Source organism: Anoplophora glabripennis, unplaced genomic scaffold (genome assembly GCF_000390285.2).
Source record: "Anoplophora glabripennis isolate ALB-LARVAE unplaced genomic scaffold, Agla_2.0 scaffold4, whole genome shotgun sequence".
Taxonomy (NCBI): domain Eukaryota; kingdom Metazoa; phylum Arthropoda; class Insecta; order Coleoptera; family Cerambycidae; genus Anoplophora; species Anoplophora glabripennis.
The window spans coordinates 1,620,043-1,692,131 of NW_019416568.1; the positions used below are offsets into that span (position 1 = coordinate 1,620,043).

The 72,089-nt window shown below is 34.3% G+C and overlaps 2 protein-coding genes across 2 annotated transcripts in view; one reads left to right on the plus strand and one right to left on the minus strand.

Annotated features, from left to right (window-relative positions):
• Window positions 1–2,343, plus strand: part of LOC108917330 (homeobox protein six1-like) — an 8,085-nt gene extending 5,742 nt beyond the window's left edge. The window contains exons 4-5 of the mRNA XM_018723879.1: window positions 179–425; window positions 2,178–2,343. Coding sequence (XP_018579395.1) covers window positions 179–425; window positions 2,178–2,343 — 413 coding nt within the window. The remainder of the gene's footprint in view (window positions 1–178; window positions 426–2,177) is intronic.
• Window positions 2,344–12,860: 10,517 nt separating this feature from the next.
• Window positions 12,861–36,393, minus strand: LOC108917331 (cysteine-rich motor neuron 1 protein-like). Its single transcript, XM_023454958.1, has 4 exons — window positions 36,357–36,393; window positions 17,994–18,271; window positions 16,874–17,933; window positions 12,861–15,008 (listed from the first exon to the last, which is right to left on the minus strand). The coding sequence occupies exons 1-4, from the start codon at window positions 36,391–36,393 to the stop codon at window positions 14,818–14,820; spliced, it is 1,566 nt and encodes a 521-aa protein (XP_023310726.1). The 3' UTR covers window positions 12,861–14,817.
• Window positions 36,394–72,089: the final 35,696 nt, after the last annotated feature.

Here is a 72,089-nt window from a genome sequence, read left to right on the forward strand (position 1 = left end):
AGCTGTTTTTTAACTTAAAAAGCTTTTTTTACCTTTGCCAGAATGATATTCGACAAGAATATTCGACGAATTGCTACTTTTACACATTTTTTTGAAAACTACATACATAAAAAGCCGTTACTGGTAGAATATTTTTAAGAGTTTCGTGTCGCCCTGTACAAATTTAATAAATTCGCAGGTGCTGTGGATAAATACCGGCTGCGGAAAAAGTACCCTCTCCCGAAGACGATATGGGACGGGGAGGAAACGGTTTACTGCTTCAAAGAGCGTAGTAGGAACGCCCTGAAGGAGTGCTACTTGAGGAACAGATACCCAACCCCCGACGAAAAAAGGGCGCTAGCGAAAAGGACAGGTCTGACGCTGACGCAGGTCTCCAACTGGTTCAAGAACAGGCGACAGAGGGACAGGACGCCGCAGTCTAGGCCGTTAGTAATTTTTTATTTAATAATTTATTATGATTTAGTTTAGACCAAAAGTTGATATGAAGAAACATGCAGGTATTAAAGTAATTCCTTTTTACGGAAATTTGTAATGACTTCGAAATAAAGCAGTCAATTATTTTATCTACAGGGTGTCCCACACGGGTCATATTTAATATACTTGAAAAATTCAACTTCATGTTTTGGTATGTAGATTGCGCCCCTTACCGGCCAAGCTACGAACTTGAAAACTATTTCCAGCGATTTCTCTTGGTCGATTTATTAATCAAATTAATTTTCGCGAAGCTCTAGGGCCTATATTTTCTCTAATATCGTACCTCGTCGACTTTAGTGGGACACCCCGTATATATTTCTTTGAAATCGCGAAAAAAAATCCTTTACCTTCTGTCTTTACCATTTGTTTCTATATAGAAAGGTTAATGATTCTGTCATACATGCATTTTTATTTATTTTCTTTATTGGACCTGTGTATTCATGTATTTAGCATGAAAATGAAATAAAAAAAATTTGTTCGAGGACTAAAATACTATTAATGAAATAAAATCCGTCAATTGTGTCCAGTAATTAATGTTTAGAATTAATTTTGTATTACTAAGCCTGGCGACAATTTTCATTTTGGATTTAAGCACTTAATCTATACAGCTTACTTGATAGTTAAACAGAAATATCCCGAAAGACGTTAGTTTTCGCAATATGACAATTTTCAATAAAGAAATACAAATTAGTACGTTTTTTAACCAATCAAGTTAAAGTTTTTTTACACCACTAAACTTAAATTGGCATCTCAGCAACTATAAAAGTACTTAGAAATTACTTTCTGTACTCTATTTAAAAACATAATAATAATTCCTTTATATCGAAGATATTCAGTTGAAATTTTGAAACATCTCGCATTAAATCTCGATTATTAAAATGTGTCCATTGAAAATTTATAAAAATTTAACCAAATTAACGTTCATAAACTCTACACTCAGTACCTATTTCTTTTACGTTACTATTTCTACATAGTTGGCAAGTTGTACCTTGGAAAACAAAAACAACACCGATGACATAAAAATGACGGTCTGGACAGAGAAACAAACCGTGCGGGGAAGCAGAGCGTGCATAAATAGTGGAATTTGTAGGAGGCACGTTCTGCATTACAGTAAACTAATAAACACTCTGCGAGCGAAAAAGTAAAAAACAATAGAGCTTATTGCAAAAGTTTGTACCACTGTACACAAAAGAAATGTCAATTAAGTGTTGTATTTGCTTATTCAGAGTAAGACCGAGTGCATTCTGGTTCAAATTAGGTACAAATCTAAAGGCGGGTTCAAATAGAGTAGTGAAAAGTGAATATAAAGCGTTATGTACACTTAAGTGCTATATTAGGGGAGACAGGGGCAGGTCTTTACGCGGGACAGCTCTGTATGTTATTATTTTCAAATATTAAGCGATGTTCTCACAATTTAAGGTAATTTTGTTTTTAACTTTTTTTATTCTCACTGTTAAGCCTGTTCAACACTTTCAAACAAGGATTTGACCAGTATTAGCGATGTCTACGAATAAATCTACTCTTTATAATCAATTAAAAGAACATAAAGTAAATTACCAACATTTAGATAATTCTAAATCGTGTCACTATTTTTTTTATACACCGAGGATTGATTTTATGACATTGTCCGATCCCAGTCTACCCTATATTCTCGATATATCATTCCTGTTCCGACTCGGCTTAAGGATAATATTTATTTTTAGGGATCTTCTAATCAGCAATATGTCAATAAGCCAGGGCAATATGATGAACACGATGACCAGCCACCACCAGCCCAGTTTAGACATGACAGCTTTCCAGGCGGCTTCAAAACTGTTCGATCCCAATTGTACAGTCACTTCCTGTTATCCTGATTACCAGATGGCATAGTAGAAGAGAAGAAAAACTTTAAAATAGTATTTTCACCTCCTTCCAATACGTACTTCTTATTGTAAATTTGTGTAAATATATTTTTTCCTTTACAAGTTTATAGATATGAAACTGTTAGTCGCATTTTTTTTTATTGAGAGAAAATATTAAATAAAAGCAGTTTAACTCTGTGTCTCGAATTCTCATTTACTCGTTAATTCTTTTATCTTTTTTTCATAAAACCAAAACGTAATCACAGAATTATAAACGTACCTTCGCTTTTCTCTTTTCTCTGTTCGACTGAATGTAATGATTAACTGGTTTCATATTAAAAAAAAAATATTAATAATAGGTACAACAAAACTAAGGTATTAATATTAAGACAAAGATTTCATGTGTCTTCTTAAATCAATAGATTTAATAGTGCAGGAATTTTAAAACAAATTTAGAATTTTGTTTTTATCAGTTGGGAACAACTTCCAAGCATGCGCACAGGCCACAGGTACCGTATGTATTAAGTCACCATGTTTCGTAACGTAGCGAGAGTTATTTTGAAAGTTTGTTGTTGTTATGTGTATTGTCGATTATAAAGTAACGTAGTTACCGTGATTTGTGTTATATCTGTTATTATTTTTAAACCTCTCTTCAATCTACAAGACTCTGTTAACAACCATCTTTTGGTAAGTTTTTACTACCTAATATATCTCAACTCTTGACTCTTTTATTTACAACTTTCTAGAAGTTACGTCCAAACTATGGAAAACTTAATTCATAGAGACATAGTTCAGTATCAGTTTCTAGGGAGGCATTTTAATTATACAAATTAACTGTTTCTTATTATTCTCTTACTTCTTTTTGTTTGTTTGTTTGTTTGTTATACCCTGCAAAAATACGATACAAACGATGACATAGATAAAACACAAACAAAATGCTGATGGATATAACTAATAAATTGTTAATTTTTGTGAAGAAATACTGTACGACGTCCCTAGTGACGTTTCTAGTTTGGTTTGTTTCTGTTCTATTACCTAACCTCAATTTTTTTTAACAATGTAGTGATACGTACCTAAGTACCAGCAATAGTGTTTAGGCATACTGGGAAACTGCAAAATTTCAGAAAATCTAAGCATTTATAGTAACAATAAAAATTTAGCATCTTCAAACATTGGGAGTATAAAATTGTAACAGTAATTTATTTATTTGGGGATTATAATGCTTTTACTATTATTACAAATTGATAACAATTTTATTCTCATGAACGCTAGTTTGAAAAGTTGTGAATTTTACATTGCTCATACCAGAAATTAATATAGTAAGGCGGTACGTCTGCCTCCTTCACAAACTTCTTCAGGACATAGAGATCGAACTCTTCAGGGCAAATATTCTTCCATTTCTCCTCAGTTCGAACAATTTTAGTTATAGGTAACGTGTACTTTCCAGTTGTAGAAAGCAAACGCTCATATGGCTTTCGATCTGTTTTTGTATTCATTCTAAAAAGTAAGTTTTAAGTGATTTCTCTGGTCAAGTAAACATAAACCTAGAAACAATCTAGACTGGCTAACTTAGAAGGCCTAAAATTTTAAATGAAGTTAAGATCCCTGTCAGACTCAAATTTTCGTTTGAGGGTTTTTGGGGACACAAACCACAAACATCTAACTTGGTTAGCTTGTTTTCTTGTGTTAGGATTTAGAGTTAGATTTTGGTTTGGGTTTAGTGTTTCTAACCTCAATAATCATCAATAGTCATTGTGAAATGTACAGCCACATTTATTTAAATGTCATTATTAATAAATGTCAATTCTCTAGAAAGCGAAATTGCTCAAACTTGTTGACTAACGTGTGCGACATACAATAGTTAGACAAAGACAGAGATATTAACTCGATCCAAACTCGGACAAATCGGGTTAACTTAATTTCTCGCGAAAATGACAAACCACAGCCAACTATAGTTAACCGCGTTAGCGGTTTTCTCGCCAAAAAAGTAAAAATAGATTTAAGATTTTAGGCAAAACAGGGTGTCGTTGAAAGCTGGATTTACGCTAATTGAAAAATTTAGTCTTTGTAGGAGTAGAAATAAATGAACTTGTGATGTTAATCTACGGTGAATGTCAGCAAAACGCTGCAGAGACATCGCGCCATTTGGCAAACCGATGAGGTTTCATCCCATCTTGAACTTTTCACTTTTGATGCTAACTCTTTATCTGTAGTATTGTGTTACACTAACTTACCCATTTCCTCGGTCATACCGACTTGCTTCTCCACCAGAATCCACTCTTACGTCTCGTGACTTATCCCTTTGCCTGTGCAGGTCTTCTAGCTTTCTCAACTTTTTATCATCGAACATGTATTGGTATTCGAATTTTTGTTTGCTATATTTATTGTAATATTTTCTTAATTGGTTCATGTAGTTCTTCCATCTCGTCGACTGAAGAATCTTGTCCAGTTGAGATAGTTCTCTAAACAAAGATGTTCCCGTTTGGTAAACACTTTTCTAACTTTTATTTACATACAGGAAAAATTTGATGTGCGTAATATTTTTTAGGAATCGTGTTTAAATATCAGAAAAACGCGGAAGATACTATACAGGTTCGGAAAGTCCCCATGGTTCATCGGCCTTTACGTGAGAGCGATAAAGTAAGTCATAGAAATCCGTGCGATAGAGAAGGATGGCTATAATGAAGGCGTCTCATAGTCACCGCCCATTTCGCCCTTCCACAAATAAGATCCACTTCCACTTGTAATTCAGCGACCGGTGGTCATCTTTGTTTTCGTCGTTTGCCTTTTCTGTAACAGATGTCACTACTTATACAATTCCGACTTCGTATTCCGATATGTTAATATAATCCGTTAGGTGACTTGAACGATGGGGACTTTCCGAACCTGTATAAACACACCTGGACTGGTGATTTGAGAAAACGCCTTCTTTCTGGTGAGTTCTGAGTAAATGGTGCCTGTCAAACAGCACCTTCATAATCTTTGTCACAACCCCGAAGTCTAGCATTTCGTGACGTTTAGCCTCAAGTTCAATAAAGGCAGCTTTCATGTTTTCATTGGCTTCGGCTATTTTTTTTCTTTCGTTCATAATATCTCCAAAGCAGATTATTTTTCGTCCCTGTAGAAGAAATGATTAGAATTATTGCGTGGGATAAAGTAAAGAGAATTTAAGTCAGTTTGTGAACAATAGAAATAGTTTTTAAGGCTACGGGAATTGGGAATCTTTTTATCAAAATTGGAGAACTACATTTTGCTCCTGTGGAAAAGAGTCTCACTACTTACGGAATAACCTTTCCAGGTGGCTTGTATCTTAACTGCATTATTGGTGTAGAAATCGATGCACATTTGATCGTAATACTCGTGCATTATATCTGGCAAATGGTACCTTACCAACCAGCCTCTTACCGCTTTTTGAATAATTCTTGCAGCCGCGTGCAGTGTCTTAATAATCTTCCTTGCGGCGTATCCACGATATGTCCTCTGGATTGTAACCGCGGCAAAGTACGACTTCATCGAAACATACTCCTGGTCCCTGTAGTTTCAAGCTATATTTCGCGGTCATTTGTCGTATATTCTACTTACGAGTATTTAACGACAATGTCTTCTTGGGTGTGTACGGCATCGTGAAAGAGGTAATAAACGGAGGCCATTTCTGTTGGTTAATTTTTTAAAGGACGCGTATTTGTGTTTATTTGACATTTCTGACAATTGTGCGTCGGATGTAGCGTAGCAATCAGGGAATCAGGGAAGATGTAGATACTTACCAAATATATTTTATGAACAAGAAATATTTGATGAACATTATATTTTATTAATTATTATGAGTGAATATTTATAGTAATTGTACAGTTATTATATTTAGTAACATTTATAAAATCTGGATAATTATTCCCCTCGCGTTTACTAATTGTCACATTTTTCTCAAAATGATTTGACCGTTCCATTTCAGTCACGATGTACTGCTACAACCTGGAGTTGAAGTATCATTGTAAAGAATCCTGTTGGATATTTCTGCAACTGTGACTGATTTCCACCCAGCATGTCTCTTGATTGCTAATACATCAACTCCTGTATTAGCCAGTAAAGTTGCCGATGTTCTTCGGAATGAATGGCCTGTATATGTTTCAGGATGTTCTAGTTTCAAAAACTGTGCAATCTTATTAGGAATCATAGAAAGGATATTCCTGCCGACTGATTGGTTGTAACATCTACCTGCTTGGTAGCGCATAAAAAAAGTGAAATTTCAGTTTTAATTTCCAATCTAATCTTGATATATTTCTTGAGAATTTCTAGGTAAGAAACAGAACCCAGACGAGGAGTAATTGTAAACGTACGTGACATACCATTTTTAGAACTGGAATTATTGTTTGTAACTACAATAATTTCAACGAAATTTTTGAAATTGACTTTGTCCAATGTAAGTTTGCATAACTCATCAGAACGGCATATGTATATGAAAATTTAGGTTTTTTTTCCTATGGATTGTCATCTAGGTATATTGAGCGTTAAAGTTATTATAGTTATAGTGGTATAGTTTCATTCATACCTCTGTAACCTTACTTAGTATGTGCATTGCCTTGCTTTGAAATGTGATACTGTCCCTCAAACTTTGGCTGTTCCTCAGGGATCCCAACTTCTTTTATTCGTTATCTTTATCAACGACATTGCGGAAGACCTCCTTGCATACGTTATCTGTTGATGGTGACAACGTATGTTGTCAAATAAAAAGCTTTTAATTTTGACAGTGGTCAAAGCTTGGTTATTGGACTGCGACATATTTTTTGTACATAAATTTCATAGTTTATTAAATCAAAACAAAGGTTTAATTATACCAAAAGTACTGGCCTTAACTCTGTTATGGACAAATTAAGCATTAATCATTATTATTTAATATATATAATACTTTTATTACCCTGTTACAACAGTTTAAGTAACAATTTGCCTTTTCAAGGCAGGCTTTCTTAGATCTAACGATGTCGATCGTGGTTCCCTCTGGGCGCGACTAGATTAACTTCCCTTAAAACTGTGGGCAACTTAGAGCTTGTACTGTATGGTGGAAGCACCGCATGTTAAAAGATGTAGACGCTGTAGAGAGGAAGGGCGATAGTTCGAGTACTCGCTCTCTCTTAATTTTATTGGAATATCACGAGTTGCGTTAGCCAATCACCTGCCTGCGCGAAAGAGAAAGATAGTACCCAAACAATACCCAAACAACCCCGTGCCCTCAAGCGGGCTTCAACCGTGCAGCATACGCGCAGAAGAGGCCATGAGCAACAAATAGACAAAAACCACAAGAACCCTACGGAGCCTTCATAAATGATTACAAGCCACATGACCAGTAATTTTGTTTTCTTCATGTTGGCAATTCAGTTTCGGTAAAATTAAAAATTATCAAGACGATAAGATCAAGATTACATTAAAGCACAACATTCTGTTTGACCTGCCGTGATTGGCGTAATTATTTACGACATTCTAATCAACCAATCAGCGATTGCATTATCTGAAGCGTAACATACTAATGCTGTACAAGAATATTTTAATCAGATGTTTCTGGGAAGGTGGTTAGGTACTAATGGAGTTTTAAAGTGGCCGGCTAGTTCACCAGATTTGACCCCATTGGATTTTTTCGAAACATTGTATATCAGGGCCCTATAAAAGACATGGCAGATTTGTATAATAAAGTTTATGCAGCTACGGCGGCTTTAGATCGCGAAATTTTATTTAAGAGCTTGTAATGTCGAACTAACGAGAAGACTAATATTGTGTATTAATGCTGAAGGACGTAATATTTATTATAATTTTTGTTTTCACATACTTCAGTAACTACATCTACATCTCCGTTATTATTTTAAATACTTTCTGTCACTTTTTCTATAATATGATCATTTGTTTTTTATAATTTATTGTTTATTAATTATTACGTGGTTATAACGATATTTATAGGCCAGGAAAATCAGCTGGGAAACGACCATTTTGCGACTTTTTGTTTCGGCAAGCCGAATTGATCAATATACAGGGTGGCCAAATGAAATCGAAACAGAGCCATTTTCAGGAACTGCGTCAAGATTGTAAAAAAACGTTCAGCCCCGTCGAATTTAGATTAAAGGGGGACATTCTTTGCTGGTGTTTTTGACTCCGCCACTTTCACCCCCCAAGCAAGGGTAAGCATCACCCCAAAATATTTAAATGGCATTGGGGGTTGAATAATATTTCTTTTGAAAAATCTTAAAATTCTCTTAACAACAGACTAAATTTTATAATTCCGCCCAATACTTTACATTTTAAAATTTAAATTATGTTTAGTTGCTTACTTACTACTTAGTTGATTAAATGTTCAAACTGATGACCGCCCGCTTCCATACAATAATAAAGATTTTGTTCGAAACGTTCGCGCACATTCCGAAGCATTTCCGGAGTGATTCGACGGCATTCGTCGACGATTCTTTGATGCAAATCTTCCAGCGACGCTGCTGTGTTTTATAGATTTTACTTTTTAGGTATCCCCAAAAAAAGAAATCACGGGGCGATAAATCCGGTGATCGTGGAGGCCACTCAATGCTGCCTCTTCTCCCAATCCAATTCCGTAGTAAACGTTGGTACAAATACGGACGGACAATTAACGCATAGTGCGGAGGAGCACCGTCCTGTTGAAAAATCAAATGATCTTCATAACACTCTGGAACATTTTCAATAATATCAGTCAAGGCAGGGTCAATAGCGCCTTCCAGTAATGAGCGTTTTTCTACAATCTTGACGCAGTTCCTGAAAATAGCTCTGTTTCGTTTTCATTTGGCCACTCTGTATATCGTTTCAGTGACTTGAAATATTACATACCTTTGCTTATGCAGATGTCTGTACAAGTAGGTGTTGAGTTGGTTGCCTGCGCTCTTAAGAGCAGGACAATTCCTTTTCAATTTACGTTTGTTCGAGTGGATTATTTTAAAAAGAGGAGGAGAGGAAAAGAAATAAAATCGCTCTGTAGTATGTTCTTTATTTTTTAGCTTATTATATACATGATATCATTTTATGCAGTATTATATTCAATACAATAAATATTACATCTAGATGGGCATACGTAATAAATTCATGGGTTGAATAATAATCCAATCCAATTAGTGTGGATAGTATGTATAATATATTATTACATATAGAATCACTTCCGGATTACGTGAACCATAAAGACAAAGCGAGAAATAAAACCTAATATAAAATTTAAAGCGAGTTTATAAAAAATACTTTTCAATACTGTGAAATACAAAGCTTACCGGGCGAAAGTTATGTCTATAGTTATGTATTTTTTTTGTAAAATGTGTCCATAGATACAAATTTTAAAAATAAAAAAATATTCACAGCGAAAAAAACTGTTTTTCTTGCGTCGTTTCAAGTCGCTTTAAGTCACAAATGAAATTGCTTGATCTGGATTTATATTTTATATACAGGACTGGAAAATCCACATGGTCCATCTGCCTTTACACGAGAACGACAAAGTAAAGTAAAGAAATCCGTGCGATAGACAAGGATGGCTATAGTGAAGACGTTTCATAATCTGAATAGTCACGGCTTGTTTCGGGTTAGAAATGGGAGTGACTATTCAGATTATGAACCATCCTTGTCTATCGCACGGATTTCTATGACTTACTTTATCGCTCTCACGTAACGGCAGATGTACCATGGGGACTTTCCGAACCTGTATATTATACAGAATGATTCATTAAAAGGGGAAATCTCAGAAATACTACAGTAGGATCATATTCGATCATTGCCTGTTAAGAGATCCAGTGCAGTACGGTTTTAAGGGGTTTAGAAATTGAATAATTTCTTTATGCATCATGAAGGGGGATGAAGGGATGAGTTCAGGTCTGGCACCCTCAGCTAAAAAATTGTCAGCTTACGTTTTTCTGCATGCCGGACAATAATTTTCCACTGTTGTTTTATACGAAAATAGATGGAAAACTTCATAAATTTCGCTGATCTGTGACGGAACTAACAGATAATTTCTGTGAACAACAAAAGAAAAAATACTGCAAAAATTATAAAATTTTCTACACCCCGCTTTTAACAATAAATATAATTAAAAAGTCAGTTAAAACGAAATCGAACTTGTAGTGTTGGGAAAATATTTCAAATGAGAAAGATTTTAGAAATCTGATGTTAGAAATGGGACTTCGATCCCTGGAAATATTTTAGAAGTGTCAGAATATGTTTAGCCCAATCGTCACCTTTCGAGATTTCCCATTTCTGACCAATCACCCTGTACAATTAACCTTGAGGGTTTCATTTTGAGGACTGAAGTCTATCAGTAGCCGCATTGTACGTTTTCTTAGCAGCCTTTCGCCCGATCTACAAACTAAAACGTATTAAATAAGTTAACTTACAATATTTTAGTCTTAATATAGGAACAGTCAATCTACATGTATAATAGTTTATAAGATTATATGGTGAATAATTATGGAAAAAAATGGCTTATCACATTCAAAATGAAATTACAAGTGTAATATTTTTAATGCTACGATTACATATATGTAGGCGTATGTATTTACTATACAGCTGAAATATAAGCTTTGAAGTCCAATTCAATGGGCCTTTAAATTGTAACATGCCTGAATATTTCATTGAAGTTAGTCCAAAGTATATAATATGTGATGGAAAAAATAAGATGTGTTTTTTCAAGACAACTTAAAAGGGGTAAGAGCTAGCAAAAAATATTTCGGATGAAAATTGTAGATCGGAAAATATTACATAAAAATTGTGTATTGACTTTGTCTTTTACTATTAAAATTAACAGAGTTAGGGAGGCTAGAAGTTAAAGGATATGAGAAATTTTAAAAAATCACAAACAGAAAAATAAAATAAATTTTTTTCCCTTCGGAAACTTTGAAAGCAACTTTTCATGATTTTAAATAATGAATGAAATGGTATAGAAAAAAATTATTTTAGTGTTGTTAAATCATTAAATGACAAATAAAAATTTAAAATTGTCAACTTTTTTCTTAAAAATTAAAAAATTTTTGATTTCTCTGAAATGAAGGTATGATTTTTTAAATTTTCTCATATCATCCCTTAACTTCTAGCCTCCCTAATTATGAGAAATTTTAAAAAATCACAAGCATAAAAATAAAATAATTTTTTTTCCTTCGGAAATTTAGAAAGCAACTTTTGATTATTTTAAATAACGAGTCAAATGGTATAGAAAAAAATTGTTATAACGTTTTTATTAAAAATTTAAATTTTTTTGATTTCTCTTAAAAGGTATGATTTTTTTAAATTTTTCGTATCATCCCTTAATTTCTAGCCTTCCTAACTATAAAAAATTTTAAAAAATCACAGAAAAATATTAAAAACTAAACAAAATTTTGATTTATCTGAAAAGGTATGATTTTTTAAAATTTCTCATATCATCCCTTAACTATGAGAAATTTTAAAAAAATCACAAACAGAAAAATATTAAAAATAAAAAAAGTTTTGATTTCTCGAAAAAGGTGATTTATTAAAATTTCTCATATCGTCCCTTAACTTCTAACCTTCCTAACTATGAGAAATTTTAAAAAATCACAAACAAAAATATTAAAAATTAAAAAATTTTTGAATTCCCTGAAAAGGTATGATTTTTTAAAATTTCTCATATCATCCCTTAACTTCTAGCCTCCCTAATTATGAGAAATTTTAAAAAATCACAAGCAGAAAAATAAAATAAATTTTTTTCCTTCGGAAATTTCAAAAGCAACTTTTGATTATTTTAAATAACGAATCAAATGGTATAGAAAAAAATAGTTATAACGTTTTTATTAAAAATTTAAAAATTCTTGATTTCTCTGAAAAGGTATGATTTTTTTAAATTTTTCGTATCATCCCTTAATTTCTAGCCCTCCTAACTATAAAAAATTTAAAAAAATCGCAAATAGAAAAATATTAAAAATTAAAAAATTTTTGATTTCTCTGAAAAGGTATGATTTTTTAAAATTTCTCATATCATCCCTTAACTATGAGAAATTTTTAAAAAATCAGAAAAATATTAAAAATAAAAAAAAATTTTTGATTTCTCGAAAAAGGTGATTTATTAAAATTTCTCATATCATCCCTTAACTTCTAGCCTTCCTAACTATAAGAAATTTAAAAAAAATCACAAAAAAAAATATTAAAAATTAAAAAATTTTTGATTTCCCTGAAAAGGTAAGATTTTTTAAAATTTCTCTTATCATCCCTTACCTTCTAGCCTCCCTAACTATGAGAAAAATTAAAAAATCACAAATAGAAAAATATAAAAAAAAAATTCCCTTCAGAAATTTCGAAAACAAGTTTCCATTATTTTAAATAATGAATCAAATTTGTATAGAAAAAAATAGTTTTAGTGTTGTTAAATCAATAAATGACAATTAAAAAATTAAAATTGTTATGACTTTTTTATTAAAAATTAAAAATTTTTCGATTTCTCTGAAAAGGTACGATTCTTTTAAATTTCTCATATCTTCCTTTAACTTCTAGCCTCCCTAACTCCGTTAATTCTAATTCTAGAAGAAAAAGTCAATAGATCATTTTTATATGATATTTATGATCTACAACTTTTGTAAGAAACTTTTTTCTAGCTCTTACCGCTTTTAAGTTGTCTTGAAAAAACACTTTATTATAGTTTTGTCCACCTCTGACCGAGGGTTGAAAAAAAATTGATCACTTATTGTTATTGTATACCTTAAATTAGTATACCAAAAAAAAAGGCAAAAAAGTTGACCAAAACTGCGAATCAAAGGCCCATTTAATTGGACTACTAACCATTTCCACCAACTTTTGGTTAGGCAATGAATAGGTAAGGTTTGCTTAACGGGGGAACGAGCAAGATCCTGAAATGGTTTCCAAAAATTTAAATTTTTAAGTGGTGAATGAAAGGCACTTGCAACAGCTCAAGTTTTAGAAATGTTTTCTTGCGGATGTCCTGATTCCCAGAAATTTGGACACAAGTTAAGAATAAAGGTTTGGCAGAAATCAAAACGGTTCTGAGACATAAGTTCGTTCCCTAGCGTTAAGAAATCCCTAAATCGGTGGAAATGAGCCTTAAGGGTCTAAAAGCTCGATATAATAAAGGCTTCGAGCATATACTCCTAGAGGCAGCCTTCAGTGCTGAGAAAGCGCGACTGGTATGCGAGAGAGAAAGGAGAATAAAAAAACATTCTCTCTCTCTCGCTCCGCGAGCTGGATTGGTCGGTGCGTGCTCCCCTCCATACCAATGACTGTCCTGCTCCTAAGCCCCGACCAATCAGCTCGCGAAGCGAGAGAGATAGCATGTCCTGTTATTCTCCTTTCTCTCTCGCACACCAGTCGCTCTTTCTCAGCACTGAAGGCTGCCTCTAGGAGTATATGCTCGAAGGATAAAGGTAGTCCTTAATTATAGGTTTCAGTTATGATTACAAACTAAAAAAACAACAAATATAACGTAATACCTAGCTTTTTTTCAATTTTGAGATCTAAAACTAAAAATAAAGTTGTGTCATTCGATGGTCATGTTTTTTTTGTGTTATTTTGTAACTTTTGAGACCACACCATTTGTAAGACGCCCGCGTGAATGTCCTCAATTTAGAAGTATGTAAATCATTTTTTTTTTGAAGAGATGATAACCGACTCATCCATTGTAGAGCTTTATTTCCTTGAGACATCCACCAAACCCTGAATACCGAAGACAAGCTAAATAGGAGAATGTTAAGAAATATAATTCGATCTTTTCAAAAAGATTTGGTAATTGCACATATCGGACATTTTATTGCAGAGAATTCTTCTTCACTTGCCATTTCTGTTAAAATGAGAGGTACAAAAAATAAAGTTTTACGCCTAAGAATTTTTCTGTATTAGAAAAGTTTCCAGATGTTGTGTGTATTTGTAGTCAGACGGTTTTGGATATAAAACAAATGTGATGGAAAATCATAACAGAATTTTTTTACTCACCTCACATTGAACTAGGAGCAACTTAAGGTATTTCTGGGCATTTCAGTGTTTAGTTGTTCCTGAAACTTATAATATTAAAAAAAAAATGAATAAAGAAGTCCAATAAGTTTCCAAGTCTGTAGATCTCTGCATTCCTAGAAATGGCAAGTAACCGTTCAAACTAAATAAGTACAAATTATAAGTATTCCGAAAAGAGATGTTAGAGAATTTAAAAAAAAAAACTTGCGAAATTTACAAATATACAAACAATAGTAATTCACTAAAGAAGAACTATTAATAATAACAAACAGTATATAACTTTTAAAAAAATACATTCATATTTTTAACATCCCAAGTTATAAAAATAAATTAACATATTCTTAATTGATAATAACAGTCATATCATGATTAAAATCAAAACAATTAACCTAAGATGAAGCCTAAATGTAAATTATACATAAATAGTTAACATCGTTCAGCGTACCCAGTGGATTTTATCGACATGTTTAACTAATTTCAGTTTAAGGAAATCTAGTATAAAATCCACTGCTGGAACGACATTTTTGCATTGTTATATCACAATTCACAATATTTAAAGTAGTGGATCGGTGTTCTTTATGGTGTTGTTATTGTCTAGGCTGTTAACAGTTTTGTAGTCAGGATGGAACAAGTCCATGCTGCTTCTCCTCCTACGTTTGTAGATGCACGTGACGATAACGATGATAAAGACAACACATGCGAAGACCAACAGGACTAAGATCGGTATGGCAACATTCCAATAACCTGCAAGATGAGGCTTTTGTAAATTGCAACGTAAAAGATTGATGAAAGGAAGTAATGGTGAATGCGATATTTCTATAGAACCTTATGGGATTTGGTGTGATGAAATCTTTGATACACTTAATAGCCGTAGTTTTCTTTTGAAAATGGCGCATTTATTTAGCAATCGCGAATATTATGATTCTTTTTGTGGGGATATGTGAAACGTGTTGTCTACGGAATCAATCTATATCGACCAACTGTGACATCGTATTACCGTGGCAATGTTGCAACGCGTGCGAGCGAATTGGATACGTCGCGCTGAAGCTTGTGTGCAAGCAAATGTTGGGCACATTGAACATCTTCTATGAAAATCAGTGGTTCTCAAAAGGTGGCTACTTGCAATGTTGAGGTAAATCAGATTTTAAAATTACAGTTTACTCAAAGAAATCCGTGTATTTACCTCATTTTGACATAACGGACATGCGGCTAAAATATTTGACATAAGTTCATTAACACTGTGTTATTGAATCATTTCCAGTTTCAATTATAAAACCATTAAGTTAAAAAATTTCACTTATTTTGAAAAATAAAAGTTCAAAAACATGTATTGTATCAAACTACACACCTAAATCTTTACATCAATTAGGTCCTGATAATACATCATTGCCAATAATATAATTGGGAGCAACCATGAACGAATATGGCTAAGTTTCACCTGCAGACATTTACAATCATCCAAGGAAGATATAGGTACTTGAAAAAAATGTTTCAGTTTTCTACATAAAACAGTCTACAGCAGTTAATTGCATCGCTAATAAGACTAGTAAATAAAATGAACAGCAGGGGGACAAGGGTTGAACCCTGAGGTACTCCAGAAGTTTTTAAAAAATTAGATTACATTTATCAATTTTTGCAATAGTTTTTTTCAAAAATTATAATTTTAAAATACTATTTTTTCTTAATTTTATCTGTATTTAATAAAAAAAATAATTTCCAAATAATTTTTTTTTTTAATTCGTTTAAAAAAAATTACTCAGGTCAACATTTGATCTAAGAATAATCACCGGACCTGACCAGGGTACTTATAGGTTTTTTGGATCGCTGATTCCGAATCCGAGGTTGGCTAAGCTCCATCACGTCCGGTTCAAGGTCATTTGAAGGTCAAATGGCCAAAAATGGTCTAAAAAATCTAAAAAAATTCATACGTATGTTTTTGGGGTAGCCGAGTTCAAAACCGCTGCAAATTTAACAATTCAAAGACATCTAAAGGTCGTATCAAGGTTATTTGGAGGTCAAATCGAGAAAGTCGGTCTAAAAAATCTGAAATCTTATATCTCGAGAACCAATAAACGGAATTTAACTTTTTTTTTTATAGAAGCGTCTTTCCGAGTACTTTAAAATTATAATTTTTGAAAAAAACTAAATTGCAAATTAATAAATGAAATATAATTGTTTAAAAATAAAAAAAAGTGTTAACTTTAAAAATTTACTGTGGCCGTCCTAATCAACCGATTTCAACTTTTCAAAAACCTTTTGAAAGGTTGAGCGGTTTTTTCTATGTGAAAAAATTTTCAATTGTCTAGATGCTTTATTTGAGGCTGTGCAGCATTTTGAACTTTCGAAAATTTTTTCTCAACATTTTTTTAAAAAAATTATTTTGCAAAACTATTGAACCGATTTTAATGAAATATGGTGTGTTGTTTTATTATACTCTAAAGTTTTTTTCACCAAAATTATAATGCCCTCAGAGGAATTAAAATATTTTTTTAAATTGATCCAAAAAACTTAGATTAGAAGTGGGATATTTCGACAGATCCGCTCTGCTCTATTAGCTAATTTCAAGATGACAATTTGAGACGACAATGATAGATTTTTGTTTAACTCACCTGCCTCCGTATCAGTTGGAACAACCGATGGTTCCGTGGTTGTAGAAGTTACCAAAATTTCCTTGAAGAACTTGGCGTTTGCATCGCCATTACCAGACGAACTAGTGTTGATAACTTCTACAAGAAGGGGAGTAACAGGAGTTGAAGTCGAGGTCGTACTCGTAGAGGTTCGTTGGTGCATATAATCCTCTACTATCGCTATTAAGTCTTTCATTGTAATGTTGTACTTCAGCAATATGTTCTGTGTTACTTTAACACTGTTGCACTTGCATATTTCGCAGCCTTTCTTGTTAATTTTAAAACCGTTGGTGCAAGTTCTGTTGCAATTCGCCAACGGTTGGCAGTCGTCCTTTTTGTGGATGGGTTCCTTCTCGCAGAAATCGGTAGAGCACTCTTCTACGCCATTGAGGCAAGTGCAGTAGGTGCAACCGTCTTTTTCCGTCCAGGTATCTAAATGCTGGTAAACAGCGTCGTCTTTGAAGCACGACTGCGTCTCGTTCTTTTGGATCTGGCTCTCCTTAACCTCGCAGAAGTGGGATATGCATTTCTCCTCGCCATTCATGCATGTGCAGTAAGTGCACCCGTCTTCTTTGATCCACTTATCCAGGTGTTTGTATATCTTGTGATCTTCCACGCAGGACAACGACTTTTCCTCGATAATTTTGGAACACAGAGACAAGCCGTTTTGACATTTACATTTCTGTTCGTCTACGGTTAACCATTCTTCTCCGTTTTGGTATACCATGTCCTCAACGCGGCACCCGTCGACCTCGTCGAGCCCTTTGCATTCGTACAAGTCGCAACAGTTGCCGGGAAATCCCAAACCGTATTTTTTTACTACGGCGATTCTGTTGTTGCCGCACTCCTTCTTGCAGGGTAGGCAAACGCAGTGATCGTCCAGGTCCTCGGTTTCCAGCTGGGTGGATTCGCTGTCCGAGGGACACGGCTTGCATATGGTTTTCTTGCAGCACCCGTCGTCTATTGTGACGGCAACTGACTTTTTGTCGCACAAGGGTGGTAGCTCGCATTGCAGGGGATTGCAAACACATACTCCTTTTACCTGAAGCAAAAATTTTATGTGCAACCCTTAGATAAAACTGTAAATTATTTTGTAACTCACCAAATGCTTTTCCTCATCGACGCAGTGGCACTGGTTCTTGGAATTGAGGACGGCTTCGGGGGCGCAGGGACATTTTCCGTCGATGAGGGTGTCGTTCCTGCAATCTACGCAATCGTAGATGGGGCAGCAGGAGCCCGGGACGTCGCTGGCATTCACCACGACGCTCAAAGCGGACAGGCAGGGAGGCTGAACACAGCTTTCTGGATCGCAAATGCACTCGTCGTCGTTCAATACGCTGTCGGGTGGGCAAGCCTCGATAGATGGCGCTGCCTGTATCGCTGAAATAGATGAAAACAGTAAATATAGGTTTTAAACAAAGGGAGTAAAATTTTTTTAAGACGAATTATTTTTGTTTATGTCATAGCCTTATACAGGGTGTCTCACGGTGACGGGCCATTAGAATTATTTCATAGACTACTTTGAATTTTGAAAATTTGGGATACCAGGTTTTAGGGTATGCCCTTCTCAACTAAAATAATGGCGTCTACGTACCACTTCCGGTTGTACCTGAAGTCGCCATCAACTTGCTTATTTTAAATGGAACGCCCTATATATTATTGCAATTTTATAGGTAATCTCTTCTAGTTTTTAAGTTATCTACTATTTTTTGTGTAATCACCTAAAATCATGTAATTAATAAATAATACTAATAGGCCGCCACTGTGAGACACGCTGTATAAAAGTTGCACTTGCTGAAACAACTACGTAGCGACACTATAAAGCAGAACTTTTTTTATCTCTGGAAATAAATGTGGATGGAAGTTAGCCAATATCTGGCTGCAGATTATGTAAATAATAGTCAGGAATAAAAAATTATTAAAAAAATTTCGATTTTTATAACTTAGTGGGGTTGTACGAGATTAGACATGTGAGGCGCCGGCGCCGTCGAGTTTACATTAATTTGTGCGGGCCCGGTGGGCATCCGGAAAGGCTTGCAGTCCGTTGCAGAACAAAAACTGACCAGTGTTCCTGCAACTGCAGAGCCCTTTGACTACGTCCCTGCTAGATTACAACTGACAGCCACATAATAGCGTCCGCTGCCGAGCTTGCCACCCCGGGGATGTATAAATAGTAAATTAAGACTGCCGCAGGAGCTGCCCACACATACAAACAGCAAACACGGCTGAGATGTACAAAGAGGGCCGGGATTACCATTTCAGCTTCAGCGGAGACTTCGTGGCTTCAGTTCGTGACAAGTTCTACTTGAAATGATGACGGCAGGAAGGTTACGTTTTAGGTATATCTAATTATGAATAGTATGCCTGACAGAAGTTTGGTTTTAAGTACCTACAGTGTATTTTATTTTTTCAGCTGAAGAGGCAGGAACCTTAAGAAAAATTTTTATATCTCTATATCCACTATTAATGTTGTGGGTACACATGTTCGCAAGTGACCCATGTTAAAGCATTACGTCAAGAGCGCCAGCAGGACACCGCCAGCGTTCCAAGAAGGGTCTACTGGCGCCGACGACCAGATGCGTACCCATATACCTACGACCGACTCCACACACACAAGGACTCTCCAGCAAACAGTCGTCCCGTCAACACGTCTTTTTCTATACAACTTAGTTTTCAATAAGATACTTTATTATTACCGTTGAGAGAGTGTTTTATTCTTGCTGTACAGCGAAAGCAGCCCTCAATATTAACAAATCGAAGACGAGTAGTGCTTGATTCACAATGGTGGGTGCCTGTAGGCTGCAAATTGGCGGGGGCCTATTCTAAAAAAAAATATCCTATTTGGTAGCCCCTCCCTCCAAATTTTTACATATGAAAGTACACCTTCCAAATCAAATTTTTACGTTCCTCATACCTCAAACAGCAAAGAAAAAATAGTGTCCTTAAAAAATATTGCTCGTGACAAACTTTTTTTTTTGCTGAATATGTATAGAATAAAATATTGAAAATTTTGAGAGATTTCAGCACTAAAAATGAAATACTTTTGATTTTCTAAGGTATATCTTTTTTATAGCTGTCAATAAAAGTTTTGATGCAAGCAACGTATGAACTTTTTTGTATAAAATATTTATCCAGCGCATAAATTGAAGTCTTTTTGTCACCTTTTTAATAAAGTTATTGTGGAGGCTTTTATAATGAGTATAACTCTTTGAAAAAAAAAATACTTCAAATTTAAAAAGTTTTAAAATTTTAGCCAGAAAATGAAATTTTCAAGAGAATTTGACATATGAATTACACAGGTCAACAAGAGTCAAGAAGCAGACACACTAATATGCATTCCCGAAGGATTTTGGTGCGCTGAATCCGAATCTGGCAGCAGAACTGCTCTATCACGTCAGGTTTTTGAGATATCCTAACCTAAAAGTGCAAAAAACACCGTTTCGTCATATTTGAAGTTATGTAGTAATTTATTTATTTATTTATTTATTTATTTATTAATTTAATTTAAATAAAAATACATATAATTTAAACGTACAGTACAAGGCTCCCTCTTTCGAATGCCGTTGAGTTTGCTCAAATATCTTTTTTTTTCGTTGAGATATCACATGTTGAAATTGCTAAGTTTCAGTTTCTTAATATGCGAAAATCTACTACGGAAGGTGTTTTTTGGCTTTAGTGTAGTATTGCTTATATGTATCTTTCGTGTTTTTCTTTCTTTGACTTGTGTAAACATTTTAATGTGTAGACACCAATAAATGATTTGATTTGATGACGAAACGTTACATAAAAAAATTGATTGTGCCATTCGATAGAGGGCAAAAAGTGGCCATGAGAAAGTGTTCTTCTTTTTCCAGTATCAGCTCAAACAAGGCTGAAATGAAACAAAAACGGATTTCCAAAATTTCGATTTTTTTTCAAATATTTCGAAAACTAATCATGTTAGCCTTGATTTTTTAGAGGCATAATGTTGGTCCCCTGATTACGCAACCTTGCCCCCATTTAAGCTACTTCGTATCTCTTACCATTTCCGAGATCCCTGTAGTAAGAAGCGAATTTGTAACAGCCCGTATAGCATATTAAAACTTTTATAACAGATCTATATGTAAATAGTTGTATTAATAGAATAATTCGTCTTCTAATGATTATATTTCCGTTTTAACGAGTAAAATGCGACTTACAATGGTCGTCACTGCTCGGTCCCGGTTACAATCGTGAATTTGCAACACTCCGCTGTGCATCGGCTATTACGTTTCTTCTAGTTGGATGAGATCATACAGTATACACATATATTTTCTGGGATACATGAGCATACCACGTTGTGTGAAGTGAAAACTTATCTAAGTACATAATAGCCTTATGGTGTGTAATTGTTTTGTTTTGTCCAAATGTTAAAAAGTATTATCTTGCAAAAATATAAGAGAAACAATTTCTTATAAAATCGTTTGATTTGTTTCTTGCATTGGTTATTTTCCTATTTACGCATCATGGATTTCTGTTTTTTGTTTTTTCTTCAATCAAATACAGTTGTACTTCATTACTGCCAGTATTTTCCTTTTACAAACTTGCGCATCCCAATTCGTTGTTGCGAAAAACTGGAACAGAATTGCATGTCGCTCTTATAGAAAATACACGTATCATTTGTATTTCATCCGGCAAGCATTTTACAAAGCAAGGAACATGAAAGGAAACATTTCATGCTGCGCTAGCTCCGCTCTTAATACAAGTTCCTAGTTTTGGGATATTCCTTTGTCGGATTCGGATGAAAAAATTAAACAGAATAATACAATTTAGAATAAATTCCAACTTTACGGAATATATCAGACGGAAACTACTTGCGCTTCTCCTCCCCTTCTTAATACAGGCGAATAACTAAAGCTAGAATTTAAATGCCATTATATTTGCACAAACAAAGGGTTCCGTTGGCGGATCAAAAAAGAATAACCTAAGAGCTTATCCTTACAGTTCCGCACAAAGGAACATGAACATTATTAATTTATTTTAAAAGTAAAGAAGTAAAAATATTACTTCCTAAAAATAAACTACGTCTTAAGAAAGCAGTAAAGAAACTAGCCGAGAAATGGCGGAGAAATATGTTAATTATATATCATGGATACCATTAATCATTGTTTGCTGTGCTCAAGCCTAGGAATAAGAAAAGTTCAGAAAGGTCCAACTTACACAAAGACACCAAAATCACTCCGATCGTACCAACCCTGCGCTCAGCGGTCGGTTCCGAACATTGTTAGTTGTTACACTTTGAAAGTTTATACTCCCCTATACACATACATATGTTCCTAACATTATTCTAATTTTCTGACGTTCTCGGGCTTTCTAGTTTCATGGAAGCTTTACAGGCGAGTACTTTTTTAATAATTCACAACTGAAGTTGAAGGCAGAATGCCTCTGAATCGTACATTAGACTGCATTTCATCCAATGCACCCAAGACGGCCCTATTTATCAATGCCAGAAAATAATAACCTCGCTGAATACAAAATCCGCAATGCAAGAGATCCGCTCCTCACGCTCCACGAGACGTTATTTACCTCAGAATCCCGACTTACGTTCATTGCAGCTCCGGCGATACGGCGCGGATGTAAACAGTGAGGATTTGCAATGAAATACAAGAGTAATAAAAGTCGCCGGTAGTCGTGCGCCTTACGGACTTCGATTCTATTAAGAAGGATAGCCGTTGAAAGTAAGTCCGGGAGATTTATGACCGTTTCATTTCGGCGTGGTTCTTTCCAGGGGACGGAAGGTTATTGAAAAATATTAAGCACGGGTGAAAAGGAAAAAATGGTCCAATCGTACACTGTTATTACGAAGATCGCGTCATAAATAAAAGATTGTCGGGACGAAATAGATTCTTTTCGATGCAGGATGTTTCAAAATATATATTTCAAAATCATAAACTTTTGGTTCTACATCAGTCCATGGCTGGGGATGTCTGGATTTACAATTTATCTGTTTCTAACTTAACATCTCTTTATAATACATGTAGCTACGATTATTCAGGAGTGGGATTGCCATTGATGGATGTAAGATGTTACTTCTGTTGTTGTTTATTCTGAGAAAAATTACCCTCTAAAGTTTATTGCAACAACGCACTTAACACCTTTTGTTATATCTAGCTCATTTTTTAATTAAACTCTAACACTAAATTCAAGGCTCTTGCTTAGGTGAATTACATAATAGCAATACACCTGATATAATACAACAGTAGGGCGCTAGTCGGGCAAAACATTTCATTTGATTTAAGGTAATTTCAGGATTTTCTGTCCTGGGATTAAAATATAAGTGCATTGCAGTTTATTTATTTCAATGTTTGGTGACAACAGGGGGTCAATGTGCCTTCATTGTTAAATTGTCTGATACTATGAAGAAAAATATACACGAAGAAAGAAGATGAGATAATACAAGTGTGACCCCCATCTACAGTTATTCCCTTTTTGTCAATTTAAGTAAAATTAGATTAAATGTTAACTGAGTACGTCAGGTAATTTAATGGGGTCATTTAGTAAATTTTCAAAAACGTTATTTTGTATACACAAAGTATTGCTCATGATGAGGCGATCCTGAAAATTTCATCTCAATCCGTTGAGCGGTTTTCAAACTGTATGATTTTTAAAATGCGAAAATTTGTCTCAGCCCGGACAATGCAATGACGTCACCGCATGGGACGGTCAGTCGGCTTGGTTGAAACTTACCAGGCAATTAAGCTCGATTACCCGACTGACTGACAACACATGGGGCATCGGTTTCCCATGCGGTGACGTCACGCGCTGGTTCAGCGGATTCTTGTTGGATGACTTGTAGGCGATATAAAATTCAAATTTTTTGCAGAGAACCTTAAAACTCCAATATCTTTCCGTTGAGCAAATAAAAAATTTGCTGAATGAGCCCATTCAATAAAGTAGTTGCAAATACCCAAATTATTTAGGAGGGTCACCAGGATGGTGTAAAATGTGTAGTTAATTTCGATACCAAATAAATCGTCCCCAAAGGATGTCAAATAAGGGGCGAGTAGGCTCTAAATTTTATTTACAGCCGGACTGGTAATTCAGAACGATCTATCACTAAAAATGAGACACAAGGGTGATGTCAGTGGCTGAATAAGAAATGGTTAAATTTCGGGAAATGGGGTGCCCTTTGAAGAATATCTGGGTCATTGAAACCGTTAGTTACGCATTCTATGTTTCTTTATTTGTAAGAGTAAATCGACGAAAATAAATTAGAGTTTATTTTTATTAATGAGGAATTTTTATATAAAGAAAATACAGGTTTATTAATTTATTTCTTTTGTTCTTATTTTAAACGACCGGGCCACAAGTTACAGTTTTGTAGACAGGAGGGGATGGTTTATTATTACTACAGCAACAATTTATGTTTGATAATAATTTCCTTGAGCGAATATACCAAGTTTTACTAAGAAAATCTTATTCAGGTTATAGCCGAGTCAATACGAGGGCCCTAAATTTATCCGGATATAATTAGGTAAATCCCCGGAAACGTTCGGAATCGGTACAAATGAACCGGAACTAAATTTTTAGGCATCAGCTTCCGGGACGTTTAAAGAAATCCTCGCCGGGAATATCCTAGACTTAAAATCAAGGACCCGATTAGTTTTAATTAAAAAGGATAAGGGAATTTCGAAGCGCATTGGTTAATTTCTTGACCGGCGGTCAAAGATTAAAGGGCCTCAATTTATAAATAGTCTGACAGCCGACTGCGACTGAGATAAAGCTTCGTTCATTTGTCTCTGACTGCGATCGGAATAAGACGTGACAAGTTCCGATGTAACCGCTGAGCGCAGATTCGGAATAAATGAACTGCTCAATAATGCAGTCCTGATCTGTATTAACTTCGATTTTATTTATGTATACGAGGTAATAAGTTCGTAAACCCATATCTTGATTTTTAACTGGACTGGTTTACATTTTATTTTTAATTTTGGGCAGACTGCCTGAGTTCTGAGTGAATGTAACATATTTATTGACGTAAAAAGTGTACCCGCCAGAAATGTCCTGATTAACTTATCCGCACTCGACCAAGGTCGACGTTCGATCGCGCTCAGTGGTGGCTCCGCAGATTTGTCAGGGTTGATCTTCGCACCTGTGTGGATCTTTACTTACCGCAGCTTTTCGACCAATCGGTGGTTCTTCTTCTGGATTCTGCTATTTACCACTGCTGGCGGGTGTGTGCGGTGGTTGTTGAGAAGTTTCTTTGGATGTTGGGGTATTCGATTGGAAGATTCGATAAAATCACTAATTTTCTTATTGCATAGTCCTCGATGATTCGATTTGTTGTCGGCTTCGAGGTTTACAAACGTCGTTTGAATGAGAAAGAGTATGTAAAAATTCCTGAACATCTTAAAAATATTTCTATGGTAGTCATCCATTTGTCCAACGTTCACTTTAAACGGAAATGAATTTCACCAGACTTAATTTTGATATCGTATTTTAATTACGAATATATATCTATACATCTGTACATATATACATCTTATATAATATACTTTTGATGGTTTATAAGCTAAATAATGAATAAAATAAAGATTTGCACATTTATGCTATAAATTATATATTAAATACCTATAAAATGTGTTAATGATGCATCAGTTTGTTATTTTGCAATAATCACTCTATTTGGAGACACATTAAATGATAAATAGCGCCCTAGGGTGTTATAAATATCTATAACGCCCCATAGCAAATTTAAAAGACATAATCGTGGAAATAAATCAAATTAGAAATTACAATAATATTTATTAATTGTTAAACAAATAAATGTCATATTAACTATAACTAAAAAAATTTTGGGTGTTATAGGATAATAACGCACTTGGTGGGCGGTACTTTTTTAGATATTTAATTATAATTTTTTACATGCTTGTTTTCATACTGCAATTTGAAATCTGGCAAACTGTAGCAACCATCGAACGGAACTAATTTCAGTTACAATAATTATGGAAATGATATTCAAAAACCTCAAATTACATTTGGTAGGAACAGAATTGTTATAATTTCAATTGTGGATGGTAGTATGCTGTTTTCAGTTGTGTAACTATTTTAATGATGATTTTGTTTAATGAAATATGTAGGTTACGAATATAACTTTTACTTTAATTGAAACTAAAAAAAAACAAGCTTTATTCAAAAGTTAAGTACAATTTTGATTTCATCTTTCATTTTTCACCTTTAATGCAAAATATCTAAGTATCGAAAAATTATGAATTGAAAAGCCTCAAAAAATAATGCAGTTTTGTTCGCAATTGTGCCCTAATTCAATTCCATTCTCTGAGAGGCTGTTTAGTATGAAACGAATTTGATTTGCCCTGCAGCAGAACACAGGCGATACAGCAGTATGTGCTGTTGTATTTTAAAATAACAGTTTCCAACACAATGATTTATACATGATTTTTAAGTACTTTATTCCACTTTATTTTCCAAACTGCGAAATAAATGGGTTTTCTTTTCTAGTTCGAGTAATAAATAGTGCGCGCAGTTTTACCTAGCTTCCAGAAAATCCAGAGTGACTTTTCATGTACTCAAATTTATTTCGGAATCAGCACAAAAGGCGTTCTTAACTCAGGCGCGCCGTTCCTTGCGGATGAGATTTGGGGTATAATTAAAGAATGCAATCAACTTGAAAGGGTGTTCAGTGTACATGTAGACTAAGGCGGATCTGTTTTGAGGTGGATGTGAGAGGGGGCAAGTAATTTTTTTCTGGATTACCTTCAGTACAACTTACATAATAAAAGTGTAGATTCCTAGATCTGGGCGAGGTCCGGAACATTTTCAAAATTGCAAAATTGTAAAAAATTTAAAATATACCTATTTTATGTGTTTTGGAAGAATATTGAAAGGGAAAAAAGTTTTAGAATTGAATTTTGCACAATAGGTAGTCGGTAAAAAATGTTTAAATTTATTACCAATGTTGCAAAATGGCAATAATTATATATATAATTTAAAGTTTTTTTACCAAAATTAGAATGCCCTCGGAGCAATTGAAATATTATAAAAAACTTATCCAAAAAAACTTAATTATTTTGTCTTTTTCATCAATTATTGCTATTTTGTAATATCGGTAATAAATTTAAACATTTTGTACTTACAGTATATTGTGCAAAATTCAATTCTAAAACTTTTTTCTTCTTCAATATTCTTCCAAAATGCATACGTTCCAAGATATTCCATATCTTTTTAACCGTTGAAAATATTGAAAAACTAATTCTTGGGCCCCTCTAGAAAATCGTCCGTAGATTCCAGCAAACCAAACCGCATCTTTCTAGGTCGTGAAATAAAAAAGTTACGGGCTGTTCGACAATTTAAAAAAGTCACGTGACTTAAAACGTGATCTAACAAAACCCTCCATATCTTTTTAACCGCTGAAAATATTGAAAAACTAACTCCTGGGTCCCTCTAGAAAATCGTTCGTAGATTCCAGCAAACCAAACCGCATCTTTCTTAGGTCGAGAAATAAAAAAGTTACGGGCTGTTCGCCAATTAAAAAAGTCACGTGACTTAAAACGTGATCTAACAAAGCCCCTCCATATCTTTTTAACCGTTGAAAATATTGAAAAACTAACTCCTGGGTCCCTCTAGAAAATCGATCGTAGATTCCAGCAAATCAAACCGCATTTTTCTGGGACGAGAAATAAGAAAGATACGGGCTGTTCGCCAATTCAAAAAAGTCACGTGACTTAAAACGTGATCTAACAAAGCCCCTCCAAAAAACTCAGATAAAATAGGTATCTTTTTTAATTTTTTAAACATTTTTGCAATTTTGAAAATGTTCCGGACCTCGCCCAGATCTAGGGATCTACACTTTTATTATGTGAGTTGTACCTACTGAAGGTATTCCAGCAAAAATTGGATTGCCCCCTCTTCTATCCAAGAAGTGGGATATTTCGACAGATCTGCCCTGGTCTAATGATGGAAAGGACATCTATCATCTTTACTGGGAAATATACGTTCACGAGTACATATTTAGGTAAAAAAATGGGTACGCTTGTGTGAGAGTCCTAATAAATATTAGCTTCGATATTTTAATCTATTAAATTATTTATCGTGATTCACTCGTCTTGCTCATCTGTATGTCCATTTCTACAAACGCGGAAACCACAAGCGTGTTAAGATTCTTAACTTCCAATAACAATTCGATCGCGGCGCATTCTATTAAGGCCAAATTAATTTGTTTTACCGCGGCAATAGATGCCCCACGTAGATTGTTGGGATTTCAGGGGAGAGCCTTTGTTAGAATTATCCCGAGTATTAGATAACGTTTTCTATCTTGTTAATAAAAGCCGAGACGTGAGCAGATTGCCTGCAAATTTAAATTTTAAACTAATTTCAGATTATCGCGCCGTAGGCGGCGGGGCATGTCGGCCTATTGCGCTAATTCAGCGCCGTCTTGTCGATTACGAGGATTCGCGGATTTAGCTTCTAATATGGAACGGACGATTGCAACTAATAAATGAAAGTTTATCCTTTCCAGGACCGGGGAAGGCTTGTGTTTATTAAAATTTATGGGTAATCGCTGTTCGAGATTTACGGTACCATTAAGGCCGTTATTAACCTAATGAAACACCCAATTGTTCACTTTAATATTAAATTCTGGCTAACGGATGTATTGCACGACAACGGTGAAATTTCCCATACTTGTATAGTTTATTCCAGCCCTTGCAAACAGGGCAATGCTAATGGGAATAAGGTTTAAGTCTCACTGTCCTGGCATTATTTGACATACAGTTCAAAGTGGAGAAAGCGAAGGCCTCTGATTAAAAAAAAGGAAAAACGTTCTTGTGAAAATATGCCCGCAAATGCTTTGTTTCTGAGATACATGGTGTTAATGTTTTCCGATACCAAACTGCAGCAATGGAACAAATTAATGAAATTGTCACAAAACGTCAATTGCACATATAGATCAAGGCGGATCTGTTTTGATGTGGATGTGAGAGGGGGCAAGTAATTTTTTTCTGGATTACCTTTAGTACAACTCGCATAATAAAAGTGTAGATCCCTAGATCTGGGCGAGGTCCGGAACATTTTCAAAATTGTAAAAATGTTTATAAAATTTAAAAAAATACCTATTTTATCTGGGTTTTTTGGAGGGACTTTGTTAGTCACGTGACTTTTTTATATTGGCGAACAGTTCGTAACTTTCTTATTTCTCGTCCTAGAAAAATGCGGTTTGATTTGCTGGAATCTACGATCGATTTTCTAGAGGGACCCAGGAGTTAGTTTTTCAATATTTTCAGCGGTTAAAAAAATATGGAGGGGCTTTGTTAGATCACGTTTTAAGTCACGTGGCTTTTTTAAATTGGCGAACAGCCCGTACCTTTTTTATTTCTCGACCCAGAAAGATGCGGTTTGGTTTGCTGGAATCTACGGACGATTTTTTAGAGAGACCCAGGAGTTAGTTTTTCAATATTTTCAGCGGTTAAAAAGATATGGAGGGGCTTTGTTAGATCACGTTTTAAGTCACGTGACTTTTTTACTTATATCTTGGAATCTATGGATTTTGGAAGCATATTGAAGAGGAAAAAAGTTTTAGAATTGAATTTTGCACAATATCCTGAAAGTTAAAAAAGTTTAAATTTATTGCTGTTGTTGCAAAATAGAATTGATGAAAAAAAGGCAAAAAATCTAGTCTTTTGGATATTTTTTTTAAAATGTTTTGATTGCTGTGAGGGCATTCTAATTTTGGTAAAAAAAAACTTTATAGTATGTATAATAAAATAGTACACCAAATTTCATTAAAATCGGTTTTATAGTTCTCACAAAATAATTTTTTGAAAAAAATTTTTCGTATTTTCAAAATGTTGCACAGTGTTAAATAAAGGACCTAATATTTGAAAATTTTTTCACATAGAAAAGACCGCTCAAGCTTTCAAATGGTGTTTCAAAAAATTATTTTGCGAAAACTATAGAACAGATTTTAATGAAATTTGGTGTGTTGTTTTATTATACTCTAAAGTTTTTTTTACCAAAATTAGAATGCTCTCGGAGAAATTAAAATATTTAAAAAAAATTATCCAAAAAACTTGATTATTTTGCCTTTCTTTTCCATCAATTATTGCTATTTTGCAACATCAGTAATAAATTTAAACATTTTTAACTTACAGTATATTGTATATTCAAAATTCAATTCTAAAACTTTGTTTCCTCTGCAATATTCTTCCAAAATCCATAGATTCCAGGATATAAGTAAAAAACTCAGAAGTGGGTTAGTTCGACAGATCCGCCCTGGTCTAATAATACATAAGCCTGCCTTTAGAGTTGTTTTTATTAAAATTTAGAGCCTTATAAAACGATTAAAGCTAATGGAACACGCAGTTGCCTAGTTAACTTCAACTAATCGATGAATTGTACATTATCGACAAAATTTTACAGAAATGTTAATGGAGGGTAATTTATCTTAAGAATATTATTACAATACCATTCCAAGCTGTCGAATCAAAGGTCATTTGTAACACTTAGAAAGATTAACAATAGATTTAGGCACGATACCAACAAAGTTTTTTTTCTTTTCTCAAAACAATACACTGTACTGTACTGTACTTTTTTCAAGAACATCTTCGTAATGAGATTTTTAACTGCTGTTTTCGAAAAAAAGACTAGACAAGAGATAGAAACCTTGCCGTAGTCAGGAATCGAATTCTGATGAAGAAATTAACGAATTTATTAAAAAACAAGAATCGCTCATTTAGCTTCTTCCTAAAATTTATTCGTTTTTATACAATAGTGACATTTCGGTAATTCAAATTTCCACCATTCTTCTACCCCAATGAATAATACCTCCCTTATTATACAAATAGTTACGACTCCATATCAGATATCCATCATTCTTTTTGAAATCAGATATACAGGGTGATTCACAACTTATCTAAAAAAATTTGAGAATAGAAGCGGCATGAAAAATGAAGTCACTAAAATTTTGTAAAATCCTTATAGTTTCCGAGAAAAAAAAAATATTGAAGTTATAGTATTTTCAACCTTTACTTAGCTGGACAACTGCGTTATTCGCAATACGCGTGGCGACTCCGAATGTTGAAATCCTATTTTACAATCGTCGTTGCGATAGTGTTTGCAACAGTTTTTTAGTAGTTAATGTCACAAATGGCTTGCGTGTACTATAGCAAGTCGGAGTTGATGGATATCGTTTTAATTTGTGATGAAGCATGGCAACATTTGAATTATGGTGAAGCATTTGTGTTATGGTGAAGCTTTCCACGGGGCAGAAATTCTTTAAATTTTTTGTGTTTGTAAAAGTACATCCATAAACTTTTACGTTATTATTCAGTTTGGTCGACGTTTTCCTTGATTATTCATCTTCCACGGGCTTATTGGATAATGGCTAATTTGCAAATAGATAAGATTTCATTTGTTTTTTGTAACAGGGTTGACTCGAGGGTGTCATATTGTACAGTTAACAGCGTCATAAATGAGAAAAGTTTGAAATTAGGCTGAACCTTGTTTACGAATTTTGCATGAACTGTTTCCTTTGTTAATATACTTTCTTTCGAAGATGTAAATAGAGGTTACTGTAGGTATTATACGATTTTGTTACCCAAGAATTTTTTTTATTTATCCAGTTCAATTTCTAACTAATACCAACGTAAACGTATTAGGAAAACTGATTTGAACCTGCTTTAAGGTTCAGTAGCCGGTTGTTTTCTTTGTGTTAATTTCCGGATACATTGCATGCGTGCCATGTATTTCTATATAATTTATGGGATGTTTTAAGATAGTTATTTGTCTATTAATCATTTATTAATAGCTCTGCATAGTCTGTTTAGTAAAAGGATCATATCTTAAAAAAATAACACTATTTCTTTGGATATTTACGATAGGTTATGTAGGCGGGAACCAGATTTAAAATTGGAATAGTACAAATACAGGGTGGTCCCCTAAAAATATATCTTAAATCATAAACGTTTTTCATTTCAAAGAAAACAGTGAGCTTTAATTAACTACGGTTTCCAAATTAGTTAATGTTGTGTGACATATGCCACCTCCTCTTAATTTTTTATCCGTACTTATTTTCTCATAGCAGCCTACCGAGACCGTACCTGTTTTGGCGGGGAACTGAGATGAAATGCAATTTAATTTTTCAATGCCACTGTCACTCGTTCGTAAGAGTTATGGATGCGGCGTTATTGCCACATTTCGATAGGTGACCGTAAATCAAGTTGAAACTGCAAACCATAAAATGAAATTTTTAATTCGGACCGGTGCGCGGTGCCTCAAATGTGCCTCAAACCGCAATATGCAAAAAGCAATATTAATTAAAGTTAAACCAGTGTATAGTATTTAAAAAAATGTGTTACGATTTTAATTTTTAGATGTTAAAAGAAAAATAAATCATCAATTTTGATTAACCTAACAGAAATAAAATAATTGAATTTTTTTGTAATCACTTATTTATAATAAAGTAAAACTTAAACAGCACAACAGAAATGTTCAGCAACTTCGTACCTAATATATGATTACATTTAAGGTCATGATAAAGAGAGTTGCTCGATTCTATGGTTACTGTTAAGGTCCTTCCTCTGTTCAAGTGTGTGGGCTTCATTATCCTTATTCCCCTCGCATTTTTCACTTTTAATGTGCTCGTCTTAGTTCTTACAGCAACAAATTTTTTATTCGAGCCGCACAGATGCTACTCGAAAAATAATTCTCATTATTTTGATTGGCGCTATATATTTCCTTCCGAAATAATGACGACACAGGGTGGGCGGTTGAAACTTACGGAAAATGAGGCTTAAATTGAAAAAAAAAGGTTTATATTTTAAGCGTACTTTTTCAGGGTATGGGCTACAAAGTGTGAAGTTATAGTCTAGTAAAACACTAAAAATATTTAATTATTTCTTTTTAGTAAAAAAATTATCATTACTTACGTTTTCAGAGTGGTATGTCTTATTTTAGACACGATATTCTGAGGGACTTACCTGTAAAAAAAAGAATGCAAGGTAAAATGGGTTGTGGTTGTGATATAGTCTACAAAGTACCCGCAGGGTAGTTGCTTTTCAAAAGATTGTTAATTAATTTAAATAACATAACAGACACGAGAATAGTTTGAAAAATAGGTACAACTATGATGAATATAATTAGTACAGTATAACAATTTTCTTCATAGAAACAACTGAGGAATCGCCACCTTTAATAACGAAACCACCCGTGTGTTCCATTCTAAGAACACAAATTACATTCGGTGTTTGCAGAAATAGTCAGAAATTGAATATGTACTTATCACTGTATCTGTACATCTCTATATGGTTTACGCTTTCCAGAATCGAGTCTAATCAGTTTTGCGTTAGACTGAACACTTACAGTACACGAATGTTACGCAAAACACACGGCAACATTCACGTTTAACCAAGTGAAAACCTGTAACGGCAAAAGGAAACATTCCAATGCGGAAATCAAAGGGTTCGTTTCACGGCAATCGGTGGGTGTGCAGGCGCTTGGTAACGAGGCTCGCTTCACCTAAGATAATTGACATGTTTATTATGACATGTGCTAATTTGAGCAGTGTAACATGGCAATTACATGAGATCACCCCTTAACGGAGCTAGTACGGCCCAGTGAAGCCGATGTAATACTTCCCACCTGTTCAAAATACAGGGTGTTAGCGGTAAGAGTGGCATCGGTCCAGCATGTGAAAGCTTGGAGTAAAGCAAAGTGTTGTACAGTTTTTTTTAAGTAAAGTACGAAACTGAAGCATTAGATAGAAAAATGTCATTTCAAACAAAAAGTTTATTTTTTCTAATAAACTTTTATTATTACTTTTAAAAATTATAAGCAATATCGCCTTAAAGAGTCGCAAAGGAAGTACATCCCATTTGGCACCACGTGTCCCAAATTTTATTTAAATTTCTTGTATCTTCATAGCAGGCCCATACTATCGAGTGTTTGAGACACCCCGTATACCACGTACTCCGCAATGTAGTGAAGTTGCGCGAAATACTTTTAAAATTCAACTGGTGAAGTTTGTTATGGCATTGCTATAAAAAACTAGCTGAACTAAATTCTCATTTGTAGCAAAACAATTCCGTTTGCAGTGTTTGACTAGTAAAACGCAATTAAATGGAACTGGAAATCTGCTTTCCGCCCTATTACTAGACTTTGTTTCCGGTTTATATCGATATAGAGGGATTACCGGGGGTGGTGGGAAGTGATCTACATATCCGGATTAATTCCTCTGATCGTTATTAAATATCCTTCAATAATTTCCTATAAGGTTGAATAACTAAAGGTAACAGGGATTTTAAATTATAAAATCGTTACTTCCGCCCCAGAAAATTGATTCCAAACACTTGGTTTAGGGAAGGGAGCAAATTTGAATACGAATAAATAGTAACACAAATTATTTTCTCACATAATTATTACCGAAATATTACGTATAATATTCTTTTATGTTTTTTTTAGGTTTTCTTTTATAATTAGCGATATTTAGAAAATATGTTTTCTCTATGTAGTAAATTAGTATAAATAAAGTTTGTTTAGACAACCATTGTTCCATTTTCATCGTGCATTAAGTTATTTATGGTACTAGTGTGTTACGGTATATACAGTGTAGGAAAGTACCGATGGTCTATCAGAAGTTACGTGAGAGCGATAAAGTAAGCCATAGAAATCCATGTGATAGACAAGGATGGCTATAATGAAGGCGTCTAATAGTNCATTTGGCACCACGTGTCCCAAATTTTATTTAAATTTCTTGTATCTTCACAGCAGGCCCATACTATCGAGTGTTTGAGACACCCCGTATACCACGTACTCCACAATGTAGTGAAGTTGCGCGAAATACTTCTGCTCGTTATTAAATATCCTTCAATAATTTCCTATAAGGTTGAATAACTAAAGGTAACAGGGATTTTAAATTATAAAATCGTTACTTTCGCTCCAGGAAACTGATTCCAAACACTTAGTTTAGGGAAGGGAGCAAATGAATACGAATAAATGGTAACGCAAAATATTTTCTCACATAATTATTACCGAAATATTACGTATAATATTCTTTTATGTTTTTTTAGGTTTTCATTTATAATTAGCGATATATTGAAAATATGTTTCCTCTATGTAGTAAATTATTATAAATAAAGTTTGTTTAGACAAACACTGTTCCATTTTCATCGTGCATTAAGTTATTTATGGTACTAGTGTGTTACGGTATATATAAGTCACTTTCGCTGGGAAATGTTTATCTGAACTTTTAAAAAAGCTAATGCGGCTACTTCATCATTCCGGAGAAATCAAAATCTGTATACAACAAAGAACTGAAGGAATTTCAAGACTAGAAAATCAAAGAAGGGGTGAAAGGCGTAAATGAAGATGTCTTGCTGGCTTATTTTTTCAATTTAAGTGATAAATTAGCACCATCCACATTGTGGACTAAATATTCCATGTTGAAGTCAACTTTGAGAGTTTACATGAACATTGAAATTTCTAAATTCGGAAGACTAGTGGCATTTCTAAAGTCTAAACACAAACATTTTCAACCAAAAAAATCCAAAGTCATCCAATTTTTGCGTGAAGCCCTAGACGAAGATCATCTTATGAATAAGGAATGTTCCACTGAATAGTTTAACTGAGATATTTATTAAATTTGTTGTTTTTAGGTTGTTGGGAGGAATTGATCCATCTAAGCATAGACAACATAGAGGACAAAGGGCAGTATATCCACATCATGATTTCTAATACTAAAACGAACAAACCTAGAAGCTTCTCTGTGTTAAATGAAGGATTTTGTGTTAATCCAATTGAATTCATTAGAAAATAGTCTAAGCTAAGGCCTCAAAATGTGCAGCATAAAAGGTTCTTTTGCAATTTTCAAAAGGGAAAACGCCACGGTGGATGGAACTCATCTACTCCATAAGCTTTCTGAACTAGTGAATTTGGAGGTCGATGATGAGAACAATAAATCAACTTAATACTGAGTACTAAATCATTACAAGAATCCTTTAGAAAAGTAGTGTTAGCCAAGAGCAAAACGTGATAAGTTTCAGGCAGCGGATGTCAGTTTCGGAGTTAGATTCTCCGAGACTTAAAATGTCGAGACCGCCGTGTATCTCAGGTCCTGTGAGCATATAAATTGCATTACTCAACAAGATACGATCTTGTCGAGATTATCTTTTAAACGTACTTCAAAAGATAAATGTACCATAGCATGCCATCAAGCAAATTCTAACGTGGTTTGGGTTACGGGTTGCGAAATTGGTAATATGAAAGCCAGACGTGCAAAAAAAACGAAATTTTTGCGTATATTAGGCTCCAAAACGGGCGTGAAAATGAACACATTTTTACAATTCAGTTATTTAGACAGGGCAATCCGCTGCTGCAAATATCTGAAACGTATTCGTCATCATGAATAGGCAGATAATTTATTTATTTATTTAAAATTATACAGCCCTGTGGTAGTTTAAAATTATAAAGCAGGATAAAAAACAGGAAATAATTGTACCTAAAGTATCTTTAGGTGAAATCACGGGTTGGTACATTATTAGCAAAAACTTATTAACTTGTAATAAGATCCAAGAATTTATTATTTAAATTTAAAATGTTTCCTAGACCCAGAAAGTTCGAAAAATTCGCAAATACTAACAAAAAATTTATATTTCTATTGAAATTGAAATTGAAAACTTTTTTTACAACCCGCTAATAAAACCTATCCTATGGGTTCAAATCAGAAGTACTATCAATCCATTAGTTTTTTTTAAATACAGTTAAGTTTGAAGTTGATTTGATATTAAGTTCAAAACGTTTTTAAACGCTAAAAAGCCCAGGACCACTGCAGGAATAGCACACAACGGCATATCGGCTTTACTAAAAAGTGAACACCGTGGAACACCGTTGTTTATTCTCACGTTTTGTAAATAAAATTTGTGCCCATTGTGATTTTTATGATCCCGCCGTGGTCGGTGCATGACGCCATCCATGCAAATATTTGCAGATGCATCACGATGCTGCGTGCTGTTTTTCACAAGTCCGCAAGAACCCGAGAGAGTATTACTCCGACTACACGAAGGTCTTATACGTATGTCTGATTGCAAGATGGAAACACGGTTATACTCTAGCTATAATAATTCATTTACGGGTATTTATATGACCGCTGGGAAATTTTATAGTAACGTAAGTGAATCCTCTATGGTAGCTTTAATAAAACCAGGTCAGAGATGCGCTTGCTTCTATAAGAATTGGTTATTTGGATGAACTAAAACATCCTTCTAATCTATTATTTTCTTTGATGAGTAGAAGTCGGTGATTATGTCGTTCTCAAAATTTTCCGGTACCTCGAGAGTTGTCGTTAGTGATACTAGTCAGCCTTTATGCTTTTGATTGGCGCCATCTTGTTTTAATAGTTATTGTACAATCTGTAGGTGGTATACTGTTTATATAAAGTTAACGCGTATGGACAAGGTAATCGTCAACAATTGGTACATCGAGCAAGTAGTATCAGCGACCCGAAACAGATGGATGACGAACTACATCATCTGTGATCTGAGGAAGTAGATTAGATTGAACGAGCCGTCAGAATGTCATCTAAGGACGATGAAAAAGAGTATCCAAGCAAAGACCTGATAAGGAAGTACAAACAAGGTGGGCCACATCTTGAGGTCATAGGAATATTCTTTCTCAAGACCAGCCGCAAGAACGATCTACTTCAACCTCGGTGTGTGCAGCATTAGACAAATGAGAAGACACGTTAGTACGAGAGTGTCACTTGAAGAATACAATGTAGAACAATCAGCAGTTTCATAGCACAGGGGGCAGATATAGGACGTGCGACAGATCTAACTAACACCAGAATTCTGGTCAGAGAGACAGAGAGAGAAGAGACTCTTCAACTCAACGGTGAGACAAAGACCAATCAACTGGAACACCTTGAACCAGTGTTCACAGCAAATACAAAAACCAGTTAGACGACTTAATCTCCACTTAATAAGGAGGCACATTTGAAGGAAAAGAATTGTAATTTATTTCGACAACGCAGCGGCAATCAATTCGTTCCAAATCAAATCGAGGCTAACAAAGGGTTGTTTATAGTTTTTTAAGGTTACGAAATAATGACGATAACTCTCAAGCATTGTGCTAGCTAATTGCATTAAAACATTTGTACTGGAAAAAGTAAACAATAAGAGCCAAAATGATCTTCCTTCCTTAAAATTTAAAAGGAGCATCGAAGGAGTTTACAGGGGATACTGAGCTAAAGTCTCAATTCTGTAAAGGTGTTTGGTAAATGGGTCTGGCAACGAGTAATATCGGTTTGGTAGATGACAGCCTGTGTAGAATCTCTCAGGAGAAATATTAGACTGCATCCTATACATTTCGCGAGTTTAAAGACGAGATGCTGGAAGCTATGTGCTATTGTCGAAGCTAGATCAGGATTGTTGAAATAAAAAATTGGGGATGAAATAGTGATCTCACCCTCGAAGACTACAGTGAAATGTACTAAGTCTAGGTTTTAAATACGAATCCTTATTCGACAAACTTTTAAATAAAAAAGTGTATATAAAAAGTGTTTTTAATTTACTATCGTTCCCCAAAATATCGGGAGACAACTTAAGACTATCTTATATACAGTATTGTTGTATTTCCGCATGCACTTCCTAGAATTCGCTCGCAGGCACCGGCGCCCCATGTAATCCCACTTGTTTGGGCTAGATACCATCAAAGGAACGCCGGGATAGTTCTACCCATATCCGTTTGTTGGCTGCTTCTGGATCCATGTTAATTACTCCTCTAATATAAACTGGCTCCGGGCAATCTGCACATCATTAGTATTTAAACTCGCACCGGATTATCGGGAACCCTGTCCCACATTCGTTGCCGCTACTCTTCCTCTGTTTATACACTAGATTCGGATGGTTCAGCTGCGCCTCCTTTAGGGGATGGCCTGATGACTGATTGGAATGAGCGGAGTAGCTTTAGAACGAGTAAGTGATGCTGATCCAGCCCTATCTAATGGGATTTTCTTGATACTATTCAGCGTGTAAGAAGTTTGATTGCCATTACTTAGATTTCGTATAAAGAATAGTATTTTGGTTTAATCTCGCATTAGATACCTGCATTTCTTGATACATCGAAGATTGCAAGCATGTGCCCACTTGTCCTGTGCCATAAATTTAATAACCTTTGTGACTTTTGTGATATACAGATATACTGAATCTTTTTATTTTAAATACTGTAATGTCTAGACTCTAGACCAATTGTGGTAAGTTAGTAAACATTAAAAATATTCCATTTGCAAAAAATATTTTTGCTAATTGAACTTATATACCTCGATACTTATGTATTCTTCAAGTAGCATCTTTGTACTTTTTATGTGAGAATATGATGTCGACTTCCTTCTCGACTCCAGCAGTTCTCAATATGTTGGCACTTCTTTTTTAGATTACGTTATTATTATTTTTGTCACTTGGTCATATAAGAAGGCAGTCATCCCTTAAAAAATGTGGGACTTGCCACAAAGAAATTCTTCGCCATATAATCCCAATAAAAAGAAAATCGTTCTTCCGCCGCGACCTAATTTCGTCGCTCACGAGCCCCCCAGAGTGCATTATCGCCAACCGATTCGTTTCCGAAAAAATTTATCGCCCCCTGGCTGAATAATTGCCGACTTACTTACTATTCAATATCGGAGACCCTTTTATGTACGATCGGATTGAACACGTGTCCCAGCGCTCGGGGAACAATTTATTGTCTTAACAAACCGTGACACGTCCGTCGCACTTTAACGTCTTAACTTTTATCGCTCGCGATGTTGCACAACTCATTCGAATCAATTACATTTCCCCATGACTCGCTTGCCGGCGCCGCTTTCGTTTCTTTTTGCCCTCCGTGCCAATTCGAAAAATGCGTTTCTTCTTGTTACCGGCCTCGTTCCATTCACTGGGCTTTTTATAGCGACTGGTAACGCCGGAACAGTCGGTGCACTAACTGGACTCGTTCCTTTGTGTAGGGACAGTTATACAGGGCCGGAAACGATGGGATCTCTCGCAAGGTGATGCTTATATCCCAAGAAAAAATACCCGCTGCGCCCCCTTGTTGAAGAAGAGCAAAATTATTATCTAAAATGCGGCTAAAGTTTAAAAATTGTGACAAATGAATAGAAGAATATGTAAAAACAAAACTGAAGGAGACAAAAAATTGAATTGGCAAAAAACAACAGGAACAGCAAAATAATGAAGATCCACATTGACAAGCTTTATATTTGTTTCACAATAAATAATTATTTACGCCATAAAGGGGGTAAGTATTATTTACCAGTCGAGGATGATTTTGCGCCCCAGCGGAGCGAGAGCTGGTAGCAGAGTTTTTGAAACTAGAACATCCTGAAACATATACAGGCCATTCATTCCAAATAACATCGGCAACGTTACTGGCCAATATAGAAGTTGATGAGACATGGTGGGTGGAAATCAGCCACAATTGCAGAAAGTTATGTTACTGACAGTTTAAGTAACAAAAATGAAATAGCCAACAGGATTCTTTACAATGACACTTCAACTCCAGGTTTTAGTAGTACGTCGCATCATGCTGTTTTAATGGATCAGTCAGATAATATTGAGCCCCCGGTGACTGAAATGGAGCGATCAAATTATTTTGAGAAAAATGTGACAATTAATAAACGCGAGAGGACTAATTATCCAGATTTTATAAATATTACTAAATATAATAACTGTACAATTACTATAAATATTCATTCATAATAACTAATAAAATGTAATGTTCATCAAATACTTTTAATTATTTGTTCATAAAATATGTATAGACACCAGTTTGTGCAGTATCGTGGATTTCCGTCATGTAAATTCCATCAATCTTCAGGAGTACCGCAAGGGTCAATCCTGGGGCCACGTATGATTGTTGTTTTTATTAATGACTTAACTGAATGCCTCGATGTCAATTATCTACTCAATACGGACGACCTTAAGCTGTTTTTAAGTTAAATCTTCTACTGATTTGACTAAGATAATCTTGACAGCTTATGTAGTTGGTGTTCAAATAGTAATCTACCTGCGAATATAAGTAAACGTACAATTATGTCCTACAGTCGACCCAAAGCTACTCTCTAGATTTTGATGATAGAATCAGTGAATTTCTCCTAACCTTGTGACCTTGCTTGGTGCTACATTTGATACTAGATTATCGTTTGAAGAACGTATTAGTTTAGTAACTAAATCTGATTTTAAAAATTTAGTCGTTATTTTACGTGATTCTAAGGATTTGCGTTGCAAATTAGAATAATATATGCCTCGATTGTTTGGAGTTTTATTTATAATGTTTGATGTTTGTAATATGGAGAAAGTAGAGTAGTAGAGCTTTTTAAAGACTATTCCTTTTATTAGTTATGGATTTTATCCTCCTCGTGGTACATCTCAAGAATTATCGCTTTCATGTTTTAATTTTAATAGTCTCTGCCGTAGGCGAATTATGTTTTCAATTATATTTGTTAGTATCGAATATGATAATTCTAGATTTCCCATGAGGCAACTACATTTACTAAGTTTAAAGTCTTAAAAATTGTTTATTCTCTCTCGATTCTGTTCAGTGTTCCGCAAGCGAATCGCTTCCTAAAGTTCGCGGTGTTGCACTTTATATGCACGACGAGTGAAATCTACTGTACTAAGCCGTTCCAGAAAATATTAAGGCCATCCACTTCTGTCTTGTTAACTCGCCGCATAAACTGTAACGTGTTGCATCGAATGTGTTTAGGAATAAGGAACATTTGCACCTGCAACGCGGAGACAACGTCTTATCGGAAGCCGCCATCTCGAGCGTAATAGCAGCAACACCACCGAACCACCATGCATAATGCATAACGCCAGAGAAGAATTATTGAATAGTCCTGCAAGACGCTTGCAGGAAGCGCTGTAGGTTTTTCGGAAGTGCGATAATGGTGCAATGGACTTTATCTTTTACTGCGGATTGGATTCGTCTCTTTCCGGGCGGAATTTCTACGCTAGGATGCAAGGGAGGACGGTTTTTGATGATAAGAATAATAATTTAAAAGTTTCCTTTGAGTATCTCCGAAACGAAACAATTTCCGACATAGGTTTATAGGAACTTTCTTTCTTATCCCTGATTTTTTCGCAATATTAATGGGACACCCTCCATTAATTATTTTCTGAACTGGCAAAAATTGCCGATTTTCCTAGAAAAAGACACTATATATCTAATGCATTGTCTTGCTCGTCAATTTCATAGCCTTTCGTCAATGTAAATCATAACTACAAACATTTTTCTGCCGTACACACAAAAGGCAATCATAAGAGTGAGATTTAAGACCCAGCTACCGTCCATAAACGACCACCACCGTTCACGTTTATATAAAAACCTCCCCAGTAACGAACTATTGTAGTCTGCAAGTAAGTTCCAGTTGAGACTGTGATGGTACATTGTTTGCTGTAGACTGTAAACATCCACGGACGTAACTAATCGACCATCTATATGTTAGGTCCGAGCTCTCGAGCCCGCATGCACTTCTTAGTAATTGCACGAATCCAAGTTGCACCCATGATCGCAGGCAAAAGAAAGCTGGAATACACGAGAGTTATCGGAAAGACGGGGAATTTATGGGCGAAGAGATGAGGTGTCCTGATCTAACCGTTCCTATAATTCTACTGTGAGAAGTTTAAGTTTTATCCCTATAATTTCCTGATAAAATTATTATAGGAATGCGGTTTAAGTTTTAATTGGGCTCGGTTTTATCCAATCGAAATCGTAGTTTTAGAATTTCAGCAATAATGAAGGGTCTATTAAAATAACAACGATGTTAATGCAAGCCAGGAAATTCTTATAATCTACTTTGTTTTTAGAGTTAAAACCCCATGGTGGTCTGTAATTATTGTAAAATTGAAGTGTGTGTATAGCGCAACTGCACAATTAGTTCCACAAGGGATTTGAACTTCTAAATTAGGCTTGTATTTTTAACTGTATAGAAAGTCAAAGGCAGTTATGAAAATAAAATGCTGGCTTTTTTAAATATTTCTTACATTAAGTTGGTAAACTAATAGTAACGTTATAAAAATTAAGGTCAATAAGAATCATACCGAATTATTTTTAGGAGATTTATACATGAGAAACTGAAACCCAATTTTAGTGTTGTGACACAAGGAAATGTTAGAATTGTTAGACCTGTGAAAAATTTAAACTATAAATCCTATTGTAACAAAATCAACCAATCTGGATACCATTAATTTTTCCCTAATTAATTTATTCACCTGTAAATAATTTTAATGTCTAGAAGGTCTTTTTAATACTGCACAAGTCATTTTACAGTTCAGATATATATATTACTCAACAAATTTTAGATAATAGTTGGCATATGGTTTTGACATTCTGAAGATCGTTACATGAAGTTATACAAAACATTAATTTTAGTTCCACTTATAAATATTGACTAAATGTATGATAAACTTTAGTTTTAGTCTTAGTTTATTGCATGAATTACATTTATAGGTGCAATTCCTTCTTTCTCCGTCGATCAACTTGTCAAAAATTCTAACATTTTTCAAATTTCCTTAAACGTATGCTCCAATATGACATATAACTTTACAAAAATGTACTTTCTAACTTTTCTATGATATATTGGTACATTTTTCAATCTATTTGGCTCATAAATTAAATTCTTAGCATTATTTTGACAAAGATTTATTTCATTTAAAGATTTTATTATTATGCTACAAACTTATTCTATATCTAAATTTTATCCTTCATTTTTATATTCTCAGTATTCCGCATCCCCGTTATGTCAGTTTTCTCTATTTATTTTATGTGAATATCTCAAAATCCAAAATTTTGGTTTCATCTCAATTTTATTTATCGTTACAAATCAAAATATAACAATATATTTAATAACATAGTGAAGCCGTTTCTAATATCTTCATTACGTTTCCCCGCCTATCCGGCTTCCTACCTACCCATCTCGTTCTTTGGGGCAATAAAACGTTGTCGGGTTCGTGTTTTCCGTTTTGATGACAGGTCGAAGTCGGTGAGGAACCGACACAGGCATCCCGACAATGTGTTATGAAACAACTGCCCGTAATGACCCAACTCGTCCATCTCGAATGTCTGATCGCATCACGCGTGTACATACTTCGGCTCATGTGAAATGCTGGGCTCGACGTGCCTGGAATTACCTGGCCCACACAATGTACACCCATTCGAATCGCTGTTTGTATACCATATGCGAGATGCGTGCCTCGGGGCGCCGTTCCACGACTGGGTATCGGAAAATTTGAACGAATTGAGCTGTGGAAACTTTATTAAAAAAAATATCCAGGTCGCCACAAATACGGCACTAATAACAGATGTAATTGTAGTAATTGTGCATTTTGCAGCTTTAAAAACTTTGACTTACGAGAAGCACTTAATTAGAAGCTTTTAACATTAGTTAACATTACATTACATTATTGTTTAACATTAATTTAACATTTTAAGAGTCTGTTCTCTGTACACTGCTAAGGTATCGCTGCGGGGTCGGGTGCACGGGCGTTACAGCTGGAGGCGGAGACTATCGCTCTCCCACTACGATGATTTTACAGCGGACGTATTTAGGTTGATTTAAACGTNAGAAATCGAGGCCATTCACTATTTTTCATTATTGCGAGTTTTAGAATTGAGATATAGCCTGCATTGTATTACGAACAAAAATTACAATTTGATTTATAGTCCAGTATACAACGATAAAAATAAGGTATTACCTCGAATTCTTGACAAACGCACCGATTTTCATGAAAATTGGTGAGTAAGCTCATTTCACCCTCCCTTACAAAAGTTACATATCCGTAATGTGTGCTTATTGTTTTTAGGGGGGTGAAAACTACCCCTTCTTGCAAAAAACTTAAAAACCATAGATTTAAGTGTTATGTCAATAGAATAAGCATTCTTTTATGTTTTCAATAATAATTTTTGATTTGTAGCAACATTTCAACCCTTAAAATCCACCCTTATTGCAGAAAATAAAGCAAAACATTTTTTTCACATCTTCATAACATTTATAATGAATGAAAGACTCATCATTATTTACAATATTACTGATGATTCATTGGAACGTTTCAACCCTTAAAAACAACCCTTAATGAGGAATTGAAGAATTTTTACATGCTTCAAAACACTCAATTCAACGAGTTACTTAAAACTCGAAACTTAAATTATGTAATTAGTGAAAGAGAAAATAAAAATTATTTGTGTATTATACAATTATACTTTATTATTATCCAAAATTTACAAATCATCTAAAGAATTATCATCACTGCAGACTTCCTCTGTTTGGACATGTACGTGTGTGTTTGTGCGTGTATTACGCCTCGGAAACTATTGGAAATTAAGCCATTTACACGATCCGACAATTTTCACTGAATAATACAATTCGTTTTTTCACGATAACTTTTATAATTTTTAAATATTTTTCATCGCTCCAAAAGGCAATTTGCAGGGAATTGCAAAAGCTACAAATCAACTGTATATATAGTTGAAGGGTCTTGAACTCTTCGTTTTCGAGATTTTTAGGTTTTAAGGGCTCAAAGAAGGTGGTCCTTACACGCAAAAAACAAACTAAAAAACGTAATATCTCAGTTAATTTTTGCTCTACAGAAAAATTGAGAGAGAGCAAAAATATTATAAAAAACGACCTTTAATTTTGAACTCTTGCATTTTTCACGTATCTTGTTTAATTTTTGAGTTATTTCGAAAAAAAAGAAATATTTTTGAAAATGAAAAAAAAAAATTTTCATTTCAATTTTTTTTTTAAATTCTAAACCGGTCAAACTTGCAGAGCCCATTATTAGTACCTAAATAAAGTCAACTGTACATGGATTACGCTTACAATTAGTTTCTATTTTTATGGTTCAGCCATAGATTTTATTGTTGATTTTTTCTCCGAAAAAATGAGATGACCATTTTATTTTCATCATAACTCCGCGAGTTTTTGAGCTACAAAATTTTTTCAGAGCATTTTAGAGGCCTTTCCAATCACTTTAAAAAAGGTTATATTCATTTTCTTCGAAAAATTAGTTCTTTCACCATTATTTTACGGTAAATGGTTCGATTTTACTTTCCGAAAAATAATCACCTTTAGAGAGTGATAACTCGGTTATTATTACATCTACGGTAATCAACAAATGAATCGATTCGTTATTTCAAAAGTTTTATTTTTGCTTCATATGGGTTTTTCGATAAAACGCAAGGTTTTCGAGTTATTTATCAAAAATAGTTGAAAAACATGCACGTTTTTAGATGAAAAATCAACATTTTCAATCGCAAATAACTCGGAAAATATTAATTTTTGGAAAAAACGTTATAGAACCTTTTTTGCTTAGAATTCATCTCTCTATTGATTTTTGCTATCAAAATGGGTACCTTCATTGCCACCCTCGAGAAGGGGTGGCTTCACCCCCAGGGTGAAAGTACACATCGGCACTATGTAACTTTTGTTTCTTGAGCAATTTTCTACTTTTAAAATTTCACGTCAATCGGTGCATGTGTCAAGAATTCGGACCTAAAAACCTTTATATACTGAGCTATTAATTAAAAAAAAAAAAATTAAAGCAATATGACGCCAACATTGCAACCACATTTAACGAAATCCTAGCTTTGCTTCCCTTATAAATTTCCGAACACCCATACAATAGACCAATAGAGTATCTATTTTAAACGCTTTTAATATACTTCCGGTATATTATTTATAATACCCTCTTTGAATTGCCCCTAGAGTAATGAAGTTGACTCTCTGTGTAACGCGCACACATATTATGAATGACACGTAAATTACATGCTTGATGGGTATTAAATGTGTTAATATTTAATGGACGTCGACCGTCATTACTTTCAGTACATTTAATAACCATTATTTACATGCGGTATTGAAGAGTTTATTATAGCAAATGCTTACAACTGATAATTTGAACTCTTTTAGTTAGTTGTGTATTCTGTAAGGTTGAAAATATTATCATGTATCAACCATGTAGACTAGACATCTATTATGTAAGTGTGAGCATTTTTCAGTCCAAACGGCATTCTGAAGAACTCACCCTAGAACTACTCAAACTTTCCATGACTTTTTTTTTAATAAATCGCGCATGACAGTATTGATACACATTTTGTAGCCGCTTTTACATAGCTACTGTGCGCCCAAGAAGAAAAATACTGATCAAATTACCAACATTTCAATACAGTTCCGGAATATTCGTCCCTAGGCGAGGTCTACCATCGCAATAAGTTACACTTGGTTAAACACTAAAGGGTTTTGTTTTTAGCGGGCTCCAGATATTTTAATTAGTTTGTGCCGCTCCAGTTTTCTCTGATTTAGAATTAATTTTAATATTATAATAAGATTAGTGACCCTATTAATTTCATAATAAAATGGTTGGTGGGGCGGCGTCCGACGTTCTGCTTCCAGACGTCCAAAAAAGCAGCAACAATTTATTTCCAGTTGCCTGAAGAAGCCGGTGGCGTGGATTATTTTATACAATGGGTATTTACTTTAAACGTTACATTAATTATATATATTTTTTTGTTTCTATTTCTTTTTTTTTTTTCACTTCGTTATAGTAGCTATACTTTTAGACTTCTTTTTATAAAATTGTTGGATGTTTGCCTAATAATTTTGTATGGTTCTTCCAGATAAAGTGCGGAAAATTTAGGAGGTGATGAAGTTTTTCCAATAAAATATATTTTGAACTGTTAATAGTAGAAGACTGTCACAATAACAAATTACTGTTACCGTCCCTCGGTTTGTTTATTGAGAAAAGTCTCGGTTAGTACATGTTTAAGACCAGCCTATTATTTGTTGATTTAACCGGAGCTTCATGTTTGAGTAGAATACCTACTAAAATCAATATTGACCTTTCATATTTCTGTGGTCTGAAATATTTACAAAACCTGGAAGCGAACCGGAACTTTATCGTTTTTCCCATTTACTGATTGAATGGATCTGCAAATGCTGGGAAGTTATTAGTTTTTTCCTACCTGCAGAGATATTGGAAAATATTTCTAATTAATTTTAACTAGTGCGTTGGTTTTTCACAGATGATTTCCGTATAAAAAAATGGGGGATCTGAATAGTTACAAGGAGAGCAGAAATTTTAACATTTGAAGTGAATGTATTTTAAATTTTTCTTTCTTAATAATAATAAATTATAAAATTTTCATTTTATATATTTAGTTTATAAATGAAAATCTCTAAGAAAAACTTCCGTCGCTCTACGTTATTCTCGTAACTTTGGCAAATTATAAATTTTATAATACTGAAATTTATTAGCTTTCCAAACTCTGTATGGCACTATATTTCAAATTTAAGTCTCCCGAGCTTCTCTTATTAATTCTCCTTTCTGACTTTGAAAGTAGTTTGAAATAATAGCGGATTTTCGTCTATCGTTATAATTCTTTACCCAACATTTCTAATTAAAAATGATTTGTGGTTTGCCGGAGATTATTTCCTCCTTTGAAAGACATTTTCTTTTTAAAATATTCCTGTACACATGATTCTGACATCGCAGAAGCTTTACAGTATATTGCGCCCCCTGGAGCCGACTTACGAACTTGAAAACTATTTCCAGCGATTTCTCACTGTAGAGTTATTAATCAAATTTTTTTCCCGTAGCTCTAGAACCTATACTTTCTCTAATAACGTACCTTGTAGATCTTAGTGGGACACCCTCTACAAAAAAAAACAACTAATGATACTTTAGGAAGCAACTACTCCGCGGACTAAAGTTCCGATGAGAATTGGTTACACCCGCAATATTTAATTAACAATTAAGATATTTCGTTAGTAGAACCACCAAATATATAACGATTACAAATATATTATTTCTCATCAGAAAGTCACATGTATAACAAACACACTTAGAAATTAAGAAAGATATTCTTCTTCGAATGAAATAGGTATAATAGATGGTGACGTCACTTTGGCTATGGTTTTTAAAGGCAATATATATACAGGGTGGTATATTTTAATTTTTTCTCGTTTTCTAACCACAAGACGATGAAAAAATTATAATTTTAATAAAAAATATCAAAGTGTTTACCATTATTAACTTGCACGGACCTAAAGTTAACGTTTTTGTCTCAACTGCCCTCTAGCTACCATTTTCGTTATTAGTTCTGTAAAATCTCCGCTAGATGTCACCGTCTACATCTCACCGATAGTAGTTTACGCGATGTGAATGACCTGAAAATAGTAAATAAGTAAACGACGTAAGTTTTTTGGAATATTTTGGAGTAAATCCATAGGAGACCCTTAAAGGGCACAGTCGACGTTCTTGATAAGGTGCTCCAGTTTCCCGGAGCACGAGCGAGCACGATAGCACCTGCATGCCGTCACGAGACAAGTGCAGTCGCAGGCCGAACTCGTAAGGCACGCCGGGAATTTAATATTCAGGGAATGACATGACTCGCGAACCAGCGTCGCGCGAAGGTTATCCCGATCATAATGCGGGAACGCGGAGGCTGAGGCGACAATAAATCAAAGCCGCCCGTGATCCATATAGCATTAGAAAACTAAAAATATGAACTTTGTTCGCGGCAAAAATGAACGAGCGCGGATCTCTCGAGGTGTGAGCCCGTAAGCTCCGGGGGTGTTTCCTTTGATTTACTGGCGACAAGTTATGTGTTTGAATAAGATTTATTTAATAGGGAACACATAAACATTAGAGAGATATATGTGAACGCGTAGGGAACGTATTTATCAACAAATAAGTGGGCTGCTCCTAGCTACTTTCGACTTATACAAAAAATTCCATTCCTAGACCCCGTCCTAGACTACCACTAAAATGGGCAGGAGACAAAATATCCAACGTCAAGGCGGAGACCACCACAGGACATCTGCGGACTCACCATGACACGTGTTCACACGTCGGCCTTGGTGCATTACATCTTATTAGCAGAGGACGGATATCTTACCAGTATAGCAGTTCGTTGCAAATTTGATATTTGTATTGAACGAAGCTCTTTACAAATCAATATTCGTTTATTGTAAATACCATATTTTTCAATAATATATGTACAGGGTGCCCAAATGAAAACGAAACAGAGCCATTTTCAGGAACTGCGTCAAGATTGTAGAAAAACTCTCAGACCCGTTGATTTGAAGGGGGACATTCTTTGCTGGTGTTTTTGACTCCGCCACTTTCACCCCCCAAGCAAGGGTAAGCATCAACCCAAAATATTCGAATGGCATTGGGGGTTGAGTAATATTTCTTTTGAAAGCTCTTACAATTCTCTTTACAACAGACTTTAAATTTTATAATTCCTTTGAAAAAAATTTACATTTTAAAATTTAAATTATGTTTAGTTGCTTAGTTACTACTTAGTTGATTAAATGTTCAAACTGATGACCGCCCGCTTCCATACAAGAATAAAGATTTTGTTCGAAACGTTCGCGCACATTCCGAAGCATTTCCGGAGTGATTCGACGGCATTCGTCGGCGATTCTTTGACACAAATCTTCCAGCGACGCTGGATGTGTTTTAAAGATTTTACTTTTTAGGTATCCCCATAAAAATAAATCAAGGGGCGATAAATCCGGTGATCGTGGAGGCCACTCAATGCTGCCTCTTCTCCCAATCAAATTAAGTAGAAAACGTTGATCCAAATACTGACGGACAATTAACGCATAATGCGGAGCACCGTCCTGTTGAAAAATCAAATGGGCTTCATCATACTCTGGACATTTTCAATAATATCAGTCAAGGCAGGGTCAATAGCGTCTTCCAGTAATTGCAAATACATTTGGCCAGTCAAATTACCAGGTAGAAAAAAAGGACCCACCAGCCGGTCACCGGAAATTCCAGCCCATACATTTAATTTTTCCGGTTGCTGTGTATACACCTCGTGAAAAACTCTTGGGTTTGAATCAGACCAATAGCGGCAATTGTGACGATTTACCGTCCCGTTCAAGAAAAAACTGCATTCATCAGAAAAACCCATGCTCAAAAGGAACTGTGGATCATTCCCTGCTCGCTCACTCATTATTTCCCAAAATTGCAAACGGCGGTCATAATCATCCTCATGAAGTACCTGGACTAAATGTATTTTGTATGAATGGAATTTATTCTTCAAAACGGTTTGTATGCTAGTTCGATTGATCCCAGACACAGATGCCAGCTGCCCCGTACTTAATGTAGGATCAAGATGAACTTGTCCCAAAACTGCAACTTCACTAGTTTCATTAACTATAGGTATTTTAATTTATCGTTTTTTATTGGCTACGTTCCCTGTCTCTTGAAATTTTTTACTAACTCTAGAACACACTTCCTCCTGACATGTCGATCTTGATGTTGTTCATTAAATAGCTGAGCTGTTCTATTCGCACATTTGTTGTTCATAAAGTAGAGCGAAATGATATCTACCATTTCCGCAATGGAATAAACCATAGTGTTTAATTTTCAAAAACACAATTAAATAAACTACGAACCAACGCTTCCAAATAATACTAGAAAATAATTTGGAATCCACTAATTTTACGTTCATTGTGTGTGTATAGCATTCATTTCTGTTTTTTACAATTGTGGTTTTTTTACTAAAGTGATAACAAATCGCCAAAAACCAATGTAACGCAAGAAATACTGAATTTATACCATTGGCGTACTTGACATTTTTACCGTTACTAATTGTTTGTACATAAGTTTCAACTTTAAAATCAAAATTCTTAATAAGTATTGGGCGGAATTAGTAGTCTGTTGTAAAGAGAATTGTAAGAGCTTTCAAAATAAATATTACTCAACCCCCAATGCCATTTAAATATTTTGGGGTGATGCTTACCCTTGATTGGGGGTGAAAGTGGCGGAGTCAAAAATACCAGCAAGGAATGTCCCCCTTTAATCTAAAATCGAGGGGTTTGAGCGTTTTTCTACAATCTTGACGCTGTTCCTGAAAATGGCTCTGTTTCGTTTTCATTTGGCCACCCTGTATACATTTTGCATTTTTCTATAAATTGACGATACATATAGCGCCATATATCAGGCCGAAAGGAACCAAACGACGCTTCCATTTCATAAACGCCCATTCGTGAAATTGGCATCTCGTAAAACTCCCTTCAGCGGACACAAAGTGCGGGGGATCGCGCTAAAACAAAGGGGACGCCGTAAGTAAAAAAATCGAACGACGCGAAGGACCGTAACCTAAACGGGATCGTCCTTACACCGTTATAAAGTTTCTTTATCTGTTTTATGTTTCATATACGTCCCAGACGAAACAATAGATCGTAGTTGAGCCGGCATATTTCACGGATATTGCGATATTCGAAGGCAATGACTGCAAAACTGCTGGAAAATAAAATAAGGGCGGCCATAGGAAATTGCGGGGACGCCGCGGTATGCTCTAAATTGCCAATATTTCACCGAATAAGTAATTTACGAGGGATGGACCTCCGACCATTTTGGGAAGAGCAGCACATGATGCTATGAGCTGGCCATTGAAGGCTTAATAGGTGCGGTCTTGTTCTACTTGTTTGCGCTGGGAGAGGTGTTTTTAAGACGAGTATTTTTCGAGGAGGGAAATTCTTTCAGGCTAGTAGACTAGGCGGTATCTGTTTTTGTTTGGGTGAATCTTATATCCACGGAGATTTTTGGATTTCAAATATCGCTAGGAATGAAAATTTTTCTATGCGCATAAAAAAACCTGGGCTTAACTTTTGGAGGCACAATATGTTAAAAAAAATCGAAATATGTCATATTTTTTTTTCCTATTTAATTATGTATCTTTTCAAGAGTTGATTTTAGGCGAAAATGGAAAAGGAAAAAAATGTTTATAATTAAATTTTTTACAAAATATGACTAGTTACAAATCGAATGAATCATGATTATTGTAAAAATAAAAAAAAATCGCCAAAAATGGGGTTAAAAAACATTACTTTTTAGGGAATTTTTTTGGGGTCTTTAAATTGGGTACAGGGTCTTCATACTTGGCTCAAGAAAACTTCATGTTATGTAGAATCATCACACAAAATTTCATCAAAATCGGTTCTATAGATTTTGCATAATAATTTTGCAATCCAGATTTTGAAAAAAAAATTGCAAATTTTCAAAATTTTGCACAGCAAAAACCAAGGCCCTTAGATACTTGAAAATTTAATCACATATAGAAGGGCTCTCAAGCTTTCAAACGCTTTTTGAAAAATTCGAATCCGTCAATTAGGAGAGCTCTGGCGCTTGTTTAAACATTAGTCGAATTTTTGTACTTAAACAATTAGAATAACTTTGCGAATATTCAATCAAATCAAATTTTTTAAAACAGGTTTTAAAAGTTATTGGAAACACGCCTCTTAAAAAAAAAACAGATCGATTGGTCAATTAGTTACGTAGTTATAACCGATCAAAGTTAACCGTCATTTACACTAAATGTACTGGGACATCCATTTCGAAAAATACCTTTGGTATTCCGAGTACTTACCAGGTCTAAGTTTGCAATACTTTTCTTCATTGGCAATCTACTTTAAAACGTGTTTAAAGTTATTTATGCTAGCGAGAAATTCAAGAAAATCGTACGGGTGGTGGTGGGGGAAGCTGCTCGAAATTGATTGGGTGAGTTCAAAACCGCGATGTGCTTAAAAATTTTTAATATATCATCTTCTAGAGGTCCGATTTTGATGATTTTTTTTTAAATCGATGTCGCTATCGTTAATAATTATTGGTCTTTCAACAGTCCGTTAATTACTTACATTTAAACTTCTTTTAATTATCAACTTTATTTTTTTATTGTATCAAAGGTAAGTAATTTTATTTAATTACGACATGTAGAAAAATAAATGACTTCACTTAAACCTTCTTCACAGACGTAGTGATTTCAGATTATTTAAAAAAAAACGAAGCTAAAATACTCGCCCCTTTTTATGCAGTATCCAAGTCGGAGGCGATTCCAGAGGTTCTCAAACAGTTTCAATAATTTTTATTGTTACCAATTTTAAGAACTGTTTTGCAATTTCAATAATCAAGGACATAAGGCCAGTATATCTTAATATGTTTTAAAAGGTTTCTATAAAGATTTTTTTTAATAAATTTTCTATACAATATAATGGACTGTAATAAAAAAAAAATCGTAATTTTTTATAACGCATTTTTGAGGTAAAATTTCAATCCTCATAACGTTTATAAAGTAATTACTTGAGTAAGGTCATGTCTCAACCGATTTTGGTAGATTTAGAAAAAAATATATCCCATTTTAATAAATTTTAATATATATGACGGAGAAACGGTTTCTTTTTTGTATAAAAGGAAATGTATTGGAAACAGCGTACAAACCCAGAGAAACACAAACGCTTTTTAGATTCTTTGTGTTCACAATTCCTCACTTTAGATTACCCAATTTTTATTCAGCTCAAATACCCATCGATTTTCTTATATCGGGTAGGCGACATCTCTAATGCAAATATATGCAAATTTGTAAAACCAATGAATTCAATTAAAAGTTGGAATTACTTTTTCCGGTGCCTAAAAAAAAATAATTTACATCCAGCATGTCTGCGACCGGCACGTTTAACTTTCTTATCGCGCTGCTCACACAGACGGCTTTATTCGATATTAAAATTAAATACAAGTCCATACCGAGGAATAAAATTAAATAGGAGACTGACGAGAATATCAATTTATCCCTAGATGTTTAAGTTTTTGATTATTATAAAAAAAATCTGCGCCCCTTACTTTAATCGCAGCTCAGAAGTTGGAAATTTGTGTGGGAGACGGGGCGGCATATTATTAATCACGCATGAAAAAATTATTGAGAATGGGAATAAAAAGAAAGCGGTACACTGAAATTGTGACAACTTCACATTTGAAATTTTTATATTTTTATTTCAGTGATTTATTAAAGAAAAATATGCGATAATATGGTATTCCTCATACAATAGCTGTGGAATAACAAATTACCCAAATCAAAGATTTAGAAGGATAAAAAATAAAGCAGTCAGCAATACGGGCCTATTGTTATTATCGGATTTTTTCTTTGGGGCTTTATAAAAAAACAAGGTTCATATATCAAGTTCAACGCCGTTGATGAAATAAAAGAGAAAGTAATATTGGCGATTCATCAAATACCAGCCGAAATGTCACTGTTGGGGCATTGTCCTGAACAATTCTAGCAATTCTTGTATTTTATTTTCTGAAAGTTATTGTGTTTTAACAGTTTTGGTATTTATTACCACAATTTGGTCTTTGCAAAACCTATATCCTGTCTCTGTTTCGGTTAGATATTTCTACAAATTTGACAATAACAAAAGGACGTTATAATCAATTCTTAAATGCCTTACACATATTAAGATTTATCGAAGATGTCTCCTTTTTAGGGAAAATGTAAATTTGTTACACAAGAATCCCACTTTCCTTTTAAGATAGCTAATTTGTCTTCTTAATTTTTGCAATATGTCTCTCCTTCAAGTCTCCTTGAATTTAACAATATTTGAAAGAGAATCTGTATATATTTTCTTTGAATGAATTTTACAACCGGATTTTAAAGATTTATTTATGGTGTCAAGCAAAACATTACTTTTACACATTGAATGATGTTATGTAATAATCTATACGAAGACATGTTGGCTTATTGAGAATAAAGAGTAATAAACAAATGATAAATCTTTTGAAAACGTTTAATAATCGGGATAAACTATAAAAAAAGTATTTTCAAATACATGTAAAGAACATTATTAGATTTATTAGATTTTCATTAATATGCAGAAAGTATAAGAAATTTAAATATCAATGCATTTGATATTTATAAATAGTTATTTCACTATTTAGAGACGGATTTTTTTTTTTAATTAAATGGAACCTGTTCTGATGATCTGTTTTTATATAATGGTATGTAGGTATATGATGAATCTTATAACGCAACCTATTATTACTCTAAATTTTCTGACAAAATTATTTTTTTTACTTTACTTTCGAATAAAAAAATTGGCTGTAAAAAGAGTGTTAGAGTTTAACAACAAATTGAATTATAAAACACTGACTATATACCTTACCTTCGAATAAGAAAAAGTGTTTTTGGACTGTAAGAAGACAATTGTAGATTTAAGAACAAAAAAAATTGAGGTTAAAGTTTTTTGAAAATTTGATTTAATTCATAAGGACCAAAATATAAAAAAATCACGAAACGTTGACTACGTTGAAAACTTACATTTAACAAAAATAATTTAATCCTTTTATCTAGCCACTTTGCAACGCCTATGGCAGAGAGCTGTCCTTATGGGAAATCTTTCCGCGAGTCTCGCCACCATCATTCAACTACCCCTTTTTATGTGCAACTCGCAAACCGAGTAGGCGATGAACGAAATGCATTTTTCCTTATCTTAAAAATTACCTCCGTAATTTGCTACGTACCGCCTTCCAAGGAAACAGCAGTGTTGTGTAAGCCATTTTCCCCGGCAGAACCGGAAGGGTAATACTCTGCTAGCACTTTTATTTCTAAACGTCATTCAGGGTAAGAAATATGATATCGCGCAATACGTGGGCACAATCAAAATTGTCCTTCGAGTAAAGGGTATAGGGCAGATGAAGTCATGACCTGTGTTTTGGAAATGCAATCAGCCTTGTGGTTATATATTTATTATTTGCATATGATTGTAAATATCCCGCTTTGGCTACATAGTATCTTTTATATTTAGCCCTACTTGTGTTACTCTTTCAAAGGAATTTTTTTATTTGGAAAATACTAATTTTAACAAGTGTTAACGTAAAGTAACCACCCTGCATCGTAGAAATAGATTTGACTTTTACGTATGCAACACCCTATAGATATTACAGAATTTACAATAATAGCGTAGCTCTTCTGTTAGGTATCTTTGATAATGATATTATTATTAGTCAGTACAATGTTATCTTGACGAGTGCAATTAGCACTTGTAGTATCTGTTCTTTTTTTATAACACGTTGCAATAATATTTATTCAACAAATATTTGTACCAAAGGAATTAGGAATAAATACCAATATGTTGAGTATTATTTTATTTAAATATAACTATGTACTGTAGGGTGGCCCAAAAAATAAGAATTTTTTTTTGTGTCTTGTGAAAATATGTTTATCATATTTTAAGAGCCCCCTCAAAAAAACTTTTTTAGAGGTCGCTCAAGCAACAATTTTATTCAAATTGTTTGTAAGCGAAAAACGCACGGTTTTTTAATGCACAATTTGAGAATGTTAATATAAAAAAAACGGGGATATTTTTTAATAGGTCGCTTAATTACGTCTTTAAGATTACAATGACGCTTTCAAAATCACGTTTGGTTGAAAATTAACGCCTGTACAGAGGCTTAAACTTCATAACTTTCGGAGACTCCGTTATAAACAAATAGAATTGTGCGAAAACTATTGCACCTACAGCGCCCACTTTTGGCACACTTTTGAAGTATGACAAAACCCTCAACTTGTCATAGGTTTTATAAAATTTTAACAATAAATGCGATAGTTATAAACAAATTAAAAAATGGGCACTTTTCTTGTTTTTTTGTAATAACTTCTTTGTTTATTAACCGATTTTAATTTAACAAGTCTAATTTTGTAGATCATTTTACTCCCTATAAGCTGTCGAGAGTCACTTCTCGCTAAAATTGAAGGTTTTCCCTGCAAAGTGAAAAAACTGTTTTCCTCACTTATTTGTTTAAATAGAAAAGTTAGCTAATAAAAGTTTTTTACTCACGAGATGAGAGATGCAAATAGACCAAGCAAATTTAATTTGCTTGGTCTAATATCCGAATTAGCTGCTGCTGGCTATAACAAACGAGTTTTCATTTTACGAAATTGCCGAGAGTATCAAACCTCATACATCGACCTTTGAATGTAGAAATGGAGGTGTCTAGTTTAAACTAATAGACAACGTTACCTAATTTACTTGAACGGCCTCCGCTGAAAATAATACGAAGAAGCAAACGACAAAAATCTTCTTACGTTCCCATAACGATAAAGACCGGCGCGGTCTATTCCGGCTCCCTACACGAGCGACTCAATTTAAAAAATGACCCATAACATCGCGTATTTGAATGATGGCGGCGTACTAAAATAAACCAAAACGGGCATATCTCGGCCTTGGAATATCTCTCTACATATGCGTTTTTTAAATGAGACGCTCTGTTATCCGACATCTCGCATGCTGATTTTTATTATACGGGCGTTCTCTATGGACGAGAACGGTATAGAAGTTGAGGATAAGGTGCAATCGGGCCTTTCCCGAGAATACGGTTGAGATGTACGACGTGTGCGAGGCTAACCTTCTTCTAATTTAAAAAAATTGGAAAAATATTGCCATTAGGAGACGAATCTAAGTATTATTAAGATCTACTTACAGAAATAAATGTATATTTGTGTACAAATACAGAGATTGGCATTATCAGATGCTAGAGGGGTTAAACGTTAACCAAAAAGGAAATAAAGATACACAGTGAATGTGGGAGAGGGGGCGGTATGTTACTATTCTTTAACACCCCGTATAGTATCCCACATAAATCGAATTAGGGAAGAAATTACGAATAGTCCGGTCAAATTAGTCCTAAAAATAGTGGTCAAATAACGAAAATTCCGACAGAGCTAAATTTTGGTGGAGGCCTTGGGTACACCATTAGAAATAAAGTGTCACAAGTCAAAAGTCCCTTTGACCCTGAATAACTTTTTTAGTACACATGGGATCGATGGGGACTTTTGACACTTTATTTCTAATGGTGTACCCAAAGTGTCCACCAAAATTCAGCTCTGTCTGAATTTTCGTTATTTGAAAGTTTATTTTGACCGGATTAGAAACAGATATTCAGAATTGTAAAATGTATTACTACTGTGCGATTCCTCAGTGTTTAAACCGTCCAGAATCGGCCGACTGCACCACACACGCTTGTCAATAATAATCAAGGATAGCCAGAGCTCGTCTGGCTACGTCCACAAAGTATCATCAATTAAGGCTGCCAGGATTATTTTCAGTGAAAAAGTTTCCCAGGGACTATTATTACCAGCTCTCTGCTCCAGAATTGTCATTCCTTGATGATGAATTATTCGGGCAAATGTTCAAATCGATGACAATTAATAAATGGGGTTCACTTTTTCTTTATCAAATTGCAGGTATACAACAAAGAGCCTACGCATTCTATTAATGTTTTTCTCTTTTTTTTACAAACAAAAAGATGAACGGAATCGGTTACAGCGCAAACATTTCAGTAACAGAGATAGTATCCTTAGAATATTCTCAACATCAATAAGTGCAAATCAACATTTCATCATTTTTTCCCTACATTGCATAGTGACATTTCAAGTAAGTACTAAAACTCTTCAAGTGACATTTACGCTTGCACATTTTTTACTAAATTAAACTGCTAATCCATGGCCACCTTGGATTATTCTTCGTAAATTAATGGATTATGATAACAATTTTAATACGTCGAAAAATTACCATACCAGGAGAAAGTAAACAGCATTCTTGCAATTAAAATGTTAACTGTACGCAATAAAACCTTAAAGTTTCCAGTAAGCAATTTGTAAACTTTTGTTATGTAGCTGCTGTGTCCGATAGAGCTATAAAATATAATAGAGTGATTGTTCAAGAAGCTTTAAATCGTGAACGAAAGAATTCTTGGACGTTATTGCGGGTACATTGAACTAGAACTATAAAAACAAGAGGATACCTTGAATTTTTCTTAATGTTAAATGTTAATCCGCGCGAAATTTGTTGTCCTCATTTTTTAACATGACAGTAAAACGAAAAAATGCTAATTTTACATGCATTGTTTTTGTTTTCGACAATCAACGATATGTTAATCGTTGTCGTTAAATTCTAAAAATAATTCGTTACAAACCTGTAAGGTATGAAAAGATGAATATTATTTGCCGTCATTTGTCAAGTAGCTCTTATTTTCTACAGACATTGTTTTCTTGTTATCAGTGGCGGGTACAATCAAAATTTTATATCGATATTATAAGAAAATACTAGAAAAGACCGCATTTATGTATTTGTTGCAGAATCGACAGAAATATGTTTTGCTATATTTGTTTGAAACATACCGACTTACCACAATGATACGATGAAAATTTTCTTGGAACCGCTGACGAGCAATAGCTCTACCTTTATTTACAAGTACTCATGCATGCACAAAAGGAAAACACAATTAAATATAAGAATCTAGAAAAATATATGACACCACTGAAACATTCGTATGCTAATAATTTTCAGAAGAAAAGGCGTTTCGTAATAAAAACCAAAGTAAACTAACGATTTCCAGAGGTCCTCAATAAGTTTTAAAAATGTAATGGCTTATTGGCAGATCAACGAAATTTATTTTAATTAAATTATGTTAAAAAAATTTCCACATCACTAATATAGTCATTTTATCAGTAACACGCATAAAAAAATGTATAAGTTAAGGAAAAGGATTAAAACTTAGATAAGAAATATGTAATTTGAAGAAAAATTATTTGGCTGAATTCTGAAATATCGGAATACATTAAAAGCCAGTAGCATTGTCGTTTTGTTTAGTAATTTACATTCTTTCTAAATTTATGACATGACATAAGACATTAAAAAAGTACCTTGTTTTAAATATCAGCTTTCACGCCTAAATTATTATAAAATGTCATCTTTGGTCAAAAGTTCACGGAAGGTCAGAAAACTCTGTGCAATATCTAGACAACGTTGTGTGACGTTTTGTAGAAATTTTTTTAACAACTGGAAAATAATCCGACGATTCAATTTACAGATTTCACTAGTTTCTTCATAAAAATTTACAATAAAATACGATAATCATGTTAATATTTTTTAATACAAACAGTTCTAATTTCTAGGGAAAATATTCTACAATTTGTTGTAAATTAATTAGAAATATTTAAAGAAAATATTGTACCTATACAGAATTACACAATTGTCACACAATATTTATTTATTTAGACTAATTTTATTTATTTAGAAATTACAATACCCAACGGGACAAAGTCCCAATTACAGAATAAGGTGAAACAGAAAAGCTTAACTAAATTTAAAAAGAAAAAATACAACCTAACATTAAACATAAAAATGCAAGTACTACACAAAATAGAACAATTAAAATAAAAGATACAAAATCGAGACAAAAGAACTTAAGTGTTAATAAAAATATAAGTACTATACAAATATAGAGCAATAAAAATATAAAATCCAGACAAAAGAACTTAAGTGTAAAAAATAACAGACAAATAAAATAAATAAACTAACATATACAAGATAAGGATTACATTTGCTAGATAATTTTTTTATATTATTCATAGAATGAAAAAATATATCAAGTCGATCTTTATTCTTTTGATAATTGGAAATCATTTGGTATAGGGGAGATGCTATTAGTAAATTGGTACGAGGTGTGAAAAGCAATTAAGTCTAGGAACATGAGATAAAATCCTTGAGACTAACGAGTCTGTATAGTGTTGTTTATAATTTCAAAAAGGAATGTAATTGAAAACATAATTCTCCTACGACGGAGACTATTAAAATTAAAACAAGAATGCAATAATACTTGAGGTGTACCACGAGGAGGATAAAATCCATAACTAATTAAATGATGATTAAATGATGTCTTTAAAAATCTCCGTTGTACTTTCTCCAATTGAATATTATAAACATTATAAATGGGACTCCAAGCAACCGATGCATATTCAAGTTTGCAATGCACAAATGCTGCATACAATATATTTACACTATAAACAAATTTCACTCAATCTTACTCAATAATGTATCAATTTTTGTCCACACCCGATTGAGGAAATTTTCACTCTATTAGTATGAGTACAACTGAGTGAAACTATTGCATCAGAAATGAGTGAGTTTTACTCAAATCTGAGTTATTGCTAACTATCAATTGAGCGACTGTTGACTCTATTCTGAGTATATAAAACTAATTTAGAGTTGACTTCTTTGATATGATTTAAATTTAACTATTATTGAGTCATTTTTTACTCAGACTTGGTTTTTAATTAACTAAATATTGAGTGCAAAAATAAATCACTCATAAATGATCAATTAGGATATACAATTAATTCACATCGGGGCCTCCTCCTGTCCTGGCTGAGACCTGCCAGCTGAGACCCGTCGCCGCCGGCTAAGGCCTGTTCTTCTGGCGAACTGGTTTTAAAGATTGTGCCATTTAGCGAGACGATATTGTGTGAACAATATAAATTTACTAACTGCATTAAATAGTTATTCCAAATATATATCACCATTTTAGGAACTTGGAATAATTGTGCGCAATTGGAGCAAAATATTACAGCATGAAAGAGCAAAAAAGTTGTATATTACATTGTATCAGTCCCCGATATTCTCGAAAAATGACAAGGAAAATAAATGCGAAATACTCACTTCTGGGCGTCTTACCTAAAACGTAACGTATATTATCAAACACTATAATTAAGTAAGTCGCAATTACACGCAAATATCTTTGGATGCGGTGATTTATTCGGCGGTAGAAACATACGTACGTATGTATATATAACAAGCCATATGTTTGGAATCCTTCCAAGCAGTGTCAAAACAGAGAATAAACAACAAACTAATGCAACAAGTGACAGGTTATAGCGGTATAAAATCTTATAGAAACAGCCTAGAAACCTGATGTGTAGGACCACCCGTGATAGAATTATAGGCAGATTAGATTTATGAAACAATTTACTTCGTATAAGCTGGAGGTTTGATTTGATTTATTTGTTCCCGTCTATATTTCGAATATAGAACAACTACTATAGCTCTAAAATAAAACAATCACCCCGCGCAAATTTATTTGTAAGTTTTTTTTGTGTATTTGTTTTTTCTTTGTTTAAGAGACAGTGTTTATTGTAAATAAATAAGTCCTCTTTATTTGGTTAATTAAGTTTAATGAAGCGTACCGCTACATCTATATACCGGGGTGTTAAAACTGGTGATAAAAGCCCATTTACGAGTTTAGTAATAAATGGAAGAGAAAATAAAAATAGGTTTTAATGCGTTTTTACTCAGACACGGTTGCGTAAAAGCTATTAAAATAATATTTATTGCCGAGGTGTGCCAGATATGTGCCTAAAAAAATATTTTCCAAGTAGTGTCCTATAGCACTGGAAGAGGAAATAGCAAATCTAAGTGGTGACACAATTTTATTACTACGATCTTTTTACGGTTGTTGCATTAGGAGCGTTCCTTCCACGCAATTTGTGCACAGTCTCATCTACACACTCTCCGTACTTGTAATGAATTTTCACAATATTCACTCGCTACCCATTTCTTTATAGAATATTACTGTTTATGTTTGAGAACGAGACCTTCAATAATCTCCACACATGTTTCCTGATTTCATTGACTTCTGCAGTGTAAATACCTCGGGCTGTAATCTCAAAATAAAAAAAACTAAAGGCCGGTGATATCTTCGCAAACACAACAACAATTCACTTTATCGCATAAAAGTGTTTATTTTAACACTCTGATCAATCGCCATTAATTTATGCGTTATATAAAAATAAAAATCTCGACACGGAAATTACTTACAATGGCTTCAATTAAACCCGCTATGATTAACGGACAATATGCATATTATTTTATGTTTAATAAAATCGTTGTTATCTCTGGCGGTTGCTGGACATTGTTGCTAATTACCTCGTGACATGTTTTCATAATTAAGGAGGCTCAGTGCATACTGATAGCCGTTCATGTATCCTTTGACACACCAGTCACGTCCTGCAGTAAAAGGACCTGTTAAAAATGTCGTTAGATATACGTTACGAACTAGGAGAGGGTATTTCAAAAGTATAACATAAACTGGTAGTAATATTTTAACATACCACAATGATACGAAGAAACATTTTTAGAACTGCTGAGTCTGGCTCTGTTTACGACAAACACTCGAAGTGTTACTACCATGTCCGTTAATTGGATTTGACAAAACGCGATATAATGAGGAAAGTAAAAAAACGCGAAGAATATCGTTGGGAAACTTAATGATTACATTGCAACTTAAAAACTGAACTAATTAATGATCGCTTCTTCAAAGCATTAAATTAAATCTGGCAGTGCCTCAGCCGACGTTATCGTAGTTTCCATTTACATGGGGAACATGCAATTTCATTTCGAAAGTGGGAAATAAAAGTTTCCAAACTCGGCAATAAGCGGATCCTTCGTTATTTAAGATTTTCCCGGAGATCCTGATTTAAGTTTTCCGGAATATTAAAACGTGTTTTTAATTAAAACTAAAATAAATGGCAGGAGTAATTAGGAGAGATTCGTAAAGTATTAATGAATATACAGGGTGTTAACGAACTTGTCTCAAACATTTAAAGGGGTGAAAAGGAGCAAAACTGAGTTATCTGATGTCACAAACTTGTATCGGAAGTTTAAGGTCATAAAAATGTATTTAAAACTGTTTTGGAACTGCTGAAATACATGTATTTTATCGCGGCGACTACTTACAAAAGATTCTGTAACACTTTTTACGAGTTTGTAGGTTTCTTATGAAGCGGGACTGGATTCGAAAGTCAGTTTATAATACATTGTTGTAGTGATTGCTGTGCTGTTTTTCGAGAGTAGTTTGACTGAATGTTTAGGTAATTGAATTACACTCATTTCAATTTAAATAGATATGTCGCCAATTAAAACACGAAATTCAATATTTCACGCTACGTTGGGTGTTTTCCAACGGGCAAATTACTCTAGCCCGTACGCTGTCGCTGCATGAAGAGTGGGCAGTGGAATAAGCGATACGTTATAAACGTATTGACAGAGAATGACTAATTGCATATATTACATCTCGTGGATGATTTACGCTCGCAGAAACGAATTAGCGAAACGGAAATTAATCAGCATTGTTGTAAACCCGGAAGTTATTTACTCGGAACAATCTAGGAGGCGGTACGGCATGCCTACACTAAGAGACTTTTGTCTTGCTGCACATGAAGGTGGATTAATGAAAAGTTATGAAAGTCTTATTCGAGAAACCATATATTCCTAAAGATGTGTTAATGACGAAGTTTTATAATTGATGATATTGTGGGAAGTAGACCCGCAATAATAATAATATAGTTTATTGTCCAACGGTTGCTTTAGCAATTTTTTAAATTTCCGGAACTCCAACAGGTACATACATCAAATTTTTTTTTTTTTTTTTTCAGCAGAACCACCAGACACATACCAGTTTAGCACTTATTAGTTGCCATCGGTGTACTATAACTTAAACGATTAAAGTTTATTCCATAATACCCCTTTTGACTTTATTTAGAAACGAAAACCAATATAAGCGACAAGTTTTCGCTGCTATTTTTAAACCTCTTATACATCTAAGAAAATATTGAAAATACTGCAGAATTCCATTTAAAAATAATCAAAACAAAAGCCTGCACAAGCGGCATTAAATTAAGAAATCCCCGCACAAAGCTTGCTTTTGACAAAACGACTAATCTGAATTTTAAATTCCATCTCTCTCCAAAACGCTTTGTCACCCTTTGACTCCGATTCCGCAGGCCTGCGAGGCTCGAACGCGGCGGTTCAAAGATAAAGATACGGTAGGGTGGAAGTAAACACAAAGCGATCGCATATTGACATTCGACATTTTTTAGGCAAAATCCCACCGATGCAAGTCTTTGATCCGGACAGATCTTTCGCGGCACGAAGTTTCCCCGGATCTTCGCTGAACTGAAGCCGCGTTAGGCATTTGTTTATAATAATAATAATAATAATAACAATAATAATAATGCATTTTTTGCCCATCAGAACAAATGTTCCAATCACAGGACAAAAAAGTATAGACATTCCAGTACAAAACTTTAAAAATATAAAAAATCATAGTTTTAAATAAATACAAATAGATATATAAACTACAAAATACGTCCTAGTTTCTACAATATCAGTTAAAATTTATTAAATTAAAAAATCCAGTTGCTACCGATAACAAATTATTTATGGTACAGTGGTTTATATCACACTGCATAGATATTAAATTATAATTATTTGCCATTACATAGATGGGAAAGGACCGCGCACAAACCTTATGGAAAATGTCTTTCGGTCAAAATGGCTGAAATTGAAATATGATATAGCTCTCACCTTCCTGAGCAAAAGTTGTCATGAGCCCAGAGCGATCCTATGTGTAGGTTTGAAGATATAGAGCTTTGAAGCTAACGATTTCATAGCACGCTGCTGAAAATAAGTGCAGGATAGGTGTATGTATATCTCCCTTTCTCCGTATATACAGGGTGAGTCAGTTTCTTGTAGACAAACTTTAACAGGAGATAGAACACATGTTTTTAAAAAGAAAAGTTCCTATAAACATATGTTGTAGAAGGCTTCGTTTCCGAGATATGGGGTGTTGAATATAATTTTTTTTTCTCGAATATTCATTATAACTTATAAACGAATGCTTAGATGTTTTTCATGTTTGGGAGATAATGCCTATTAATTAAGGGGCATAAAACAAGCGATAAAAATGTTCAAAAACTTGCACAGTGGCGGAGTGGAGGGGGTGCTCAACCCCTTTCTTAAACAGAACTTCTACGCCTATGACTATTTTTTTAAAAAACTGGTATTTTCATTATCTACATATAGTTTAACAAAAATAATATCCATTCCTGTGCGTTTCCGAGTTATTTTGATTTTTAGTGCTTGTTGTGGTACTAAATTAAGTAATTTATTTATTATCAATTATCGACTAAATATTTACTTCTTTCAACGAAACCTACCTAAATATGGTTTGTTAAGGATTCTAAAAAGCCGAAATCTCTTATTCTTTATCTCTTTCCAATAGATTCAAAATAAATGTTTGTTATATCAAGCCATACTCAAATACAAGACTTTTATAATCTGTTTAGTACATTAATTTTAACAATCCTTATTTATTATGTGCTGCGTAAATACTAATGTAGGTACTGCAGCTAAATTACAAAAAAAACATTGAATGAACATTGATGTTAATGTTTATGGAGAAATTTTTTGAATTTATAACAATATTTAATTAACAACTTCCTAAAACTTTTTGGCAACTGCACTATAATGTATTGTATGTTCTTCCCTTAATTTCTAGCCTCCCTAACTCTGTTAATTTTAATAGTACAAGAAAAAGTCAAATGTAGAATTGTATGCTTTACAACTTTTATAAGAAACTTTTTTTTTCTAGCCCCTGCCCCTTTGAGTTATCTTGAAAAAACCCTTTGTTTTATCTTTTTTCGCCCTCGGCCGGGGGTTGAACAAAAAATTACTGTCACTTATTGTTATAATATACCTCAAGCTAACTCATATCAAAAATTCAGGCAAGTTGACCAAAATTTCGATTTAAAGGCTTATTTAATTGGACTATACGACACTTTTTATATTTATTGTGATTATATGCTTTTAGTTTTATGTTATTAATTATTTGAGTAGTATACCAGGATGGGTATTTATATATTTATTAAAATAACGCGGCTTATAAAACGTTCTGGGTGGCCACTTTAATCAGTACCATCCTTTAAACAGTATAAAATATACCTAAAGGATGGAGATACATAAATTCATGACATTATCTCATGACAGTACAGCGAACGGAAGGAGGGTTTTGGCAATTTGAATCAATCCTCCTCGATTTGGCATCAACTTTAAAAAATATGACGAAAAATGTTAAATATCCAATTTAGTAGTGTTTTCACCGCCTGCGAATACACGCGGCTGAAACCAGCTAACATATTTTATTCAACTGTTCACCAATTCGTTTTCCACTTTTTCCCTCCCTGCATTATCCTGTTGCTCCCGGCGTTATAATCCCGCTTTCGTTGCGTAAGGCCAAGGACGAACAGTCCGAAGTAATTAGACAAGCACGAGTTCTGCCCCCGTCGCTGATCCTTCCCGAGCAACTTTCCTTCGCGGGCTTTTTGCGCCCGGATAAGAAATCATAATTGCTTCGGGAAAGGACGCGTGCTTCTTTTCCGCTTCACCTGACACGAGTCACTCGATAGTTTCTCGAGGCTGCAAGAAGCGACGGTAAGAAGCCCCGTAAAGATAGCGATTTGTGCAAGTTTAGTAAAAACTCCGGCTCGTATAAAGCCGGTCGCACACGCTACGGTAAATCTGGCGTGTTTGCGTGGATAGGTACTCCTTACAGCATGAAAACATGAAAGGATTGTATGTACTGGAGTATAACGGAGTGTAGTTTGACCACGAAATTATTTTGTCGTTTTGAAATGCGCAGATCAGATGTGCTTGTTTGCTAACGTTGTCTTTGCGCATCTGAACCTCGTAGACAATATTAATTTGGTCAAGATTCAAACAATACAACTACACACAACAAACAAATTTATAGATTGCGACATTCAGTACTTTCAAATAAATCATTGATAAATGTTTCAATGGGAAGTGGCCCTTAATTGGATCCCTGGGGTACGCCTGATGATATATATTAGAATTAAAGTCTTGGGTTGAAATAAAACCCAGTAATGCGAATTATAACCAGTTAAAAGAATGACACAGCACTGAATTCTCTCCATAACGTAAATTAGAAAATTTTCTCGTTCCTTACGCTGTTCATGTTGTAAGGGCCCCTTCCATCCGATGTCAAGATGATTAATCAGCAATAGCTCATCTTATGCAGCCAATGGACGTGAATGAACATTATGTAGCAACTGAATTACGTAAATTAGGGAGTGCGATTGACAGGCTCCTATTAAATTTTGTCGATAATTTAGCTCCCTCCAGGATGGAAGCCCTATTTTGCACTGGAGCTTATTATACAACTTAATTGGCAAGTGACTATAATATATCCATACACAGCGTGTGGCGTGTATAATCTATAAAAATTAAAGTACAGCTTCTTGATGATATTTGTAAAAGAAAAATCTTATACGATTTTTTTTTTTTTTGTAAATTAAAGTTCATTTGCGCGAAACCTATGTGTCACAATGTCACATATTCCTGACACTACTAAACTATCAATGTTTTTCGGAGATACGTTAATTAAAAAAAATGATTCAGTCGTAATTTTCGCTGACTCACCCAAGTCTGGCGATCATTACCATGTATAGTTACACATCGCATCCGTCAAAGCAAAGACCGAAATAGAGTCACTACCTAATTGAAACAGTTTGTTACCTCAGTGTAAGTTACGCAAGTTTATTTGATGCCGCACACTAAATGCTTACACAATTAATTATAACTGAATGTTGTACTTATAAACGGTGTAACGTAAGATTTCAATTGTGCGCCTTTTTCGTTCCGAAGAGTTGGCAGCATTATGCAGGGTCACATGAGAGTGTGTAGCTGAGAGTGTGCACAAATTACGTGGAATTTTGATTTCGGTCGTGAATGCTCGCTATATCCACACAGTAAACTGCTTGATTAATTAAATACCGAACAAAAACCTTCGGAAGGAAACAATTCGGAGCGCACGGCAGAATTCGGGCAAATAAAAATATGTAATAGGCAGAAAAACGGTTTAATTAATCCTAACGGGGCGGTTGTGAAACGGCGTGCAACGCGTTTATGGGTACGTAAAAAAAGTAAAGTTTAGGAACGACCGGTCATAAAGTGGGACATCGGCAGATGCAAAAGAATTTTTCCGGACGATGCACGGTCCGTTTAAGGCCACCGAGATATTAAATAATTTATTAAGCTAAACAAATAGGACCGTATTTCACGTGAGATACGTTGAGATAGTGTTACAAATTAGCCCCTCTACTACGTGCTATGAGAAATTGGTGGCCGACATCTGCGGAATGATAAATATTATGCAGTAGCCTTTGAAAAATTACATCTTGCGGTTAACAACGTAAAACTAAATAGGAGAGACCGTAACTTCCAAAAAGCACAAACAAGTTGGCGTATATATTACGCGGGTGAGTGAATAATAGCCTCAGATTAAAGACTCTCGAAAATTTTGTAGTAATTAAGCATTTTGCTTGACATTCCAGTCATTTATCTTAAATAAATAGAAAGTGTAATCCGAACACATCTATTTTTAGCTTTGTAGTTCAGTGAACGTTCCCTAAACTTTGATTGATTGTACTATGTTCTAAATGTGGCATAATGTATTGTAGTATTCCAAGTTTCGAGCAGATTTCAAATTTTTGCTCAACTTTCCAATCCGAACCACAAAGCGATCTACAGAAGGTCAATCCTGATCATAGATCTATGTTCGAGGGGACTCAAAATAACATTTTCGACTATGTTTCTAAAATTTCCGCCTAGATTCTTAAAGAAACTCCCGTCAGCCTCAAGCACCGAAACCGCAGCAAACGATACCGTCGGAAGCCAATGCTGTCGGCAGCAGCCGCTGACGAAGCGATTGCAACCAAAGATGGGCAAAATCCAGGCAGATCAATTGTCCAAAGCTAAGGTGGATTTCGCTGCAGTATCCCTGCTGATCCATCAAGTCATGTGATTGAACGTCGACTCTTGTGTCTTGCAGTAGTAGTATCAATGGTGAAAAACGAGGTGGCGCTCAACGTGGGGCCCAAATATCCGAAAGACCAAAGGAAAATAATGAAAGACGACAGTACAATTACATAACCTATATTGCTTCCAAAATATGTATTTCGTATGTCAGTTTGCTTTACTGAAACTTTTTTTATTTGTAGAAAAAAAAATATCCGTAGCGTTGAATTGTTTTAATTTTAATCTGTCCAAATAATAAGAATGTATGTATTTTACTTATAACACCAATATGAATATTAATAAAATCTACATGGTACAGGACAAATTGTAGTATTCCAATATTTTATGTAAAACAACCCTTCGTGAAATATTGGGCGCTATTTGCAGCCGTCGTTATTCATATTATTAAAATGAACGCATTTGCATTTATGTACGGTATAATGTGCATCACAGTATTTAGACCATTAATTTCGAATTCATTTAACAAATCCAATTTAATTAAATTTGATGAACTTTAACAGCGTTTGTAAAACTGCGTATGGGGTATTGTATGTGCAAAACATGTATGATTAATTATATATTATTTTTATTTAACCAGCTATATGAATGTACGTCGAAATAAAAGGCAGAACGTTCATGGGCATGACTGCAGAACAATGAGCTATTACGTTTCGTGAATGGAGTCAAATGTACCTGTAACTGTACAATTGTGGATATTTTTTCATGAATTCCGTAAATATTTTTCAGAGAAATGCAGTAAAAATCTAGTTATTATTTTACAATTGTGTTGCAGTTGTGTTACAAATACAAATTTCCAAATTATACAAATATTTACAATTTCCATCGAATTGGATATACCTATATTTTTCTTTCTTAAATTCATTCACGGAATTTGCAGAATATGTACAGTTTTTAATGAGACATATTCAAATTTGCCACCAATGAGCAGAAAAAGTTAAGGAGAATTTTAGCAAATCAACTAGAGTATGGCCGAATTTGTGCAGAAAGAAGATCCACAATTCAAATTCAAACACGAATTTTACATACAATATCAGATTTTAGCGATTTTGCCATGCATCAAAATGGCTTTTATTATTTCTTTAAACGAAAACCGTTCGTCGTATGAACAAATATCAAGAGACCAAATTAACTCCAAAGTAAATCAGTATTACAAACATAATATTGATTTTAAGAAAAAGCAGTGGCGTACTTTTTTTTTCTTTAAAACAATTCAATACAAATCCTGTTCGAACGCCACTGGTAGAAATTTTTTGAAAACTTTTACATCAAAAAATGTAATTTAATGGTCAAAAGAAGTGTACCAAATTTTGTGGAAATATCTGGAGTGGTAGGAAAGTTATGATAAAAAAGGCATTTTTTCCTTAAAACTTTAACACCCTGTATCTCGGAAACGAAGCATTTTCGGACATAATTTTATTTGAAAATTTTTCTTATTTCCTTGCATTCTATACAGTGTTGAACGGAAAGTATCAACTTAAAAATCACCCTGTATAAGTTGCGGTGGAAATTTACATATACATTTTCCAAAACACATCTATTTTGAGTAAATTTTTTTGGTAATTTGACAATATTTCATAAAATGTTTGTAGCGTAGGTACGATATAAAAAAAATAGGAATCTGTCGCGAGAGCCAAGTGCTACAAATCAATATCCTCCATAAAAAAAAAGGGAATTCCGTCGACGGACGATACTAACGGGACTGGCGTTTCATCCAACTTTAATTAGAAATGTTTTTGTTTATGTTGGCGACTATGCGGGAAGTTTGAGCGACAGTATGGGCAGCCCGACACTCCGGCATCCGAATTCCGGGGGCGTGTTGACTGTCCGGATTCACAGACTCGACGATCTCATTCAATCTGGACAATGTAACGTTGTAGGTTCGATCCT

Excerpts from the sequence above, each read along its gene's own strand:
- LOC108917331 (XM_023454958.1), bottom strand. The coding sequence starts at position 36,393 with ATGTACCAACCCGTGATTTCACCTAAAGATACTTTAG. Across the intron at positions 17,934-17,993 it reads TCGATGAGGAAAAGCATTTG|GTAAAAGGAGTATGTGTTTG; the intron begins GTGAGTTACAAA and ends TTTTTGCTTCAG. Across the intron at positions 15,009-16,873 it reads TCCAACTGATACGGAGGCAG|GTTATTGGAATGTTGCCATA; the intron begins GTGAGTTAAACA and ends CTCATCTTGCAG.